At 40.3% G+C, this 72,089-nt stretch overlaps 4 protein-coding genes across 4 annotated transcripts in view; 1 reads left to right on the top strand and 3 right to left on the bottom strand.

Annotated features, from left to right (window-relative positions):
- LYN (LYN proto-oncogene, Src family tyrosine kinase) overlaps positions 1–18,105 on the top strand; it is a gene marked incomplete at its 5' end in the record, with an annotated part of 29,715 nt that extends 11,610 nt beyond the window's left edge. The window contains 4 exons of the mRNA XM_080339850.1: positions 363–439; positions 10,418–10,571; positions 12,366–12,497; positions 17,675–18,105. Of these exons, the coding sequence (XP_080195976.1) occupies positions 363–439; positions 10,418–10,571; positions 12,366–12,497; positions 17,675–17,877 (566 nt within the window). The 3' untranslated portion in view covers positions 17,878–18,105. The remainder of the gene's footprint in view (positions 1–362; positions 440–10,417; positions 10,572–12,365; positions 12,498–17,674) is intronic.
- Positions 18,106–21,385: 3,280 nt separating this feature from the next.
- Positions 21,386–46,244, bottom strand: LOC308038194 (kinesin-like protein KIF20A; the record flags this gene model as incomplete). The annotated part of the gene is made up of 18 exons (XM_080340521.1): positions 45,540–46,244; positions 44,352–44,426; positions 41,506–41,625; positions 40,470–40,608; positions 40,189–40,373; positions 36,682–36,778; positions 36,012–36,209; positions 35,819–35,930; positions 34,037–34,108; positions 31,898–32,044; positions 31,137–31,302; positions 29,654–29,824; positions 28,884–29,023; positions 27,468–27,633; positions 25,741–25,858; positions 25,593–25,660; positions 23,835–23,954; positions 21,386–21,661 (listed from the first exon to the last, which is right to left on the bottom strand). The coding sequence occupies exons 1-18, from the start codon at positions 45,669–45,671 to the stop codon at positions 21,386–21,388; spliced, it is 2,502 nt and encodes an 833-aa protein (XP_080196647.1). The 5' UTR covers positions 45,672–46,244.
- A 2,368-nt stretch (positions 46,245–48,612) lies between these two features.
- Positions 48,613–51,384, bottom strand: RPS20 (ribosomal protein S20). The gene is made up of 4 exons (XM_080339374.1): positions 51,224–51,384; positions 50,082–50,181; positions 49,262–49,335; positions 48,613–48,837 (listed from the first exon to the last, which is right to left on the bottom strand). Exons 1-4 carry the CDS (start codon positions 51,224–51,226, stop codon positions 48,655–48,657), a joined length of 360 nt encoding a protein of 119 aa, XP_080195500.1. The 5' UTR covers positions 51,227–51,384; the 3' UTR covers positions 48,613–48,654.
- Positions 51,385–69,739: 18,355 nt separating this feature from the next.
- MOS (MOS proto-oncogene, serine/threonine kinase) lies at positions 69,740–70,978 on the bottom strand (the record flags this gene model as incomplete). The annotated part of the gene is made up of 1 exon (XM_080364130.1): positions 69,740–70,978. Exon 1 carries the CDS (start codon positions 70,781–70,783, stop codon positions 69,740–69,742), a length of 1,044 nt encoding a protein of 347 aa, XP_080220256.1. The 5' UTR covers positions 70,784–70,978.
- Between the last annotated feature and the right edge of the window lie 1,111 nt (positions 70,979–72,089).

Below are 72,089 nucleotides of genomic sequence, written 5' to 3'. Positions count from 1 at the left end.
ACAGTTGAACCACTTTGTTCTCTATGATTTGGAAAGGATTGATGTGTGATTCTCCTAGACACCTTTCCTGATAGCCCATAGAATAGAGTAATTATCAAATTCAGCATCACTGAACTGAGGTGTAGTCTGATGAGAGTTTTCTGTGCCCAGGAATCTGGTAAAACTTGGATGCTTGACATGCTGACCTGGCTGTTACAGATGTTACACCCTGTACAGAGACTGGTTTACTGTAGTCACCTTGAAAATACATCAAAATACTTCACTGTAAAAATTTTGTGATCCAGAAGACTGGGGACCTGGTGTGACTTTTATTTCGGTGTTAGAATGAGCTGCACTTACTGACTCTTTCTCTGTTGTCACAGGAAGCTTGCTGGATTTTCTGAAGAGTGATGAAGGAAGTAAATTGATGCTTCCAAAGCTAATTGACTTCTCTGCTCAGGTAAATTTTAAGAAATATGCTCAAAATTAAGGGAGTTTATTTCTCTCTGAGTCCGAAACTCATGCTGGGCAACTTTATCCTATTTTTTTTTCCATTAAAATATAACATGACTTTCAAATAAGTTTGGGTCTGAGTAAATAAGGTTAGTTGAAAGGAGGGAATAGAAAAAAGATATTTCAGAGGGATTATGTTTTGTTAGGCTTAGCTCTTAGATACTGCAGGTGACCTGCTTAGATGGTGATGGTACCCTGCTGAGATGGCAGTGGTACACAGCCACTCTTCTTCATGGAAAGGTTGTTTTTGCTTTGAGCAGCTGTGAGTTGAAAGTGTAAATACAAGTTTGTGAGTCTCTGCTTATGAGATTCCTTCAGTGTTAATAGATGTGTTGTTTTTACTTCTTAAGATAAATCTGTTTGTCAGACTTCTCTGGTAACCTCAGCAGACTATTGTTGGCTTCAAATTCTAACATAAATTACAGTGAAATAAATGAAATCCAATCAAATGACGTTTCAGGTACTAGTATACAATTGATCAGCCGTGATGACTGTGTCAAAAGTAGTATACAAGTTATCCCATGTCACAAAAGAAAATTGTAGAGAGAGACCCCAGGCTGATTTGTGTGTCAAAGACTGGATCAAAGTTGCCTAGAGCCCCATGCTATATGAATAAATGTAAGATTAGATATTAGGAAGCATTTCTTTACTGAGAGGATGGTCTAACACTGGAACAGGCTTCCTAGAGAGGTGGTTGATACCCCAAGCCTGTCAGTGTTTGAGAAGCATCTGGACAGCGTCCTTGACAATGTGCTGTAACTTTTGTTTAAAGTGGCCTGAAGTGGTCATGCAGTTAGACTAGATGACTGTTGGAGATCCTTTCCAATCGGAACTATCCTGTCATATATTATGTATCACATATTGTTATATAGATGTTGAATACATCAAATAGAGATTTTTATTTAATATAGATTCAATGCAGGAGCTGTTTTGCTATAATTTTTGGTTCAGTGTAGCTATAGGCTTTCAAAGTTTTCTGAACTCTTTGGGGAACTTGTCCTTGAAAACTTAGTGGGGCCAAAGCTTTGTAGATGCGGAAAACTTGATGGATCCTGGGTCATGGTCAGGTGAGATGAATAACAGTGGGCAGAAAAAAAAATGTAGCTTTGACAATATTGTGTAAAATTCAAGGGAGAGAAGAATATCTATGAGTAGTGATATGAAAGGAGGCCGAGGATATGGAGAGGAAAGCAGATGTGGTTTTATAGCAGGCCTTTTTATTGGAGATAGGGATGTTGTGTTCATTTTAAATTGATATTGTGTTTTCAGAAATTTAAGTCTTAAAAAGCTTAATGAACTAGAGAGCAATGCTAACTGTGTGCAACATGGCTAAATCACTTCCGAGATGACAGGGGTCAGTGATTGTCATTCACAAAGCTTTGAAGGTTGGGTCACTTGATATGGACATCGCTTGTCACCTTGATCTGACAGCACCCTCTCAGAGGCAGCTCCTGCATTTGACCTCAGGGCCCAGGACCTTCTGCAGCACAGGTGATATGAGAAATCGCTCTCTTCACATAGGATGTAGACTATCAACAGAAATTCCCGAGGGCGAGCCATGCCTTGGGTTGCAGAGTCATCTGAAAGCAAAGCATTTCTAGCTGCAGCCCAAACAAAACTTTGGAACAAAGATACTGGGATTTTTCTTACAGGAAGAATGTAGAGGTTTGTTGAGCACATTTGTAAAGAGCCCTTAATGCCGCTGGGTAATAACAGGACTGTGTGGAATAGACTTGCAGGCTGCATGTGGTTCTCAGACCTGATATTTCCCTCTGCCCAGCACAGATGTTCCACTGGTCTTCTCTAACTCTGACAGTCTGAATGTTAATTGATGGGTGTTTAGGACAAAAGACAGACAAAAATGTTTTCAGACACTGTTGGCCTACTGCTAAGGTAATGGTAATTTTACTGCAGACCCATGGATCACACTTTTCCAGAATGTAGGCTGTATATAAAGGAGAACTTAAAATGTGTCTAGTATTTTTGGTATGACTCCGGTTTATACAAAAATAAAAATAAAGCATAGAAGGAAGTTCACGGTGAACTACTTAAATAAGATCAGGGATATATTTTTGCCTTGGTGAACACACAATTGAGCTCTTAATGACAGTCTAATCACACCATTCTGGCAAGGCAGTTTACCAGACTATCTCACCTTATCAGAAAATTCAAAACATGGTAGCTGAGGATTGGCTTGCATTTCCCCTGATACATCAGTGACATTGCGTGAGGCTGACCTGCTCCTAGTCATGCCACAGAGCTGCCTTGCTGGCATCCACATGTCTGCAGACAGGACATCTGCTGTAACAAAAATTTTGCTGAGCAAACCCGGCCCATTGCAGAAGGGTGTGTTACCAATGGACCTGCTGTACAGCAGGAGGAAAATGGACAAGAAGTGTTTTCGCTCAGTATGTTGCCTTTTTATGCAGAGGAATGGCCATTACTAACTTAGGATGGCCTTGTCAGATAATGAGGGACTGGGAATGGGAGGAAGAAAGAGGAGGATGTAGTCTCTGTGACTATTAGATACCTGAAGCGTGTAGTGCAGGTAGTTGAACATGAACCCCCAGCTGAAGCGGGTTCTCCAGGTGGTGTTGCAGAGTGCTGAGGGTTGGTGTTTCCATTGCCAGACTGCTGTTAGTGCACCACTCACCGACTTCATAACACATTTGCCTTGAATAGTCTTGAAAGAAAACTGCATTTACAAGGGGTAAAAGTCCTGATTTTATAAAAAGGAAAGGATTGCTCCCCTAGGCAAAATTAAAAAAAAAAATTTAAAAAAATGGAAGGGGCATTTTTCAAGCAAGTAATCAAATATACTCCTACTCTGCTATAGTGATTTTGCTGTTTTGATAGCCTAACATCCACACTCACCAATTGCCATTTTTGACAGTGATAGCTGAGTACTAGGGACATACTTATTTATAAGGCCTGTAGGGATAGGACATGGGTAACAGTTTTAAACTAAAAGAGGGGAGATTTAAACTAGATATAAGGCAGAAATTTTTTTTACAGTGAGGGTGGTGAAACCCTTGCCCAGGTTGCCCAGAGAGGTGGAAGAGGCCCCATCCCTGGAGACACTCAAGGCCAGGCTGGACAGGGCTCTGAGCAACCTGATCTGGTTGAAGATGTCCCTGCTCATTGCAGGGGTGTTGGACTGGGTGAGCTGTGAAGGTGCCTCCCAACCAAAACTATTCCATGATTCTGTGATTCTGCTTAGTTACACTTACATCGAGTGACTACTTTAGTGTACAGCTGTGGATTCAGGATTTTTATGGAGTTTTTTTTTGCTCTACTAACAATCACCATTTATGAAATTAGGCTTGTGGGAAACATGACAAGAAAATGCATGCTAGACAGGTGGCCCAGCTCAGTTTCTAAATCAATCTGCTCTCTGAAAGAGCTGAAGTTTCTCTTTTGTGTTTTAATTAGTGCATATGAGTAGGGGCTGGGGAAATCTAGTGTTAGCTGTGCCCTGGCAAAGATTATTTTGGCCACAAGAGATGAATGCTAGAAGTCTCTGAAAGGAGTGTGCGTTAAAGGAAGCTTCAAGCACATACTACCTCCTTTTAGTACAGAGAAGAACTGTCAGTATGTCTGACATGCCAGAAACAGCCAGGAATGTGGAGAAGGCAAAATCTGAGCCCCTTTCCCTGCCTGTGTGACGGCTGCTGGTGCCTCAGTGGCCGGTCTTGCAGCTGCCGTATGTCTGGCAGGTGTTTGCTGACACGGTTCACAAGCGGTTCCCCTTCCTGGGACTTCTGCCTGTCAGCTTAGGGAACCGAAAGGTGCTGTTAGCTGTTGTTTCCCACTGGTGAGTTGGAGTGTAAATGAATTTCACTGCTTTATCCATGAGCTATGCTGCCAGATCTCGCTAATGCCAAACCAGTCAATGCGTGGACTGCCTGTCTTCCCTTTGGTCATCTGCAGGTAGCATCCTGGCTCCTTCAGCACTAAAGCGACTGGCAGACTCTGGATTTTACTAGTTAGTTTTTGTCTTGCCCCAGGGGTAATTTACCCAAAGAGATCTTGATTCTTTATTTCACAGTTCTGGAAATCGTACTTGCTTCTGCTTGATGAGATCTGCTGAGAATGTCCGATGCAAGTTCAGTGAACCTTTTGCATGTCTAAACTCTACGTCCTTCTTATGCAAAACCGTTATCTACTGTGTAGCACACACAAGCGTGGTGGCTGTGGTTAGGAAAATTATATCAGTTGTTACTGAACATACTCACATTATAACTTTCAAACTGGTCAAAACTTTGTCATAAAAACAGTCTTTCTACTCGCCTGTGCAGTGCTGATACTTTCGTTAATTCTTTTATGATTTACAACTTCACTGGCAACTCTTCTTTCTGCCTTCTAGGGCTACAATGTCATTAAAATAACAAGAAACCTAGAATAAAATTAATGGAGAGTTTTTGATGCACTGTTTTAATCCCTCTCCTCTTTTTTAAGGGGGTGGAGGAAAGTCCTAAATTAGAATTAATTTTAATGCTTATTTGCCATTGAGAGATTTCCACTGCAGTTTTGCCATATTCCTCTTCAGGCTTCTTTCATTTTTAATGATACCCTCTAAAGGTCCAGTGCCTAATTATATATGTTACTTTACTAATCCTTTTTTTCCCTGTGGGTCTGTTTTGACTACACAGCTGCTCAACTGGAGCGAGAGGAACGTGTTTTTGCCGCCTCTCCTGACTTCAGCTTTAAGATAAGCACTGTTACAAACTGAAAATTTGTATTACACTTACATATCACTTGAAGATTAAAATGTGACTATTTAGAAACAGTTTTCAGTTGCCAGATACAAAGGATCTACACATGCTTCATAGATAGAGTCACGTGAAGATGAACTCCCTTTTGGAAAACTCTGTGATCAAGAAGTATATTTTATTTTATTGTGCATCTGGACATTATTGAAAAGAAGCTGGTTTTGGTTAATCCCAGATAAACAGCATGTTTGCTTCAAACCTTTCAAAACTGGAGACTGTTTTTATTGAGGTGCTTCCCTAGAAATTGAGAATTAACAAATTTAAAGCAGCGTGGACCTCAGGAGATGCTCCATTATTTCCTCTGCTTCAAATTCACCAGCAGGATGCTCCCTCCCACCCTGAGTGCTTTGCACTCATTTGCAGTCTGGTTTTTGTGCTGCTTTACTTGCTTGGGCAGGAGCATCCCACTGAGCCCTGGCCCTGAGCTGGTGGGCAACTGAGAGCAGCTCTGAAGCCACCATCCCCCACCCACTGAGCAAAGGATGAAGGATGCAACCAGGATGTCCCTGTCATGGCTGGACCCCCAGGAGCATCTTCCCAGCCCCAGAGCAGCCCTGGGTAGTGGGTGCAGCCATTCATCCCGGCCTGTCTCGCAGGCAGCAGTGATGCAAAGGGAATTTTGAAGCTACCTTTATGTACCAACCCCTGCCTTCTGCTGCCTGTGCTTGCACGTGTAGTTTTATAATGCAGATCCTCGAAAGAGTAAAAAGCCACATCCACCAACACAATGGGAAATCTCTTAAAAGCATGCCATCTCTTAGTAATCATTTCTACATGCTTTTTTTTCTACATGCATTTCTAAATAGGGCAGGAGAGGACTGGAAAGGTTCTTAGCCTACTTTCATCAATATTTTGGAAGCTGTAAGTCATAACCTTTTGTGGTTGTTTGTGGGTTTGGTTTGGTTTTGTTTTCCCACAGTTGACTTCATTTGTAACCAAATAAAAACTCGGCTCAACTTTGAATACTGATTCTTCACTTACTTTTTTCTTTTTTTTCCTATTTTACCTGCCTGCCTTGTAGACGAGTGAGGATCTGTGAGTTTGGATTTAATGACAGTTTCCAGGTGTCTCATAAACCACCTCTATCCACAAAAACTGTCCTGACCTAGTTCCTTCCCTTTTTCATCCAGTGTTCTTATCTCTTTACAATGTGTGTATCCTTGGCCCTTTCAGTGGACACTGAAGCAAAGGCACACATTTAAAAACTTCTCTGTGCAATTTGCAGGTAGTCTTCATCATTTAATCATTCATTTAAAGTGAACAGTTTCCTTCGTCTTGTCCTGTTACTAATGCACCCTGCTTATACTTACTATTTGTAGCACTTTTTGTGGGTGATCTCTTCTCATTTTTCTTATATTTTATACTTTTTAAGTCTGGCTTCATCATTTTTAGGTGTTTCTGACCATGTAAGATTTGTCAGTTTTTTATTGTCAGGCACTGCCTTTACAATGTGTGATTTGCCCTTGCACTTGTAACTGCTGAGGTTTTTTGATGGTGCCATTGTTCCTGAGGCTTTTTAACTATGAGGTTGTACCTATCAGCCTTTTAGGTTGTTTAAAATGTCATTTCCTGAGGAAAAAAAAAAAGTTCTTCTTATTTGGCCATTCTTTCATTCCCTTTGATTTCCATTCCACTCTTCTTCATGATCCGTGTCACTTAGTTTTCCTTCTCAAAATGACATAATACATTCTCAGCATGATGCCAAGGCATCCTATGAGGCTTCTTTAGTATTCCACATTTTTACGTACAGCCTAGAAATGCATAAGTGAAATCCATTACATGTCTTGCCATAACCCTCCCTCTGCATGAATAAGCAACGTTGGAACCTATGTGTAAGGCACAGTTTGTTTGAAATAACTCTTACAAATGAAGATCATAGACCTTGGAATGGGAGTTGAAATTAAGCATGTCTTTTAGTTGAAAAACAGAGCTACGAAGGAATCCAGAATGTCTCCCATTTTGTAGGAAAAACAAACGAACAAAAAACAAACAAACAAAATAGCCAAGTCTCACCTTTTGAAAAAACAACACCTAACTGTTGTTTTGTGCTGTTTCACATGAACTGTGATGTTTCACCAGGGAAGCATAGGAGTTGTGACCAAGTGACCTTTTCAGAAGGTGTAGCTCTTCTGTGACCACAGTGTCCCCTCCTGAAAAGGGCTGGCTTATTGTTTAGCTTCTGCTGCTTTTGCTGCTTTCTCCAAATACCTTCAGAAGCTACAAAAAAATGGGTCAGAAAGTAGAGAAAGCATGGTTTCAAAGCAACACTCTTTGCTCCATGCTTTTGTTGCCATTTTTGTTCAGGGTTTTGAAAGAGTTTTGTACCTGCTTGTGAAATGACCCACAAGTGTTCCAGAAAGTTGAGTAATTACCCTGGTTTACAGGCAGAAAGAGCATAAGCAGATTTATTTCTTCCAGGAACTAGTGAGCTACCCGTCATTCTTGCTTTGGATACACAGTTCCTAGTATTCAGAGATTGGTTGGTTGGTTTTAAAAGGATTTAACTTGGGTGTTTCTAGAAGTGCATCAGTAGTTCATTAAAGGTGAAGGGGAAACTGCTCCCTTCTTGGTAGTAATACTTGTGTAGGCAGAGTCCTCTCTTAAAGGCCACAAAACATATTCCAGAAGCCCAAATTTGCTTTCCAAGCCTGCTCCTGAGTAGTAGTTACACATAGCTGAACAGTCTTGGCAGGTAACAATGATCATTAAAAGAGGGGGGGAAAGGCTTTAATTTTCTTTTGTTCCCATGAATTTCTCTACATTTAACATATCATTTGGCAATGAAAACCCAACAATTATCGTAAAGAACTATCGCATGGGCTCTGGCACCCATTCCCTTGATTAAAATAAATCCTCTTTTTTTTTTTTCTTTTTCCACAAGCAGAGGTTTTAAAGTGACCAGATGTGTGAATTCTGTAGTCCATTTGTCATGTTTCCCCTCCCTCTCCCATTCAAAATTCCTTGCCCATTATTCTTTTCCTACCTGGGAATTTTTTGCATGCCCAAATGCTTGTACATACGTGGCTTCTTTGAATTTCTCTGATTCAGCACAGTCAAAACCATTGTCCGGGAATTACATGGAAATGTAGTTTATATTTGCTGAAAACATAATGAATTGTTTGATGTCACATTCTTCATTTGTGACTAATCAGATTATGACTACAGTGAGTCTGGCACAAATAAGAGGAAATAAAATGGTCTTTCCAATGGCTGTGCTTGGTTGGGCTTGGAAACTAAATATCGCTGTCACAAATGTCTCTTTTGTGAGTTCACCCAAAGGTTAAATCTGTACAGGGAAGTAGGTGGAAAGTTGATTCCTTTGTGATGGTTCATGTATTTTAGGTCACGTTAGCAGACCTGTCTGCATTTTGATCGTATCTGGCAAGCTGGCCAGTCCAGCCTCAGCACTGATCTTACAGCAAAACCTTCGCTTTCGTCTCTCAGTCCTCCCCAAACCCAAGCAATGGCATGGGGAGCAGGGAGAGGCAGAGTGGGCTCTGAATCAAATACTACTCTTCTATTTTTGTCTGTAAGTCTCTAGTAAGACTTTCTGCAGCAATTACTTACTAGGAGCTGCTTCCTTCATTATACATCTTACTTATTTCTAGAAAATGTAAAATGCAGGTGTTCTTCATTCTGTTCATCAGAGTTCCTTTCTGGTCTGGTGTCAGAACCCCGCTGTGTAGTACAAGGGCAACGAAACACTCTGCTCTGAAGAATATATTGGTTTGTAAGAAGAGGTTTGCAGTGGAAGGAGGCGGGAGGGCAAGCAGCTCTTTTTTTCCATTGCCTAAACCGAAAAAGAGGAACAAGGACCATGTGGTTTTGTGTTGTAAGTGGTGGCAGTGTGTGCCTTTGCAGTACTCCCATGGGGACTTTTTTAAAAAGTCTAAGCAGAAGTGATGTTAATATTTTCTTAAAATTTGGTGAATCACTCCTGCTTGCTTTACTGCACGGCTGAAACGAGCACCTCTGGTGCTGAGAAGAGACCTGAGCACTTGTCTTCTGCTGAGGTGGAGAGAGCCAGGGTATGGGTGTGCTTGGGACCCTTCTTGCTTCACTGCTGCTTCCTTAGCACATCGGGGAGCCTGTGCATTCCCCAAACCCTGTGGTTGAGGACAAGCTGTCTGTCACCCACCCGTAGACGTCCTGGAGAGGTACCTGCAGCACAGGGTGGACTGTGGACCTTGCCTGGGAGTGGTCCCTTGCCAGAGTCTGATGGGGAGGGAAAAACCGACAGTCCTGAAGCCCCGAGTTTCTTTTTTCTTTTTTCCTGCTTCCTCTTAAGGAGGAATATACACAGATTATGATCTACACGTTGGTTTTATTGCTCTGAGCATAGAAACTATTATTTCAGTTTCTTTCATTCCAAAAAGTAAAATATTTTCCTTCAGGGCAGGGGGAAAAAAAAAGTTAGTCTGGGCAAATACTGAAAAAAATCATCTTCAGTGCATATTTTGATGACATTATTAATCTTTATTTTGGTTAGGATATTAATTTGGGCTGCTGAAATACAAATTAAATTTACTTATGATAGTATCTGAGAGGTTGCTGTTGCCAAACACTCCTTGTGTATAAGCAGGTACATGTTGCTGTAGAAGAAAATTATAAAGTTGTTTGCCATATCTGAGTAATTGTTTCCTGATTGTCCAGGCCTATACTGGGTAAATAGAAAGTTGTTGTTTTGTTTGTTTGTTTTTAACTCTATCTGCACAGTTGCTTCATCAAGCCTTGACATCTGTATCTTGCTTAACTTATTAATTCCTTCCTTCAATTTTCTTAGTATTTGGGGAATAAACTGGTTATTAGTTTGAGGAAGAAAATATCTTAGTCAAAATCGTAGGAACATTTAATTAAGGTTTTCTTTTGGGAAATGTCTCTAATACATATCTCCAATCCTGCCAGATGTTAGTCACCCAAACATTTCTTATGAAGCTGCTACTGTAAGTATAGATTTGCAGGACTGGATCTACACGTAAGTTTTCCATGGCAATCACCATTTCCTTGCTTACATCTAAAAATTGCTCCAAGGATACTGGTAATGAATAAGCTGGATGTGGCGTTGCTGATACAGTGAAAGAACAGAGGGCTCAGACCTGCTGATGGTGGTGTGTGGTGTTGAAATATCAAAATAGTTGTTTCTTTTATTACAGATTGCAGAAGGGATGGCGTACATAGAAAGAAAAAACTATATCCATCGAGATTTGAGAGCAGCAAATGTTCTGGTTTCGGACTTACTGATGTGCAAAATTGCTGATTTTGGGCTAGCAAGGGTCATTGAAGACAATGAATATACAGCAAGGGAAGGTACGTATTTTCATTTGTGTCTTTAAAACTTCAGCCTCTGGGAGGCAGTGAGGCTGTACATAACAATAATATGGTCACCAAGGACAGAAAATGCTGTAACAGCTTCCTAGAGGCAGCATTCTAATGCTAACAATTTTTAGAAAGAATGAGGAAACAAATAACCTTTCTGTGCTCCCCAGGCTTTTTGAAAAGTTTATTTTAAATAAATTTGAATAACAAAGAAAATTGAGAGTACTTAGCTGCACGCATATGTTTCTATATTCAACAAATTAATTGCACAGCCACAGCTTCCATCCCACTGAATTAAATGCCAAGAAATTATGATCTTATTTTATCTTCACATCCTTAAGTGCTACATGCACCTCCTTTCCCTTAGGGAGAGGAAGGAGCCCTAGCAGGTGTAGTTGCTGGTAACAAGAAAACCTTTAGCAGAACTACTTACCCTTTGAAGCTGCTTTAGGAGCTGCAGCACTGATGTGTGTGTCCAGCAGCACTGATGTGTGTGTCCAGCAGCACCGTTGCTGCGCATTGGGGCTCTGAGAGGCTGGATCACGTCCCCGCTCAGCACACGGATGGGAAGTGACATCGCATCAGGGTCAGCACTGGCAAGAGGGGAAATCACAGCATGAAAGAGATTTTTCTAGATTTTGTCATGTGTGCTTTGCTAATGTTGTCAAGGATCCTTTCAAGAAGTGTGTGGTCAGTTCGTTGTAGTGAAAAGTTTTTATTTGTTTCGATGCACAGATTGCATTGGGATAACTTTTCGGAGCAGGTTTGTTGGCTGGCTTTCCCCTTTTCGTTTTAAAGACACTACCTCATATTTTCATACAGTCTGGATGGAAACTGTGGTAATGTAGGACAAGAGGGGAAGAACTAAGGTATGAGGAAGAATGAGAACAATGCACTACACTTGGTATTAGAGGAAGATGAACTATTCAGTGGTCACTGGGTAACAATAATTCAATAGATTAGAGGGAAGGGTCTGGTTAAACAGTTTTCAGAGGTACAGAACCCATATCTGTGGTTTTTAGCTAGCTCTGGACATTTGATATTGATAGCCTTTCAGGTTATAAATTCTTTCTGCCAGGTTTCTTTCATGTGTTTTCTGCCATTCAGAAAAGTTTCCCAGCTTACCTGGTATATTGTGGCAGAATGATAGAACAGGCTAAAAAGGGCCTAGAGAGCATCTGCTTGTATTATATTACTCTGTTGTCTGGAGAGCTAATGTAATATTCCCCCACAGAGGCTGATAGAACTTCTCCTATTTGACTGGAAGGAGTTTGCTTTTGTATGGGATTTTCTGGAACCAGTTAATTAGAAATGAGAGACAGTATTTCACAATACGACTTCTTAAGAAATGACTTGCTACTGCTTTTGCATCTGAATGTGAAACGCGTTGAAGTGTATGTTGAAGCTAAACTGACTTTCTTTAAAATAGGAGAAGTTAGTTAAAGTCTTGCAAAGTTCCAGGTGATGGGAACTGTAAGATTGGTGCCTGACCACTGGGCAGAATGGAAAATGGTGACTGTATTTTTAGCAAAAATTCACCATACCTAAGAGTCAAAAGGTGGTATGTAACTTTCAGGATCTTATTTGCACCCTGACACAGGACATTCAGTGTGGCAACACGCGTCCTGCAGCACATCTCTGCTGATAACTCTTGGACAGAAGGAGTTGCTGATAACTTTGCTAATTTAGAGGTGTCATAGGCAAGTCATTTAAGACCTTCTAGTGACTTGATATTGGATGTTTAAATTTGCCTGTGACTGACTGAGACTGTACTTTTTTTTACAGGTGCAAAATTCCCTATTAAATGGACAGCACCAGAGGCCATTAACTATGGATCTTTCACTATTAAATCTGATGTGTGGTCATTCGGGATTCTCCTGTATGAAATTGTTACATATGGAAAGATTCCTTATCCAGGTATGGGCGTGTGTTTATACCGTTACTCTGTATTTATACTTCGGCGTTAAAAACAAATAAACAAACAACAAAACCATAACACAGAAAATCCGCAGGGAAAGAGCTTGCATCTCACAGTAGCAACAGCAGTGATTTGGAAAATGTCTTGCAAGTAATGTTACTGCTTTGAAAACTCACAGTCACCATACATGTAAAACACATGCATCTTTGGGGGAAATTTTAGCAAATGGTCTAATGGCACCATGAACACATAGTCATTTTTTATATATTTAGAAGGTGTTACAACTGCAGAAAATGCCACATAGTCACAGATTCCAGCTTTAAGGTCAGTAGCAGAGTCCCATAGCAAGGATGCAGTGCTGCAAGTTCTAAAGGTGCTGTGTAAGCTGCTGGGGCTTTTAATATTGTAATATGTGAAAATACTAAGAAAGCATGTTTTCACAAGCAAATAGGCTGGAATAATTTGTCAGTGTTAGCTCATCTAAACAAATATGAAAGCAGGCCCTAAAGCAGTGTTGATGTACTGTTAGGAATATTTACTCTTCGTTGTTCCATGCAGAGCAGGTACAAGACCACAGAGGAGTACATCAGTTGTGGCTGCATTAGGTAGCTGTGAAGTGGTTATGTGCTTCATGTTTGTTTTTTCTTTCTGTCAAACAAAATACGTATTAAAGTTTCCAGCACAGAGACAGTTTGAATGAAGGGCATGTTTATGCACACAAAACTGTCACATCTCAGGCATAGCTGATTAACTCGGGGCAGCAGACTGCGTTCATTTAAGCTTACTAGGTTACGGAAAATTGACCTAAATTCTCTTATCCTGTGGGTAAATGGGAATAATACAGCCACTTTTGCCTGTACTACACATCTGATAGATGGAGTAACTTCTGAGAAGAACTCTTAGGATCCTGCAGTTTTCAGGCAGTAAAGGGAGAGCAGATATTTCATCCAAGCAAAGCTTTCCCAGTGCTTCCAGTGCAGCAGCTCTTGCTGTGTAAACAGTGAAAACATTCTCTCCACCACTTCAGGAGCAGCTGGAATTCTGCATCCTGAACTGCCAGAGAGAGCAAAGGGGCAGACCCCAGCCCCTGAAATGACAGTAGGCTCAACACCTCTGGGCACAGGGAAACCAGACCCCCCAGGAGATGGGGGGAAGGGGTGATGGCAGCCAACTTTACTCTATGGTATGGAAGAACATATCAACTTTCCGTACAGGAGGTAGAGCCAAACCAGACATTCTCATTGCTCAGTAAGGCTCCAGTCCAGGAAAGCACTTAAGCTCAAGAGTAGCCCCCTCAGACTTCAAGAGGTGATAGGACTGCTTGCACAGCTAAGTGTTTAAACATATGCTCTGGGTTGGTTTTTAGGTAAGGGCTATAAAATATGTGACTGAGTAGCAGGTCCTCCTAAAGCTGTTCTAAGCACTGCTCGTGTCCTCAGGAAGTATCAGATGGGAGTTGTACACAGCTGAGTAATGCATGGTTCTTCCCACAGTCGGGATACCTTTTTTTTCCTGTTAGCATATGCCCATGTGTCCAGGCGGTTGCCTGTGCTGAGATGGCCTCACAAGATTATTTCTGGATGCCTTGAAAATTGTCCTACCCTGAACAAACCCACGAGCTCACCTGGAAACCAGCACTACCAAAATACACAACCCAAACTAGTAGTTAATTCCAGCTAAGTCTGCTCATTCTTTACCTCCATAAAACATGTCATATTTTTATTTTAAGAGCAAAATCAATGTGTACAGCAGACACTGTACTACTGTGGGAAAATATCTCTTCTAAGGGAAGTCTGGACAGTATTTTTTTTAAATATGGGAGCATTTTTATGAGCACCGTAAATAGGCCATACACTGTGGATTCATTTGTCAACCAGCAATTAGAAGCGGAAGCCTCTTGACTGCATACTGGAAGATTCTAATAGTTTGCAGGCATTGCTTACATTAAGCCGAAAGAGGGGTATGTCTATTTTAAATATAAGTATAAATTGAAATAGCCTGCTGGACTGAAAGTAGATACTGAAGAATCAGAAGGACAGCAAAATAAATGGGTGACTAATTTACTTTACATGAAGAGATGTGACAGGTTTGGGCAAATTACCCCAGAATGGCAAGAGTGAACTAGTGACAGGTTGTAACCAGCAGCCACTGGAGAGAAACAGTAAATTGATTTTTCAGTTCTAATGGGAATGCTTCAAAATATTATTTTGAATTATTAACCAGCTCCAGCAACTAGACAGTATTAAGCATAAAGCTGCATTTGAAATAGTTTGAGTTGAAACTGGCAAGTAGTTAATACCCATAAAGAAAATTTAGGCAGGCAACTTGGTAGGAAGCATTTCCAGCCAAGAAACTTGGGGCTTTTGTGATCTTTGTTCTTAAATTCCAACAGCTGTTTCTCTTCCTGAGAAACTCAAAGCAATTAGTAGGACTATAGTTTCAGGAACTACCTCTGAAATATGAAACAAGCATCTGAATCCCTTGGCAAATAAGTTGAATTCATTGTTAAAACTAATTTCCAGATGATTATATAGTATGTGGAATATGGGTAACATCAATACTTGCGTTCCAGTTATGTCTGCTGGTCTTCACAAGATACACCGCTTTCTATGTGGTGCAATTCTTCTTCATACCACTGTGTTCACGTCATTTCCCAGGCTCTAATGTAAGGAAATATCTCTTTATCTGTGAAGCTTAACAGGTATCACAGTGTAAATTAACAGACACATACCAAACCTTTAGAGCTAATGTCCTTTGCTATCATTTCAGAGGGTGTTAAGTGTGACAAATATGCGTGTGGGATATATTTCTTTTACTGATTAGGATGTAGTTTTGATGAGGCAGGTAATTCTCTAGACACATACAAGAAAAAAAAAAAGGGGGGGGGAAGAAAAAAGAAAAAAACAACAAAAAAGGAAAAATTAAGACAGTTATTTTGAGAATACTGCTTGGACTGTGAGATAGACAGGTAAGCCTGTTTGTTTAAATAAAACCCCAAACATAGGCAAGTATGTCCATGACATATTTACTATAGTATACTGAGAAAAGTATTTTCACTTTAGTCTTGTGAACTTAAATAGTTATTTAACAAATAGTTTTCCTGCAGGTTAGCTGAAACACAGGCTTTGTCCTTTGCATTCAGAATGTAACAATCAGTCCTGCAGACACCAGATCTAATCACAATCCTCGAAAGTACTTAAACCCACAGAATCAGCCCCGTTGCACACAAAATCCCAGCAGCAGCAGTCCTCATGTAGCTGCACACAGTTAACTAAGACTTTGCGTGATATGAATAACTATTTTACTGCATACATTATATACAATCCATTTCTTTAAGCTCAAGCAGTCAGATTGCTGTTCTTTGTAAAATGCTTTATTGGCTTTCTTCCTATGTTTATTTTGTCTTTATATAGCAGTAATTCCTTATTCTATGGCAATATGCCATTAAAATACTGCTTTTCTACACACATGTACAGTATTAGCTCAGGAAAACTTCAGTCCCCCTTCCAAAGCAGAACTGAAAATACAAAAGATGTGCTCAAAGTAAGCACTCTGATCCAGACCTAGGTTTCATGGCTGGCAGTGTTTCTAGAATAGGTTAAAACTAAAAGGCTTGAACTGAAGTCAACTATATGAGCTATAGCCATCTTGAACAATCATAGTTATATCAGATAAAGTTGTTATCTGTTTGTAATTCAAATGTGTCCTTACCTGCCAAGTGGCTTAAATCACAGCTTTAGTAGTCAGATAACATGTACAAAGATCTGCACAGTCTGCAGCAACAGAGCTGCACAGTCACCAAGTACTTGAAGAAGCACCACATCTTGTGTCTCCACCGCTGTCTTTGCTTGGAGCAGGACCCATCCTGCCTCTTCTCAACAGAGAGCAGCAGCTGTCCCCGCACCCCTGGGGAACCAGCACATGCAGGAGCAGTGAATGTCAGGCACACACCCCACCAGAGGCTGAGCTGCCTCAGAAAAACACATTAGAAACTCTAGTCTTAGGGAGAACTGCGCCATGCGGAGCATTTAGCCTGAGAAGCAGACAGTGGCTGTGGGGTCTGGAAAACCTTTTCCAACAGAGGGAAGGTCTTCACTGGTGGTGGCAAATCTCTAGGTTGACACATGGGTGGTTCCCGCTTGCCCAGTCATCAGAAGAAACAGTGTGCACTGGAGAACAGAAAGCTTCGAGTCTGAGTGCTGGAGAAGGCAATCCTGGCACAATTACTCCGCTGGGTTGCAGAAGATTTGTAGAGGAAGGGACAAGCCAATGAGCCTTTTTGTTAGCCCTGGCATAGGTGACCTCCTGAGAGTAGGTGTTGAAATTGTTCCATGAATCAGTCTCTCAAGGATTTTAAAAGGGAAGGTGGGGAAGGGAAAGAGAGGAGGAGGATGGAGTCCAGGGCAGGCCTCTCTCAAGTCATGTTAGTTGGCATTTGAAGCTCAAGATGCACTACTGGTAGTTAGTTACAGTTCTTATCCTCTGAAAGCAAGCCGTAACAGGGAAACAAAGCAAAGCCTGGCATAGCTGGCAAGAGGGTTTTGTGCAACAGGAACAGGATGAGGAAGAAGGGAGAGGAAATTGCCTGTTACAAGATCACGAGTGGCAGCATTCAGTGTCTTGCGATCAGCAGCACTGATACAGAAGCTGATGTAGAAGAAAACCTGGAAGTGTGTCACTGCATTGGGAGGGGTGACTGGCAGCATGGTCAAAGAGGTAGGCTGGTCTCCATCTCAGTATGGATGGGGTCTACAGCGAGCTGGTTAGAAGGTCTGCAGCTGGTGACAAAGGCTGGTGCCCAGGTGGGCTTTTGCTGTCAATCTCACCACTGCTGGAAGCCAAACAGTGGCAGGACGAGTCGGTGGAGAGCAGAGCTTATTCTGGAGACACGCATTATGATCTCTCCCACAGTCTTGTTAGACTTGGTACCAAAGAGGTCACTACACTCAAATGAGGAAACAGAAATCTTCTCCCATGATTTTCAAAGCAAGTCCCTTGGTGCTGATGCACACCTCAGCCTTGTTTTTTGAACTCATATTACTAGCTACCTTTAATAAGTAGTAATGGCCTTATATTATCAGGTGAAGATCTTTACGGTGAAGTAAATAGAAAAGAAAAAAAATATATTCAGGAATTGAGATGATAATTTAATCAAAACTTTCTTTTTCTGTTGAAGGTATGAGCAATTCAGATGTGATGGTTGCTCTTCAGCGCGGTTACCGAATGCCACGCATGGAAACCTGTCCAGCTGAGCTTTATGATATCATGAAAACATGCTGGAAAGACAAAGCAGAAGAGAGGCCAACGTTTGATTATCTACAGAGTGTGCTTGATGACTTTTACACAGCAACAGAAGGGCAGTATCAACAACAGCCATAGAACAAAGAACAATTTTTTCTATTGGCATGGACCATTGGCACAGACTATTATTTGAACAACTGCTCAAACCAATTACTTCATGAGTTTGAATGTCTTAACCAAGTGTGGAAGCTGAAATGCTGAAGGAAAGAGTACTTCTGCAGAGAAATAATCGTGTTTTTCTTCAGTTAAAAGAGTTCCTTTAAAGACTTAAGTTCTCCTTAAATGCTCTGTTTTGCATCTGCAGAAGGGTCCCAAACCAAGCAGGCTTTTGGGGTGGGGAGGGAGAAGGAAGGAAAGTGATCATGCAATGGGATGGTTTGACAAAGCCTGCTCAGGATCTAAGTCATGGAATGCATTACAAGGAGAGCTTTATAAAAGGGGCAAGAAGATGCATGAGTAGTTCTTTCTGAAAGAAGAAGTCATGAAGGAGAACTTAAAACTTTAAGACAGGCTGGTATTCTTAAAGCATCTTTCCTGAAATTCAGCATATTGTGAAAATTATTTTATATGCTTGTTATTTCATGTTAGTAGTTGGACTACTGTTACCTCTTGTTAGACTTTCTAAATGATCTCATGGTTTCCTTTAAGGAAGGGTTACGTATGTAATTCTTTACACTGAACATGATTCTGTTTTACTGCTGTGTTACTCGTACTAATTTCAAAATAATTTTCAAAGCATTGCCCAGCCATCACAGATGCAGAAGTGCCATATGAATGCACATGATGGCAGAAGCAGCAGCACACTGAGCTCTGCGTTCAACCTTCAGCTTCCCACAAGGCCAAAGTCATCATCTGAAGTCCACGGAAAAGCACAGAATTTTGAAGGAAGTTAATACTTTCACTGTTACCAGTGAAAATATTTTAATCTTTATTTTTAATCCTCCAATTATTCAATAATACAATATTTTGCTGCTTAAATCAACTAACCTCAAATCTGTTTTAAAGCTAAAACTAGCTCTAGCACTCTCAAAACAATTTGTGGAAATATGCAATAAGATATCAAGTTGCATTGCAGAGACACTATAGGTTTGTTGCTCAGTATATAAATCTGCTTCCTAGAAGTGAATGCAGTTTGCTAAGCTCTACATATTGTTCTATCAACTTAGCAAAACAGCTGAGCTAGTGCAGTTGCAATGTAACTACAGCATAGATTACTACTTTTGTTTTTTTCCCCAAAATGACACTGGTTCTTACAACTGAAACCCAGTCCATCTTTGCCAGCCCTCAGCCCCATTATTTAGGCAAAAGGTACGTTGCAGAACCTTAAAACCCTTTTGATAAAGCTTCACTGTGCCTGCAGTTGAAGTTCAGCAGCATAAACATTAATTGCTTTCATTTTCCATTGCCTTCCTTCAGTCATACTGTGCAGTTTAAGCAGACTATCAGTTAAATATGTAAATAGTTTCTATTGTATGGTGATTTTTAATTTTAATAAACATTTAATCTGAAGCAAGTTCTGTGGTAGTAATTTGAGGTAAAACAAATGGCCGATGTTCTATCCAGAGTGGTAGTTTCATGTGGCATTGGGGAACATCTGTTCATCATCACTAACAAGATTATTTTGCAATGGCAAATATTTACATATTCCGCTTTCCTTACATTCATTGAGCTTTGAAAAGAACCGAACCAGCCATTTCTGCATCCTTGTTGGAGTTTCTTTTTGGTCTGGAGGGCAGGAAGAGAGGAAGTCAGGCCTCAGCTGTCCTTTCAAACAGCTGCTTAGATGTCTTTCATGTAATAGCAACACAGTCCATTGCAACTCTTTGGAAAATGTTACAGTTAAGAATTGGTCAGTGCTTCACTACAGGCTCCATTTTCTTTTAAGGAAAAAAGAAAAAGTTAGGATAATGTAACCTTGTCTTTCAAACCATTTCCTGTAACCAAAGAGTTCTGGGAAACAGAAGAGATCATGGAAACAGCAGTTACTCAGGGAATAAGAGGTTAGTGTTACATAAACTTGCTAACATACACTCTCAGACAAGTGACCGACTGTCAAGGTATAGTATTTGATCATTTGGAAACTTCCTCTAGTACCATTTCAACATTGACCAATTTTGATTATTTGGGTTTTTAGCTTCTGTTTGAACATTACTGTTATTAGATCAACTTGTACATAACAGCTTTCTTATTGATGGAATCAACACTCAGTGTATTGTATCACTACACCAAAACATCCTTTAATAGCTGGAATAATTTCTGTGGGAGTAGAATAATATTTTAGAAATTCTAAACCAGAGGGATTATAGGCCTTTAGAACTACTGGAGCTATTAACATATATTTAACATGAGAACAGCACTGGCTCAAGTGCTGCATCTCCAGCCTGGTTAAAGAAAAAGCAGAGTGATTACTGATCACTGCATGCACACCGACCTTCCCAAAACTCAGATGATCTGTCAAGATCCACAGCAGAGAAGGGCTGTTCTGCATGTCACATAGGAAGGTTGCACCACCTGGTGTCTCCACAGGGAGGGTGAGGTTCTTGCTCTGAACTGGGTCCCCTTCCACTATGAGAAACAGCATTGCAGGGGCTGATCAATCCCATTTACTTATGGATCCTGCATTGTCGTAAAACAATCCTCTGGTGCTCACAGGCATGTTGTTATACTTTCACAGAACTTAGAAAAAACTCTCACCCTTAGTGACTGCAATGGCTCTACGAGCGCCATTTCAATTTTTGCCATGCTCCAAGTCTTCCTCCCTAGATTTACTCAATGAAAGTAAGTAATATAATCAGTGCTATGATTCTTTCAACTCAAAATCATCATATGTCAAGCACTAAGCTCATCTGGCCTTTAAAAGTGTATGATCTTATCTTGATTTCACCAATTTTCTCACCTTTATAAAATGAACAGTCAGTTTAAGTTCACAATGGAAAACTTTATTATAAATAGATTTTGCAAAGTTTAATACATATTCTTAGTGGAAATTCACATGACATTAAAACAAATTCCTTTACAAAGCCAAGTTTGCTGAAAAAATAGCAACGAGCCAGATAAGACTTCATTTTGTTGCCTCTTCTATGAGGTCTCATGTTTAGCAATTTGCTCAGTTTGGTCCTAAGATGGCAGTTTCCATGTCAAAGCCAGAATATTAACTGAAAAACCAAACTATTTTAACTACTTAAGATGAAGTTTGCAAGCCATTTAATTTCTAGGAATCAACAATGAAAATTAAATACTTAATTTAAAAAGGTAACAAGCAGCAGATGAGGAACATCCCACTTCACATGAATCACACACAAGTACAGAAGACCATGATAGCAGTTACTCAGGAATTAAAATCTTATCTTTCAAATCAAATCCCTATATCAACATTAAAAGCACAAATTTAGGTCTATACTTTTACATAAAGTACATACTTACATATACTAAATTCAACCCTGATTCAGTTAAAACAGTTCTGTATTAAACATTTTTCTGTTAGTTAATGTGACAGTGAAGATGGCATCTGAGAGTGAGAAAAAGCTACCAACAGTTTAAGACTGATAAAGAAGTCCAGTAACTGCAAGCTTTGATTAATCCAATGTCATTCTTTTGCTTTATGAGCCCACAGTACATGTTTTCTTGAAGAGGATGAAGCATCTTCATGCTTCCCCCAGCCTTTGCCAAGAGGCGTACCAGCAGTGGCTGCTACTGTGGATTTCAGGTTAGCCAACAAACCTTTCCTGACTTTTTGTTGTTTTAGCTCCTCTACAGAAAAGTGCTTTTTCCGTTCCTCAAGTTCTTTTTGCAGGGAAGAGACTGTTTCTTCAAGCTCAAGAACACGTGTAGCCCAGTTCTGAAGACTATTCATTTCTTGATCCTATGAGAATAAGCCTGTTTTAGTCATGTGAACACTCCGAAGTCTTTTCCATGTAGTTTTCTGTTTCAGATTGTTTGACTATATCAGTAAACACCCCTGCTATTACTATGCCAAATGGCCATTCAGTACCTATTGCTTCTGAATTACTTCTATGTAATTTAGGGAACAGCAAACTACAGGACCATCAGATCTAGTTAGAGACCAAGTCTGACTGAAGAAGCTGATGCTAAAATGTTTAGTCACACTATGCAAAGAACTGCTGCTGTTTTAGGAATCAAATAAAGGCGGCTTTCCTGTCCTAAGCTGCAATTACTGAAAACAAAACTGGTCAAATCAAAACTCTAATCATAGTCATAAGTCTGCTAACCAGGACTGAATAAATGCTTTGAGTGGGCAGAACACAGAGTCTTCAAGATGCTCTCTAATCCTTGCAGTTAACAAAAGGTCAACTTCCTATATTTCTTAATTGGTTCCAAGACAAAGAAGTTCAAGGTGAATAATTTTCAGTCTCAGACTAAAAAGCATGCAGAAGTGAATTTAATGTTCAAAGAAAAACTTCACTGTTTAGTATTATACCCTGCCTTTCTTCATTTGCAGATGACAAATGAGGCATAGATGCGAACTGGCAAAGAGGTCAACGTTTTCATTTTTTTATTTAGGAATCTAGTTGATGTCTGAGGTCAAATGCTGTCAATTTTATGGAGTCCCTGCTTTTGTAAGAAAGATTTATTCTATTTCAGTATTAAGTAGTTTACCTGCCCATATCTCTTATCCAGCTTGGTGATCTCTGCAGGAGCGTCAGTATAGCTTTAAAGCCAGGAGTGTCAAACTCATTTTCACCAGAGGTAACTACTCCTACATTTATATAGTCCTAAAATTACATTCGGCACTTTGAAGGCAACCGTGAGGCTGATGTGGCCCCCCCCAGTGAAAATGAGTTTGACACCCCTGCCATAGATCCTTAGGTCCTATTGCACTAACATTTGTGCACTGACGGCTTGCTTACCCTCAGCAAAACACTTCATGACTAGAGTTACGAGTAGTATTTTCTTTACCTGACAATATTTTGTGGTATTTTTAGATTAGCAAGAATTGTCATCACACAATTACCATGTCTATCATTTAAATTGAAAAATTACTCATGTTACGAGATATAAAGTCAAGGAGTGAAACACAAGGGCTCTGAGCTCATAATTCAGGAAGTTAGGGATGGAAATAAAGAAAAAAATACAAAACAACAACCAAAAAACCGCAACAACTTAAGTAAAAGCATGGTTTGTGTTGGAAGGGACCTTCAAACATCATCTAGTCCAACCCCCTGCAATGAGCAGGGACATCTTCAACTCCATCAGGTTGCTCAGTGCCCCATCCAGCCTCGAGTGTCTCCAGGGATGGGGCATCTACCACCTCCCTGGGCAACCTGGACCAGTGTTTCACTACCTTCATAGTGAAAAATTTCTTCCTCATGTCTAGCCTGAATCTCCCCTCCTTTAGTTTAAAACAATTACCGCTTGTCCTATTGCAAAAGGACCTGCTAAAAAGTCCGTCCCCATCTTTCCTACAGGCCCCCATTAAGTAATGAAAGCTCTCTCCAGAGCCTTCTCTTCTCCAGACTGAACAACTAGAACTCTCTCAGTCTTTCCTCACAGGAGAGCTGTTCCATCTCTCTGATAATTTTTGTGGCCTCGTCTTGACCTTCTCCAACAGGTCATGTATTTCCTCTACTGAGGACCCAAGCTGGACACAAGACTCCAGGTGAGGTCTCACCAGAGCAGAGAGGGGCAGAATCACCTCCCTTAACCTGCTGGCCACACTTCTTTTAATGCAGCCAAGGATAAGGTTGGCTTTCTGATCTGCGAGCACACACTGCCAGCTCATATCCAATCTTTCATCCACCAGTATGCACAAGTCCTTCTCCACAGGGCTGCTCTCAATCCCTTCATCTCCCAACCTGTACTGATACCAGGAGCTGCCCCAACCCAGGTGCAGGACCTTGCACTTGGCTTTGTTGAACCTCATGAAGTTCATGTGGGCCCACTTTTTCAGCTTGTCCTCTGGATGGCATCCCATCCCTTAAGACTGAACAGTGTATTTACATGTACAAATATACAAAAACATCCAGTAAATTTATAGATAAAAGCCATATTAAGTTGCTTTTGAAGTGTTGACAAACCTTGAGCATGATTGTATGCTTCAGCTGACTGTTCTCTTCTGCCATTTTTCTGTAGCCTTCATTAGCTTCTAGCAGGGTTTCATTTAATTTCTGTATTTTAAGCTTCAGAGCTTTTATAAGCTGAAAAAAAAAAAAAACCCATACACTGAAGTTCAAGACAGCATGTTTTACATGAATTTTGTTTATGACTAGAACTCATACAGACACTGCAAGCATTTCTATTTCATACGGAACAGTGCAAACTAGAAGATCAACGCAATGAAGACAAAGTCTGCTTCTCTCAACCTCCTGTGTTGCAACCCATCATGTCTGGTGTGATGAAGCTACAAGATTTCCATAGATCTGTCAATCAAAGAACAGCAGCACAGACTAAGCTACTTCTGGAACAGCCTGCTCCTTTTCAGTAAGGGTAGTTGAAAGAATGCTCCTGTCTCATTAACACTATTCATATAATGAGTTGGAGCACAGTTACAGCAGAAGACCTCACCTTTCTGATAGGAATATTTGTGATTAAGTCCTGAGAGGGAGAAGAAACTCTGAACCAGCAAAATTAATGTCATTAATTTACTTCTACACAGAGAGAAAACATCTAGATTGCTAAAAAAAAAAAAAGTTTGCCCACATTTAATGGCTGAATGAGATGGAAAGGGAAAAAAAAAGCAGTGAATTGTGAATTACTTATCACACATGCACAGATACGTGAGGTAAAGCAGCAGAAGGGCACTGATGAAACCAACTGCTTTCAAGTGCTCTCACTGCAGTTATTGCCAGACAGCAATCCCATCATTCTAACACTTGCAGGCCACACAAAACAATACTGTATCCCCAAAACAAGCATAAAAGCCAAGGTTTCTTTCTAGCATCAAAATTTGAAATTGACATAGGAAATGGAAAATGCTGTAGAGCTCTCAAGAACAGGATTGGAAAACAAGTGCCAGGGCCATAACAAGAGACATTAAACTTGGTAAGGAAAAAGTTTTTGGAGTACATTTTCTCAATAGAAAAGGATTTAAGTTCCCTTTCCATTTACATGGTTTATTAGAACCAGCTGGAACTGTTTCTCCAACCCCTACTCCTATTTGTTATTAGTGAAAGGAACAAAGCTTGTCTCTTCCCTTCTCTCCATCCTCTTTAAACAGGGGAAACTAACTGTAGCCTTACAAGAAGTTCATTCAAGGTGTAGACTAAAAATGCATACCTAAAACTAATTAATATTTCTTTCCTGTAACACAGCCTAAAGCTCCAGATTAACACCTCTATGTGTTACTCAAAACACAAGGATCTTTTTTGTTTGAAGAACAGAGACATTACCCTTTACTTAAGTTTAAGAGGATAGTTGAGTTCAGTACTTACAGAAAGGACTGGTTTAAGGCACAATTTGGCTCTCAATTTAACCTGTTACCACATTCTGCAACTGTTCCCCTGTGCATGATCAGGCAGCATTTCAGGAAGGAAGGCCATGACAGCAATGTTAACAACACATTCCAATACAAGGCTATACATACTTTCCTGCTTCCAACTCACATCATGTTCACCATGTGACTTGTTACTGCAGTAGATGCCTTTACAAACTAGAGTAAAGCCAGAACACAGCCAGTCTCTGGCAAAAGTCATCCACAACTGGGCTACATTATAAACTTGACACTCATTTGCAGGAATCTTCATGCTGCTGTCTACAGTGCAGGTCTTTAAGCATTGAACCATACCAGAGTTTAGGACCATTATCCTCAGATTTGTTAAATACTAAGCAAGAACTACCTCTTCTTTCTCTGTGCATTGTTTCTGCAGTCCTTCATTGGCTCTCTTCATCATCTTGTTCATAAGATCTAAAGGCAAAAGAAAAGTTGTTTGTTTATACACAATACCCAAAGTAAACTGAACTTTGAATATTAGATTATATTCCTACCTAGTTCCATGTTATTTTCAGTAGTCGGTATATCTGGATTTGGACTTCCCAGAGCCAAAAGCCTCCCTGACTGTTCATCAAGTTGTCTTTCCAGTTGCAGTATTTTATTCTCTCTGTCCTGAAAAAAAGAAGGGCACGTGATAGAATTTGTCTAAATGTCTGCTTAACCTGATGCGCTACTGCATATCCTTCAATTATACTACACATGTATATTCAGTTTTAAAATAATTTCAGGTAGAAATTATGATGGTTATGGTTGAGAAATCACAAAAAGGAATAACACTCATACCACAAGACCTTCTTGGAGGAAGTTACTTTACACAGGAGTCAACTCTTCCAGTCTGAAGATTTCCAGACTGTATTAAAAGTAACCACATGGCAAAAAGGAAACTTCAGTGGACCTGTGGTAAGCACTGTTGCCAGTTAGCTAGCTAAATAAGGAACAACATATTTCATATAACTAAATTTTAATCTCAAGTTCTTTTTCAGTACCTGTCAGATTGCTAGGGTGGTGTTTCAGTGGGAGAAATCAAACAAGAGTCACTTTCAACAATAATTATTCATCTAATTCTGGTTTGCTGAAGCTGCCCACTCAGATTTAATGTTGTGCTCTCCTTTGTCAATCAAGACTTTTACATCTTACAGATCATCAGCTTCTTATCTCACTTGCTACCAAGACCATAGTGTTCTTTGAGTCTTTCCTTATGCAGCCCTGTGGCCAGTCTAAGTGGCAGCTATAAATACAGAGGGCACTACTAAAAGTCTTCTCTTCCACCCCAACTCAGGGTATAGCTAGGGCTTAAGTCAACATAACACCAGAGTTTAAATGGGGGGAAAAAGACAAGTGTGAAGGAATTGGAAAAACAGAGGCCATTATACAATACAGCGTTGCTTGTCAGCACCTGAATGGAGAGCTGTAAAAGCAGAAATGTTGATATATCACAATCTCCAGCAGAAACCCACTTCCCTCTTGAAAGGAACCTGCCTACCAGTGGAGTGAGATGTCTTATTGGTCCCTGAACAGGAGAGTGCAATGAGCAAGCACCACTGGTGTACACCACAATTGTTCTATTCTTCCACTACAGACTTCCTGAAAAGGCTGAGACCCACAGGCCTTATCTGTTGCCTGGATGCACTTAGCTGTCTATGCAGAGGTTAGAAGACTGATGGAGTTGCACATGGCTAACGTGGCTCAGCTGCAAAAGGAATAGCAATTTATTGGGCAGTTCCAGGTATAAGTACATTCAAGAGATTAAGTTCTCTCCTGCATAAAGCTTGGTATCTCATCAGTTTCCTATCCCACAATCCTCCCTCTAGACCTTCAGAGCAGAGATCCATTAATAATTAAAATAGCCACCCCATACTTAATCCCCCACCAGCCCTTTCAGACTAGCTTTTCACTCTACACCCTACAATTCCAAGATGTCTAAAAAGGCAGACTGCTGTATACACCATCCCTCTAGGTGTTTCAGTCATTGCACTACAGAGATAGAGATGACTTGGATTTAATTGAAAGATCAGGGAATTTAGGTATATACTACAGGTAGTGTTAGACAGAAGACATCTCTATCCTTATGGTTAGCACTGAACACCAAACCAGAGAGGCTGAACTGGTAGATATTTTCACTGTTATATTTAGAATTCCCAAATGATTCTGTTATGGAAAAGCAAAATCCAGAGTTGAGAGACTAGCACGCACTTTTTAGTAGCAGTCAAGTCATACATACCTCAACTTTCTCTTGTTCAGCTAGAAATTCTTCTATGGGAACATAATGATCTTCAATTTGTTCCATTGCACACACATAAGCATGTTTCTTGATGGCCTCTTTATACATTTCAAATTTGCTCTCCAGTTTTTCTTCATAACTGTCTTTCATATCTTCCAAGCGGTTGCTGAGGAGAACATGTTAGTTTTATTTAACATATTAGCATCCCAGCTATTACAGTTTTACTATACGTGTTCAACTGGAAACATCCACGTTATTAACCTAATCATAAAAAGAGTGAAGTTAAGGAACAAAGAAGTACTTTTTTCTTCTTTTTATTCTCAGTGCTCCTATAGACTTGCACCAACAACTTCTACTTGGCAAACACCAAGAAAAGTGCTACAGAAGAACACATACTGAAGATCTATCAAACAGAAGTTTTATTAAAAAAAAAATCCACCAACATGTAGTGACAGAAATGACTACACCCAATTAGACCTGACATTTCAAGCATATTTCCGGGGGTGTCTTTTAAATCAGGGTTTCTTTCTTTGATTGATTGTGGAGTTTGGTTGGTTGGTTTGATGGGGATGTTTTTGTTTGTTTTTCCCACCATTAAAGATAAATGCCAAATTTGTTTTGCCTTATTATTTCAATACATTACACATTACTTCTGTCATGATTAAAAAAAAAAATGCCCCACCAGTGACACAGAACATCACCTCAAAGTGTCACTGCTGTTTCATGTGTTTGGCCAAAAGCAACCAAACAGTTTTAAAGTCAGTGCAGGTGCTAAATCATAGTGTGTTCAGCTGGCAGCTTAACTTGGGGCTAGTCTCTGTTACCAATTCAAACAGTAGGAAACTGACTTAAAAAGAGAAGAGTTAGGAGGAAGTGAATTCAGCTTGAGCAATCTAGACACACTTGAAAAAAAAATTATTAACATGAGTGCAGGCAACCACAGCAATTTATAAAACAGTAAGCTAACGGTGGTTCATAAGTCATCCAGGAGCAAGAATCCAGGAGGGCTCAAATAGATACAATTCAAGCTACCTTAAGCACATGCATGCATATTAACATAACCAAATGTAAGTTTTGGAACAATCACAAACCTCAGTGGGGTACCTCTAACAATCTTCCACATCTGCTACATACTAATAAAAAGTCAGGACAATCTCCAGCTATTACAAATTAAACAGAAAAATTCAACAGAAAGCAGAACTTTTTTCATTGTACATGGGAAGAGGCTGATCTATACAAGTTTATTTTCATGTTCCTTCCCTTTTCGTCAGAAGCTTTGAAACTGTCCAGCCCTGACTTCTCTAAATAAAATGAGTATGCATGTGTTGCATATATATATATATGTATAAATATAACTGTATGCATTTATATACATGGAATCCTTTCAGTCTTGAAGAGGACTGCAATATAACTTGCCTCCAGGCTTCCTCTGTTTCCAACAGCTGTCGGAACATCGCTTCCGCCATCTCTTTACGTATCTTCACCTCCAGAAGGAGTTTACTTTGCCTTTCTGCAACTAGCTTCTCCTTTAGGTTCTCTGTAGTTTTCAAGAGATCCTAAATTTAACATATTTCAGTTCAGAAAACAAGGCAGAAACACATATTGATACGCATGTCAAATGAAATATTCATAGAGACACCCATCCACAGAGGGCATTTCTACAAGCCTATATTTTCGGGGGGGCTGCACAAAAGGTTAGATACTTTCAAACACTAATTTCTACTGGAAAAACAACTTTTTGGTATCTTGATGGTTTCCACTATGAAAAAGTTCACTGTTTTGGCATTTAAATATTAATTTGCACAACTGTTGAGCATAAAGCCTACTTGATTTTTACAGTTTAATGCTATTAGATTGTATAGCTTTCTTTTAAAAAACACTGTACCTTAACTTGTTCCTGCTATTCCCACACCTAAATGCACCTTCCTTACTCTTCTTGTTGAGCAATTAGTTGAATTCTAAATATAGCACTTGGCCTAACTAGAAAGCTGCAGGCAGCCTTCCAGAGCTGCACTTGTTCCCTCAGAACCAGACCACTTTAAGTCTAGGTCTGCCTGACACCACACAGAAGCTTACAGTTCTCATTTGATACAACTTGCAGCACATCTCTTATGGTAAAATATTCTCATATTAGAACTAATAGCAATGGCTTTCTTGGGTACAATTTTGAGTAGATATGTATCTACCTCATGACTCAGAATGGTGATGTCCACTTCCTCTTCTGTGGAGGTTTCAGTACTGTCAGGAAAGTCATCTACAGCTATGTTAGCATCAAAATGCACAGCAGGTTTGCTATTGCCTCCAACTAGCTTGGGTGGAAAATAATCAAAGTTTTTTGGTAGGATTGGCTGGATTACCTAGAAAATACAGAGTTGAACACATTGATTTATCAGTGCTGTCAGTATTGCAGGTATCAGAATACTAGCAAGAAGTGGAAAGAATGCATTGTTGTATTTACATTATATTTAATGATTATGAGAACAGTAAAGATTTTACATGTCTTTTAGCAGACAAAAACGTCTATCAATATAAACGTAAGACTTCACAAAGTGAAAATGGGAAAGATTATCTACTAAGAAATGTAGTATGCTTGTCTAGAAAGGTGTTTTTGCTTCCTCTAAATTACAAGGTTTTGGTGTATTTTCCTGGAAAGTTAATAAAAAGCAGCAAATCCCTAAAACATTTGCTCCTTCCTGAGCTACTGTGACTAGGATTCAGCAATTCATGCTAGTTATGTAAAGATTTTAAGTATGCATGTCATGGGACAACATATCCCAGAAGCTTGTCTCCTCAGTGCTCTTATGATGAAAGTTACAACCAAACTGAGTTAGAAAAAAATATCTCTTGGATATCATACTACACATGTCATTGCAGAATTTGAACGCATCAGAACTAATCCGTGGTTCCAGACTTGAAACAGACCTTATTTCTGCCATGAAACACAGCACAGTCCACCATCCCAGTCCCTGCAAGAAGCAGCTTCCAAGAAAGTGGAATGAACTTAAGACCAAACATCAAACCCTAATGGTGAATTTAATGATAGGTTGACAAGCAGAAGTAGCAAAAAAAAACCTGAAAGCATGTAGATTTATCAGGGGGAATTTTGCCTTCAAAGGAGAGAAGCACACTATTTTCAAGCATTACCTTACAAAAAAGTATTCTCTTTTTGTTTGTTATTAATTACTTGCACTTTGCCAAATAGGAGCAATACAGGCACAAGAGATCTCATTCAGACTACAAAATAAGAGGCTAGTTCTTTTACTACTACCGCTAGATGTCCAAGAAGTTTGAAACAACTGTCATCTTGGGCAACAGATGCGTAACTGCACACAGGTTAAACAATCCATCAAAAGATGAAATCAAAACTTTGCTCAGATAAATGGTATAACCAGTCATATCTGAAAGTACTCTGCCTACTTTTTAGACAGAATGTCAGTGGTGTAGAATTGAACAAGCCACAGACAGCTGCGGCTATCTTCACTTCTTACCATGAATAGGTCTGAGGATGAGCAAAAATACTGGAAACCTTTTAGAGGGAAGGCACATGCAGAAGAATTAATATGATGCATCAAGGGTCCTAATCACACTCAAGTCCGTGCAGCCTGATCATTTCACAAACCATTAGTAATAAAGAATGTAGTATAGCAGAGAAAGTAGATGCACTCTCACCTGTTTGGCTACAGCTGAAAATTTCATTACATGTAGTGTTTCATCATATGTGGAAGCATGCTGATTAACATTGACAATTATACAAGCTTTGCCTTTTCCACAAAAGAATGGCTGAAACAGACGAGTCAGTTTGCTCTCTCTGAATGGAATATAGCTTGGCTTCATCCTCATGGATAAAGGAATAACGAAATTGTGAAAAAACAAAAACAAAAAAAAATTAGTGGGATACTGTAACATTGCTTAATTCTGTTCCTCTCTTTCAAGAACGAGATCCAGTCAGATTTATGTAAGCCTAAGCTATTTCACATCAAAAAGCAAGGTCCTTCCTGGATCTCACAACAAACTGAAGTATTTAAAAGTAGTATAGCATCTGCATCACAGTTCCCTAGTATTAGAAAACAGATACTGGAACAAGCCAAAAGGCTAAGTATAGGACATCTGTTAGATGTCTGATGAATCTACCTGCATAATCTGGACGTGGAAGGGAACAAAATGGGAGCTTTATACACAAAGAGCATTGCTCATGCACACACTGAAAAAAGCTTGGTAGTTTGCTGCTAATTGCTCATTTTCATTCTCCACAAACAACAATTTTAAAGAAAGAATGTTCACTTCAGGTATTTCAGTGACACCTGTAATAAAGATGGCCTACAAGCTTTTGTAGATTTCCATTTGACCATGTAAATCCCTTGGACAAACATAAAGGAATACTTAGGGTTTCAACCTAAAACTTGGCATGTTGTTTACGACTTATCACTTACTTTGGATTTTGATTTTGCTTCAATGCTGCAATGCATTTTCCTAGGATATGAAGAGAATTATTAATATTTCCTGCTTCTTTTAGTCTGTCTCCAAAGGCTTGTGTTTTATTACACCTCTCTGATCCAGCCAAGTCACAGAAAGACAACCTGCATGAAAGATTTATCCAGAACACACATACAAACTTATTTCTAAACAGTACAAAAACAGAACTGCATGTCTTTTGACCTCTTAATGTGTCTAAAGTGTAAATGAGTGACTTATTTCAGCCTACCTAGATCACAGAATAAGTTGTACTTTAATGTCGATGTTTTGTCCAGAAGGCACTACACAAGATATTTAGGATAACAGCACTAACTTATCTTCCCACTGTATACAGAGATACTTGAAAGAGACTGCTGCTCCTAAAATAGTCTATTCAGCACATGCAAAGAAGTCTGCCTGTAGCACGCATTTAGAACTTTGCAGGCATTCTTACAGAAAGAATTCAGTTTAGGAATGCAAATTTTGTTGCCGTCCTAAAGTACAGACAAGATGAGTTTATGAAACAGTTTACATAGTGGGGCTGTACTACAGAAGCACTTCAACCATCACCTTCACCAGGTCCAGCACTGAGAAGACTGCGGGACAGTAGTGCACTTCATTATGCTGCAGTCTGCCCCTTTTGGGTACAAAACCACCTGTTTCCTACTGCAAATAAGAAGCCAGAAGTCCTTCCCAGATCACCTTAGAGCTCTTTATTTGGCTATAGCAATTATGTGCTACTAAACTCAGGCTACTGAATTGTCCCTCATGGTACAATGGGCTACGGAGAAAATAAATTCCTTGATTATCCAGGATTAAATCACTTCATAGGAAGAAAGCTCTTGAAATATGGAAATACGGAAGTTAGATAGTTTATGTAACCCAGCTATACCTTTCTAAGATCATAATCTTTCACAGAGTTGAAATAAATACATATTACAGTATATAGATTAACAAGGCACATATTTCAACTCTGTGAAAGGCTATGATCTTATGACCTTTATCCTTTTCAGTATAAGACGAAGAGCTTTTTTCCTTTCTTAAGCAACATTAAAACCCTGTCATTCATCTAACAGCTACTGCAAGCTTTTCCAGGGGAATACACCAAGACAGGGTACAGCAAAGAATACAGATGCAGTCATTTCCCCAAGTTATCTTTCCTCAGAGTATTTATTATCATAATGCCTCACATTAAAAAGGGCTACCTCACAGCGAGGTATATTTATTACCATTTCTGCTCAGCAGAGACAAGAGTGAAATCAGTAGGAGCTAAGACTGAACTAAAATACTCTGTTACCGGACTATCCTAATTTTTCCAGATGAAGCTAAATGGACAATTAATCAGGAAAATAATTTTTAAAAGGCTATCTAAATTCCTTGAAGCCTAAAGATTAGGCCACTTCCTCTAAATTACAAAAGAACAGAGAAGTGTAAGGACTTGGCACTGCTCTTACTAGGAGCATATACACTAGCATTTTAGGTCAGAAGAACAGCTTTCAAGCAAATCAACTGATGATCCCCTCTTATTGTACATTGTACCATGGAGGAGTCCCAGAGCATGTCACCTGCATTCTTTTTGGATAATAGCCTTGAATTTGCATTCCAGCAGCACATCAAATTTGCTGTCACAAAAAGACATTGAACTCATAACTCTAGTCTAGTCTCAAAGTAGAAAGATATACTGCCATAGCTTTCATCTTCAGTCTTCAGCACCAGCTGCTGCACTGACTTTAAAGATTGGGTTCTGTCAGTCAGTCATTTGACTTCTTCTCATCTGAAGATTTAGTGTGGTATTACATAGTATTATTCTGTCCCCATCCCATCTTTTATGTAAGGCAGTATACATATAGTTCCCTCAATTTATGTACTACTGACAGAGCTTTAAAAGGCTCCTTCAGTCAAATCTGAAGAGAATACAAGTGACAGGGAAACACCTCTATGCCTGTCTCTATCAAGCTTCCAGTCAGATGCAGCCAATGCAGCTCTGACTTCCTTCTCAGCTCTCAGACAATTTCACCAGTTCACCAGTTTCACTACAGAAAGTTCACCAGTCTAGCATACTTATCAACTTTTCTAAAATATTTACATTCTCATAATCAGCTGAAGCATCCACTTACTCTGAAACTCCAAGAACATGTGGCTGAGGCTCATCAGTTAGCCGTAGTAGCCTGATTGAAAATATACTGTGACTGGAATGGAAAGAAATCCTTTTTAACAACCACAATTATGACAAGCAGTCACTGAAGCAAAGTAAAATTTGTATTCTATGGAAAGTTCAGTGCTGAAGAACAAACAAGAATTAATTCACTCATTTACATTAGTTGCCTTCAGAATGCATTTATTCATCAGAAAAAAATAAACAAACAAACAAACAAACCTGCTATAAAAGTTGTATTTTGTGACTTTCCATTTCTTTCAGTACAGGAGAGGGAAAAATACCACATGAAGGCTACAAGCTGTCTTAGAGAAAGAATAAACCAGACCACCTAAGTCTACTGATCAGGAGATGAGTACCCAGGTAACCAATTTGTATAAAAACTTCAGACAGTATTTGAACTCAGTAAGTCTGATAGAATTAAATTATTAGAAATAAAGGTGGTAGGGGTAAGGAATAAGTCAAGGTTCACCAGTCCTGTAGTTTTGCCTACTTCAATATATGCAGTTATTTGATCAGTTTTGAAATTACTCTGCTTTCTACAAAGGTTGAATTTATAACACTTGACTATACAGTTTTTCTGTTTTAGACATCAGGCTACAAAGGCACCAGACATGCTGTCTGAAACTAAAGAGAAAAACCCCAGAACCAGAAGTGCCCTGTCCCCAGTATATCCAGTAAATCAAGAAGCACAAAAAGCAGACTTCTCTAGCATAGAGTTAAGGCAGTGGCAACTCCTCAGCAACATTCCCCAATTTAAGAATGAAGTTTGTTTGGTTTCTAAGGAAAAAAAAAAACACACACACAAAAAAAACCAAACTAACACCACCACAAACAAAACCATAATTTAGAAACAAACTAAGTGGAAGTCAGCATAATCTCTGAAGTAAAAAGAGGACGTTCTAGGCACAAAACTCTGCCAGAAGAGCACACAATTATTTTCTGCACTATTTTGGGCATGATAAAATTCAGGTAGAATCATAACATGAAGTGTAATGGCTACTGTCTTTAGCATAACTCTTGCTTTTTACAGAAAAAGCAGGCTTAGTAACACCATATTAACTAAATATACAAGATGGCCTTTCCACACTTAAAGGCCAGATTAATAAGAGGGCATTAAAATCAAGTAAGATGGCAATTTCAACAGAAAGTATACCAGCCTCTCTATTCCCTTCCACTCCATCAAACCAGATTCTCCCTGATACCCCTCCCAGAGCTGGGTAAGAGCTAAGGGTTTAATTCTTAAGATACTAATTAAGCTCAGCAAGGACACAGCAAACTAAAAGCATCTAAATAATCTAGCAGCACTCCAAGGTACTTCATGACTTGCTCCTTCCTACATCCCCTACGGACAGGCTCCAAGTTTCAAAGAATTATACTGTTGGTGATGAAGAATTATCCAGCTTTTCCTTCCACATCCTCACACAGCTATTCCCACTAAGCACCATTAGCATTTGCCAAGATGTGTGGCCCTGTTAGCACTCAAAAATGAATGTGATTTGGTCTTTTTAGTTGTCCAAAGCCATGAATAGCTACCCAACTCCAGATACTGTTAAAGTCACAGGCCCTCTCCTAACTTTCTTCCAGAAAGAATTTCGTAATAAAACCAGAATAATCAAGGAAAGTCTTAGATTTTATTGAAGAGTGGGTCATTTCAAAGATATTCTGAAGTCTCCTCCTCCCTTCCCTCCTCCTCCCCCATTAGAAGAAAAGAGAGAGTATGCTTATAACTAGAGGAACAAACCTCCTACTTGATTGCTCATTCATTCTAGTACAAGCACAGCTTCGGTTCTTGTTTCCTATTTTTAGTATTTTGCAGGCTTCTTCAGCGCTCTGAACATTAATCCACTTTAAGTCTGTGAAAAGAGATGTTTTACACACACTTCTGATCAAATAAATTCTATTACACTGCTGAGGTCATAATATAGTATTATTACCTTTAATATATGAATTTCCTCCTTGATCCTCACAAATTCTTAAGACTCTGCGCTTCTGAGCTTTTGATGCAGATAATACATTTAATAGGTCATACACATATTCATTATAAATTTCACAAAAGGAAATCCACACAGATGCTTGCATTCTTTGGTGCATTTTAGTCCTATATATCTCAAGTGGAACAAAGTTGTTCTCTGCTAACCCAAAACAGAGAAAGAGTTCAATCATTGGAAAACTCATTGATAAATTTAATTGCAGTATATACAACCTTCTAAAAGGAGGTGTGTATATATCTGTGTTGCATAATTCAGATACATGGTACTGCATAACTTCGAGTTTACCCAAGAATGTTCAAACTTCTCAGCAGCCACCAGTAACCAGAATATGCCCGAATTCTAAGCTATTGCCCCCCTCCACCACAAGCTTCCAGCAGCTTATACATTAATTTTGCAGAACTAAGACTCCCTCTTTCCCGCAAAGGAGCAAAGATACCAAAATATTTTTACATTATTACTCTTTCTCTTGAGCTGAGCCATTAAAACTTGGTTTAAAACTATATGTATTTACTTTGCAGTACACTATAGATATTTTAAAATACACCAATATTTAACCACTCACATTTCTAAATTACTATCTTTTTTCCCATAAAAGTTTCCCACTTTATTTTACCTAGAGAATCAGAAGGAAGACTTTTCAAAGTACAGTTGGAAGAAGTTGACTCCACACCACACATATTTGTAACAGTATTTGAGATGCTTTCTGTCTCCTTGAGAAAATAAAAGACAGTTACACTGCCATGAACAGACTATGAGATAGCACAAGTAAAAAAAAAATGACCATAATTTCCATATTTAAGTTTTAAATATTGAAGTGGTATTAAATGTTAAGTCCCTCTTACTTTGTCTGCAACTGAAATGTTTTTAACAATAACAAACAAAAAAATCAGTAAGTGCTCTTCCCCTCACAAGGACTGTTGTTTTCTGCCACTCACAGCAACCTGGTTTGGAGCCCAACTGCTGCTAATATAGGAGGCTTTACAGTTCTAGGAGAAAAATGATCCTCTGTCAGACTGCAACAGCCCAGAATGCCTTTATGAACTGGTAGGTAAATCTGAACAACTGGTCAACCAAAAGAACTGGAAAAGTAAGTTTCTCTCAGGGGCAGATGGCAGGATGGTAGGCTACAGAGAGACTAAAGCAGCAGAGATTACTAATTGGCTTGCTTGTTGCAAATCACAGGCTCATGTCAGGTCTGTGAGAGTTTGAGTCAGACTTAAAGACCTCGGACAGAGTGAAATGATGGCTTCATAAAGGTCTTAAAGATCTGATAAACCAACAATCTATGTTGGCTTAATTCAGAGTGAATTAAAAGGCCATTAAAAAGCCTTTACACATAACAGCACAGTTTAAGTAGACACATTTGCTGAATTTCATTACATCAATAAAATTATTTTTAAAACCTGCAAAGACTTGTGAAAACATAGGCTTCACATTACCCCTAGGAAAACTGATGTAACGAATTAGCAATTCCCACTATTTAGAGATCTCAACATCTCCAAGTGTAACACGACCTCCCTCTCCATATTTTATACATGATGCAAATTTTCATTAGGGCATTCACCCTGATTTCCTAAAACCCCATCCTGATAGAGGGTCATCTTACAGTAGTAGAGGGGAACAGATTCAAATAAGTAAATGTTTATGTCCTAGCTACTAGAATGCAGTGCTAAGCTCCTTATGGATTCTCTACTGATGTCTATGTTATTCACTTGGTATATTCAAAACCAGATTTTTTACAAACATAAAAGTATGAAGCCATACTTTCAGATCTTCCATTTTAAAGATAAACAGCATACAATTTTATTGTAATTTATTTTATAAATTACTATTCTGCAAAGACTGCATTGTCTATACGTTTATGTTGCTTGATTATACCCACAAGCATGCATTCTGTTCATTCTGTTTGTAAAGTACAAAGCAAAATTCTAAAGCAGGGTAAGAGACCGAGACACAATGCACATCTATGCATGTCAAAAATGTAATGGAATCTAAAAAAACCCAGTACTACAGTACTTGTGCATGATAAGGTTTCGTAAAGGTATTTCAACATAACTGAGTTAATTAGCTACATTGCTATACTGTTCTTTAAATCCTAAGACCAAATATAGAAAAGAACACAAAGATGACTGCCTGCAAGCAAGTGGGAACAGGAACTGACATTATTTGCCAACGACAGAAGCTGATATTTAATAGCAAATATGAGGACAGGTGGGAATAGGAATGCGAGTAAAGCTGCTTTTAATCCAGTAAAAACCAGAATTTAATCCAGTGGATAGAACAAGGGAAGGGGAGGAAAGACAGGGTGTGAACCATTCCAAGCAAGAGTTTTTACAGCAGTACTGTATAGAGAACATGGACAGTAGAACATTAAAATACAAAGGTATTGCAGTAACTTGGAGCAGTTTAAACTGAGAAAATGAAAGGAATAGCAGGCTCTTTCTGCATGACATGCAAACTGAGCCTGGGAAAAGGGCCTACAGAAATCCACATAAACCAAAATCAAGCCCACCAAACCTTATCTGCTCTCAGATTGCAAGCCTGAGTGAGCATCCAAATAGCGATGCTATTCACAAGCTGTGAAGAAGCACAGCTTCAGTACTGGGGATAGCTGAGCTATCACTGTGGAAACATTGTAACACACAAGCAAGGTCATGTATTATTTTCTAGATGCATTTTCACCTTTCTGATGGTAGAGTCTTGCTTGCTTTTCACTGTAGTGCACCAGCATCTAGATCACCTACTACAACATCCAGTAACTAAACTATTAATAAAGTCAGGCTGTGATTTAACAGAAAGGAATATTTGTAAAATATAGCTATCTTCATAATCAGATATTTGACCTCCTATTCTAGACCTTGAGCTCCTGCTTTTTCCTTCTTGCAAGCTTGTAGGTTCCACAAAGGTTTTCAAAATATTTACCTACTACCTTCCTGACCATCTCAGTTTTGATGTAATACCCTCACCCCCTGCGCATACACACACAAAGCACGAGTGAGCTTTTAAGACACTTTCAAAATATAGTCTTATACATCTTTTAGATTGTTCATCCAAGGTCTTTCCTCAAAAGTTAACCAGACTCAGACTAAATGAACTTCAGTTTGCACTTTAAATTAAGCAACAGAATTTAGAGTGGAACTTTGCATATGAATTTAATTCATAGAAGGAGATTCTATCAGACTTAACTGGAGTATTTTATCAATGATGGCATTAAAGGCCACAGAAAAAAAAGAAAATCTGGGCAATCACTACTTCTATACTTCCCAGAATTCACGGTTGCTTTGAATGATAATCCCAAAATGCAGTAGGCTCACAGTTCAGGTTGAAAATGTTCTCAATGTATGGAAAAAAGGCCAGACATCTTGTGACAATTTGCAGCTGGGCTTAGAAGTATAGAACAGTCACACACACAAGGGTGCCCATTTTCCAGTGAGATCCGTTTTGTACACTGGAAATAGAAATGACTAGACAATGAGAACAGGAGGCTGCTACAGTAAAGACTTCTCTATTCTACCTACAGTTCTTCAGATAATCAAAGTTAAAGATACATACTATCCTCTAAAGCAGACTGTAATCCTTTTAGGAAATTCATTTTGTGTCATTTCACTCCACTTGCTGTATCAGAAAAGTTTCTTTATGAAGTTACATAAATCACAGGTTTACAAACTTCTGCTTTCTTCACTGCCCCTGCTAAAACATCGCCATTATCTCTTCTGAGCTAGTCCTCGAGTTTGAACGACTGCCCAGTGATCCAGCCCAGGAACCTGACCCAAAAGAAGATTAACTTAAAGAGAAACAAGTCTTAGGTCAGCTCTCAGAGACTTTTCAAGGGCTAGCATCTACACAATGTCAGAACTGCTCCTCTATGGAAATCCAGGCTTTGACTTCACAATGTTTTTTGGTTTGACCTGTGTGCTGCCTGCTGCAGAACACTCTTCCAGTTTACCCTGAGCTCCAAAACCAGCCAGTTGCCTTATTATTCCAAGGTTCACCAGGTATCCACACTGTAGATTTAAATAAATCTGAAGAAGTGATAGTAAAACATATTTTATTAAAGAAAGTCTGTTAGGCAGTTTTTAAGCAGCTTCATTCGGTAACAAGGAAGTATTTGGTCACTGACCTCTTTCAGTGATGCAAGAACAGCACTTTTTATGGCTTCTTCTTGCTTAACTTGTGCTTCTTCTAGTTTCTTAACAGCATTGCTCAAATATGGCTTGAAGTTCATCTTCAGGTACTGCCTTCCCTTTATGTGGTTAAAAATCACATCAACTGAACGAGGTAAAATACCAAAATCTTTTGAAGTCCCTTAAAAATAAGAAAACAAAATTTAAACATTCATATAAACTTCTCATTGGATTTTGACTTGGTTGTTACATACACTTTTTGGCGAGCATTTTATACCTTGGATAGTGAATGTCTTGCCTGCATTTGTAACCCCATAAGTAAACACAAGTCCATTCACTCCGTTAACATATGCTCTTACTATCTCTTTCATTGAGCCTTCAAAAAATTCACTCTGAGTAGTTTCTGGTCCAAAAACCTTGCAGAAGAGAAGAATTAAAGAAAAAAAAAGAGAGAAAGAAAAAATGAGATAAATGGCACAAAGAAGTTTAATGTGTCAAAATATTAAGCATTGATTAATAGTGACTTGTTTTTCATAGGAGATACCACCTTAGTTTTCTGTCTTGCCTGAATCACTTTTAAGTCAACACTTTCTGTTGGGTTCTCAAAGGATGCCAGCTTAATTCTGAGGCAATTAGGCTTGTACTTATTTCTGAATATTTTTCTGCTCCTAAAATAAATTGGTCAGAATGTTACTGAGCACATACCTTTTAGTGTAGACTTTCAAGAGCTCTGCTAGTAACACACAACTCCCTTCTCACTCAATACCAGTCACTCGCAATCGATGAAAAGATCAACATTGCAATGGTCTAAATGACTCTATGCCTGGAGCTGTTTATCGTGTCACATTGTAAGAACAGAAGTTCTTGCAGTAGGTAACAGAGTCAAGAAATGTACTTCCAGTATAGAAAGTTTAAGCAGTTAGGCTGCTATTCCTTCAAATAGACACAGGCTTACATAAGTCCCTTTTAACAGATTATTTCCTGTAGCACTTCCCAGATGAAGGCATCTGAAGAACAGCAGAACCCCTGTAAGTCTCTGCCTACAAGAAGCTTCTGTGGCATCTCATTGAAGAAAACAACAGAGCTGCCAAAGCAGCTTCCTTGTCTTATCTAATAGGCACCTCCATTGTAACACAGCTTTCTTGACAGCTTAACAGTAAATAATAAGCAGCCTGGGTTTAAGGCACATACCACCACATGTAATTCAAAGAAGAAAAAAAATCACATTGCATGACATAGCAGAAAAATCTATTTTTGTCATTACACTGGAGGGAAAAATACATATATAACTAAAAATTAGAAAAAATGCCTACCTGAGAAAAGGTGAACCTGTGCACAGAATGACCAATTCCTCTTTCACTGTTTTTCACTGCAGAGGACTCTTTGGGTGCACTAAGGATTACTGTCTGGCAATCTTCAATAGTTATACAACCCTCAAAAAAACAAGACAAGGTAGACCAAAACACCATATAAAATTATTTAGGAAGAAAGCTATCTGGAGAAAACAAACAAACACACAATACGCCACAACCAATGGAACACACACCAAAACCCATACCCTAGTGTTTTCTTCTATTTGCCTTAGTTATAAAGAGTTGCAAAATTTACACATAATCTCTCAAGGAGTGTAACAACTACAGATATAGCTACTTCACATGAAAACCAGAGTGTTTTCTAAGAGGTTTACAACTTCTCTAGAATTTGTTCCAGTAATTTTTTTAAAATGCTTTCTAAACTCTGTTATTTTGTGATTGTGGCCCACACAATCCTAGCCTTGAAAACAAAGCTATATAGAAATCTAATGGCTTTCTATACTTCAATCATTTTCAGTGTGAAACAAGCTATGACCAGCATAAATAAAGTAAAATAAGTTTGAAGCATTATGCTTTGATTGATAGATGGTGTTATCAGTAATGAAGGAAACTGAACTCGTTTCAAGTAATTCAATTGCTATTTCTCAATTAAGTAAAGGTGAAATAAAGTTACTTAGCACTTACTACGTAGATAAATGCAGAATGCAGCATCACAGAAAAATTCATTTTACACCAGACAGGCTACCAAAAAAACCAAACTGAACTACCAGTATAGCTGAACAGTGTCTTGAAGCATCAGTCACAAGGATTGACTGTAACTTAATCTGACATTTATGTTCAGAGGCTGGACAGAGCTGGTAAGACTAATAATCCATGTGTAGCATGTACATAGGAAGTACGGCTCTTCCTAGGAGTCTCAATTCACAAATACGCTTATCAACTGGTATAGAAGCTCTAAGAAGCTGGGTACTGAATGCAGACCAATCACTTGCTTACTGTGCTAGGCTCTAAACCCATATACTCTTTAACATTCCTCCCACATCACCAGGAACAAGAACTCTGGTCAGATGCACTGAATCCTAGAGAGCTTCAGAAGAATCCAGCATCTGCAGCATGTGCCATCATCTGCCACTGGCCTCACAGTAGCTTGTGGGAGGCCTTGAAGGAGTCAGATCTGCAGAGCCGGAATGCCGCTGGTAACATGTCACTCTCATTGTCTCCCCCAGCTAAACCCACAGGTAAGGAGGGGAAGTTTGACCATTTCTGGCACTGTACACATCATTTAAATCCAAAGAAGACAACTTCCTGCTCTCCAGCAGGTGACTCCAAGAGAATCACTGGCAGTTTTATCAAGAGTAGAGCTCTTAAGCTTTGCTTGCATACATCATTATCTCTATAAGCAACAACAGATCAGCTAACCTGTTGGCTGTCTCTGTTTAAAGCATCAGCCTACAGCTATAAAAAAATAGGGCTTGAGTTCTAGTTCTTATTTTCTTGTTGCATATTTTGAACAAAGATGCTTTCCTGAAAATGATGCATGGCAGGTAGGAAAAAAAGGACCTAAAAATGAAGTTAACTTCTCATTGATTATAGAAATAGAAAGGGGGTTTTGTTTGGTTGGTTTTTGTTTTGGTTTGGGCTTTTTTAATTCGTTACAAAGTATCTTCCTCATAGATTCAGGTGACAGTTAAGAATATCAGTAGTAGAAAATATTGAAGATGTTGAAGATCTTTCAAGCATTCCTAGTTTTCTAAGGCTGAGGAAAAAATCTTCATACCATGCAAAATAGGTTCTACAGCTAACATGTTGGAAGATCAACTGTTTTATCATGAACTACGTGAAGAAAAGAGATTTTTAAAAGATTTAGTACAAGCTTCAAATTTTTTCCTCCCACCCTGCTTTTAAAAACAGATATTCTCACTAGTCGTCATGTAGTCAGAAACTTTCCACTCCAAATAGGAATAAGACATGAACGACTCATAAAACATTTTGTAAATCAATTTACCATTACAGCCTACTCAGACTGCTGAATAATACCTAACATGAAGCGCTGTGTCAGTGCATACTACCCAATGAGAACTGCCTAAGAAAATGCGAATGGAATTTGAGGGGAAAAAAAAAATAATCCAAGTGAAAAAAATTACAAAGGCTCCAACCCTGGCAGATTAAATGCAAGAATACATTTTTTTAAAAAAAGCTAATTGCAAAAAGCAAATCATAACTAATATTAAATCCTCCTCTGAATAGGTCAGGAACAAGAGGTCTATCAGAGAGCCTGTGAGACTGCAAATAAGAGGGCTGGGAGATAAACTGCAGAGACCTTGGTCTCCAAGGACAGCTGAATGAATTCATTGTATCAGTGTTCACAATGGGGAGTAGGGAAGGAAGAGCATTCTGTGTGTGTAAAACGCTGAAGCATTTGAATCTGACAGTATAAGCTGTAGAGGTTGTAGAAAAATTTGACAGGAAGAGCAGCAAACCAGGACCAGGCAGTAGACCATTCAGGCATTCCACAGAAATGCAGTGGTTGGATCCCTGAATTACTCCTAGAAATGCACAATTTCTTGCATTAAACTCCTTTGTTTCTTGAGCACTGTAGAGTCAAGAATGACATGACCTTTTAAATAACATAGCTGGCAGACTTCTGCAGAGCTACAGGTGTGCACCTCTCTCCCAGGCAAATCAAATCAGTAAAGGTTGTGATTAAAAAAATAAATTAAAATTACATTTATCCAGGTGCCCATTAATTCTATTTGAAAGCAGTACACAGTTTTTACAAAAACAAACTCCTGGCTTACAATACTAGGCATTCTTTCCAGGAGAAGAAAAACAATTCTACAACTAACCTGTGATTCATGATTTTCAAGCTCTGCTACAGAAAAGGGTCTCACTCGCAAGAAGACTTTCAAAGGCTGATATGCCTATTTATTAAAAAAAAAAGTTATAATGGCCACTTTTAAAATAGAACATGCTCAAATCATATCAGCATACATCTCTGATGCAGTACTAGCTATTTTATCCTAATGCCTTTCTCCTTCCTTGTGAAGTTCAAATTCTAAGCTTTCATTTGCTTCTTCACCTCCTAATGTCCTCAAGTAACCCCTTTTTTGCATCTGTCCCCACTCCCCATGTTCTTTTATGACAAAGTCAAGATTTTAAATTAAAAAGAGCACAGTATCAGAAGCATAAACTGCACTGCTTCCACCTTCTGGTCTCCCTCTGTACTGAACTCAAGCTGTATTTTTTAACAGCTGCTGTGCAGTACTGCACTTCCATTTTGTACGGGACATGTTCAGTTAATATATTGACACATTCTTAGCCTCAAGAGACTGCTTCATTACTACCATCCAGGCACTAGCTCCTCATCTTTCTCACAGTAACAATCATGAAACAGTTATCAGTCACTAAAGTGGTCTCTTCCACCCCATACCATTATACGAAGACCTCCCCATACAGGTGAAGCAATAATAGCAGTGAGATTTTTAGAGGGATCCCAGCATTCCTTCCTTTTGCACAGAGCTTTGAAGTTCCCACTTCGGCAACTTGTTCATTCAGCAGATGGATTTAGCAGAGCTCTCCACAGCCCTCTCATGACCAACACTCCACTAATCATGCAAAATTAAGTCATCTGAGAGAAACCTATCATTCTGAAAAAGCAGAGATAGCTATACTATCTTCAAAAGTGTAGTGCAGCACAGCATTATAGAATTTTATTTCCAAGCTCCTAATAAGTTTTCAACAAGGATCTATTTCCTTTTTCAGCTTGCTAAAAAGAGCAGTACAGTCACACTACATTCAAAGTGCAATTACTGAAGTCCTTTACTTTCTTGTCAAAAGCTTAGTACAACACTTATGTAGCACTGACCATCTGCATTTGCTAGTGGCTATGATCTGTTTGTAAGCAATGAGAGGCAAGCAGAAAAATCAAACCCATCTTGGGGGCAGGGGAATACAGCAGTTCTTATTGAACTTTGCCAAAGCTTAAAAAAAAAAAAAGCACATAATCAGAAGACATATTACAAAACCATCCACACCTCCTGTTCTTCTGTATCAGGCAGTACTGTTGACTCCATAGGTGAGGGTTTACCCTCTGTGTTCAGAAAAGAAACCGATTCCAGCATATCAGATACTTCTGCAGAAACATAGCTTTTTCCCTCCTCATCCATTGTTCTGTGCAAAGGAACTCATAAGGAAAAAAAATAAATAAATAAATTCATTTTCTCATGGAACAGGCAAAAATACACAGAGAGCATAATAGAAATCAGGGTAGCTTGTATATAAACAAGCATTTCTGAATAAATAAATAAAAATAAAATAAAAAACATGGTCCTCTAAAGCAATAAGGGAGTATGAAGGAACTGACAGTTGGGTTATACTAAGAAACACAGAAGTGAAAGCAGACTGACGGCCTCGGTGGGGCACTACTCCCATCCACCTGCGTGCAGGACCACGGCCTGCGACCCCCACCCCTGCAACGCTCCACACTCCGCAGCCGCCAGGGACTCGGCCACCGCGCCCCCGCTGCCCGGGCTCAGCCCCGAGGCCACAGTGCCCCGCCTCAGCGAACCCTCGGCTCAGACAAGGCCCCGTTCACAGAGAAAAGAGGCGGCCTCGGGGGACGGGGCAGCCGCGGCCAGGCGGCAGGACCCTCCTCAGCGCAAGGGCGGCCGCCCACCGGGCAGGGGACCGGCTGCGAGGCTCCGAACCGCCCCCCGCCGGGCACCAACTGCCGCTACCTCGCCGCGCGCGGGAACCCGCCAAACAGTCCCTCGCGGGCGCCGGAGAGAAGATTTGGGCAGGGGACGGCGGACGCTGATTGGCCGAACGGGAGGGAGTGGGCGGAGACGGACAGGCCCGTTGCGGGGATGGGCGCCGCCGGCAGGGGGCGCCGCCGCACAGCAGAAGGCAGGCGTGCGCTGCCAGCCCTGAACCGCCGCCGTGGGGGGGGGAGTACGGGGCGGGGGGGCGTTCGCAGCGTGCGATCGTGACGCAGGATTTATTTATCGGTTTTTAATAAGCAGGCGGGGGAAAGGTGAGGTGTGGGCGGCCGAGGGGACACCGGCCGCGGCAGCCTAGGAGCCGGGAGAGGGGTGTCTCGCTTGACTGAGAGCACGCGAGGAGGGGGGACGCAGGTACCTAAACACTTCCATCAAAACGGTTACATAAAGTTATTACGGGTGTTATGCAACCGCTTCGACGCTACGCAGTGTTGTCGTAAACTGAGCAGAAAACAAATAGATCGCGCAGCGTTGAGGTTACACAAATACAGAACTGGGACAGGGCCAGCGAACTGCGTACTATGGCAAGACGGGCGAACCCTGCTGAGAGAAACTCCTTCATCACCTTCAACAAGCTCATCATCCGCTTGTCCGGTGAAGAGTGGGGAACCTTCAGGCATGAACCTGTCTGCTCTGAGGGTGAGGAGGCTGAGTTTTATTTCTGTGAAGTACAAGACCCAGACGCGAAGTTGTATTTGGTCTTTGTTTTTAAGTTAGAGGCAGGTAAGAAGAGAAACACACAGAAAACTTGTTTATAAAAGAGACGCAGCTGCTTAAAGAACATAGTGGGACTTTAGGTCATTTACACATGTTTAAGGGGCACTGTGTAAGTCAGGGGTACAAACAGCTGTAAGCCAATAAAAGCTGTTATGTTTTGGCTAACATTAAAGGCCAAAGACAGAAAGGACATCACAGCTACACAGCCCTCCCTAGATCACTCCACGTGCTTTCAATCAGAAGGCTGTTGGACCAAGCAAAGGGAAAACTACATGGGTGAAAGTTAATAGCTATCATACACAAAGGTCAGTCAGCCTCAGCTAGCAACACTTCTAGTCTGTTACTGCTCTGCCCCGGTTTGTCCCCTTTTAATCTGACTGGTGTCACAAAGTCAAGTTCTTACCATACTTTTCAAAGCAGCCCATAAAATACAAACAAGTTTAGAACTAAGGCTAGAAGCATTTGTCAGGCAGCTCATATTTATAGCATATTACTAGAAACTGACCTTTAGCAAGATACAGGTTGTTGTGGTTTTTTTTTTTCTTCTCAGCTCACAGTTTTGAGATGTTTCCCACAGAAGCAAGCTCGTTACAATCTGTGCATGTAAATGAAACTAGTTTCTCACCTCTCCCTTCTAGCAAAGCTCTTCAGCTTGCTAGAGGGATGGAATCCTTCTAAGGCATTACCTTTAATGAAATTAAGACAAGTAGGCAGATGAAGGACCCTTGAATCCCTTGAGTATGAAAACCTCAAGTTTTGGCCACTGTTTTAGGCCTTAGCAAATACAGATGGGACCTTGAGCTCACTTCTGCTTAATTAGAATTCAAATTTTCTCCTGTGCTTGAAGTGGAAGTGGCAAACCTGTCTTAAATGGATGAAACTGTTCTCTCCTTTAACTCAGACCTTTATGTCTTGTAGGTTTAAGAATTAATCTTTGTTCCTTTGAGGATTAGTTTGCAGGAGAAAATCCACCACCAAACTTGAGGCCTAAGTAGCAGCAACGAAAATGGCTGCTTTATTGCTTTACATATAAAGCTTACCTTTAGTATTACCTTTAATATGCAAATCTACGGAAATCTAAACCTAGAAAGACAACTAGAAAGTTTCACAGCTTAGTTTTGTGACTCTACCTTCAAGTCTAAGGAACTTGCTAAATTCAACATGTGCACCACAAACTATGAAGTTTTATAACCAACATTATCAGGATCCGTTTGCTCTGAAAAGCATGAGGAAAAAAAAAAAAAGCCAAGTAAGGTGTTAGTTCAGCCTTGCATAGCAAAAAGTAAGAATTCAAAACTTGGTAAACCATTTTTAAGGCTGCTGCTTGTCTGGGTATAGGCTAAGATTTCAATCAAAGTTTAATTATTAAAAAATAAATTTTCCATAAAGGATTTAAGTGCTGTATGTCCATACAGTCACCAACCTCCAATGAAACTATGATGCCCAAGTTTCATTTCCCATATGTTTGCAACTGGCATGTTCTTCCTTAAATATCAGCACCACACAATCCTCCCACACAGCATTTTGATTATGATCTCTGTTATGTTTCATCATGAAAGTCATCATAGGGCTCCTCAAGACGCTTGGTACGCATATAAAAAACAAACGATGATGAAAATTTGTAAATCAACTTTATTCAACGTTGAATATCTTCTTAGGCGTCGGCAATAGTAACTTCAACTTCTACACCTGGTTCAATGCTGATGGAGGTGATCTGCTTCACGATCTCAGAAGGGCTGTGTAAGTCAATGAGCCGCTTATGGATACGCATTTGGAAACGATCCCAGGTCTTGGAACCTTCACCACAAGGTGTCTTCCTGGTAGTGATTCGCAGAGTCTGAAGCAAAATCATAAACACGGGATATTTAGTTGATACATACAGAAGAATAATCTACAATCAAATCAATTCACCTAAAAATACTGTATGGTATCTATGTCATTGGAAAGTTATTTCTTAAGTTATATTCTACAGATGTTACCACTCCTTCTGTATATTCAATTTAATTTAAAAAAATTACAATTAAAATAAATTGAAGGACAAAACAGCCCCTTCCATATTCAATATGTTTTGCACTAAACAGTTGCCCCAAGTGTCAAAGCAACTTGCCAAGTCATTATCTGTTCAGACTGTGTCACCCTTAATTTAGTGGTACTGCTTTTCATCTCTTTTTTTTTAAAACTATGCTTTAAGTGCACATTTGCAGGAAAACAAACAAACTTTTAACACAGGAAAACAGTGTTAAGTAAACAGTGTTAAATACCTTGGTGGGCATGCGAACAGGTCCTTTCACCTTTAGGTTTTTTTCCTTAGCACCTCTGATCAAGTCAGCACAGACTGAAAAAAAAGAAGTACAAAATAACTCAGGTTTGTGAGTATCTGTTTTGCTTGTTTTCCTAAGTGAAGGTTTCAAACAAGATGTTGGCTCAGAATAGCGTATGAAATGATCACTGCCATTCACTTTAAGGGTTATCCTCACAGCCAACCACATGCAAGTGGAAGCGTTATACCATGGTTAGCAAAATCATGTTACAATAATAGGCAATGGCCATTACTACAAGTTTAAGCTGTATTTAAGTTGTTATCAGCCTGGAGATCCTGCATCAAACAGTGATTCTACAACATTTACATTATATGCTTAAAACATTAGCAAAGCCAAGTCCTTAACAAGATTATATAATTTCTTAAATATTGTTAAACATCTAAACTAAACTCTTCATAACAAGAGTGACAAAATATCAGCCAAGAAATTGGTGCCTTTGCATTCTCATATATTCGAATAGTGACATCGAACCCGCCCCCCCAAGAACTAATGGGAGGAAACTGCACTCTTACATGAGTCATTATGACATGAAGTTTTCAGCAAGATGAAAAACTCCAAGCACTAGCTTCCATTAAAAATTAAATTACTATCTACCTGTCAGCATATGAAGCTCTTCAGGTTGATTTTGTTAACCAAGTCACAAACAGGCAAATGCTAACATCTTTCAACATATTGTATTTTGCAATACATTATACCATATACATCATTCATTACTGAACAAACTACCCCCATTTAAAAATAAAATAGAATTATCACTCACCCTTCTCAAGTGATTTGACATTGCGACTTGTCAAAGTAATTCTAATGCGATGAATTGCTACCTCTTGTTCCACAGGTGCTTTGCCGGTATCTTTAAACGCCTAAATGTATAAGTTAAAAATAACAGACACTACAGTCAACACCAATTTCAGACTCCTAGAGTGTAAAGAACAATTTAGCTATGGGACTATTCTATTCTTTTGACTAGATGATATACCAAAGGACATGGTGACATGTAAGAAATAGTGGGAAGAGAAGGGAAGAGTAAAGTCCTAACTGCTCTGGGGAAAAGCAAATTTTAGTGTCTAACTGCACCTCACAGCAGGTAACTGCAAGAACATCCCCCTCTGGTTTGCCTGCACACAGCAGCCTGTTCAGTCACAAATGCTCCTGGTCCTCAAAAATAAACACATTTCAGAGTTCATGTATCTTACAACTTAACCTCGCCACGCATTAAGTAACAAAGATATCGACAAAACAGCAACAACTTAAATGGTGAGAACAAAAAGGGGCATCTGGCCAAAAGGCTGATTTAGCCACCCAGGAGACCGATTTCAGCGGTTTCCACAATCAGACGCTTGCAAATCAGCAGGTGTTAATGTGATAGATTACGAAAAGGAAAAAAAAAAAAGAAAATATGGAGGAAGAAAGGTCTTTAAAAATCGTGCATGAAATATGGTGTTTCTCGCACTGATACCACCTGCTGTATTAACTAAGGCACATTCCTCCAATAAAAAGGGATGTTAAGGGCACTCGCACGAGGCCGAGCCCGTCTCGTCTCCGCCCGCGCTCCCTCGCAGGCCGCGCCGCCTCAGGAGCCGCTCCCGACGGGGAGCTCGGCGAGCAGGAAGCGCTCCGGCCGCCGCGGCCTGCTCCACGCCGGGCTCACGCACCGCCCTCCTGCGCGCCGGCTCCAGGGGCAGCCGGCGAACAGCCCCGGCCTAAGGGGCCTCTCTCAGTGTTAGTCGCTGAGGGATGGGGCTCAGGGAAGCCGCTCCAGCAGCAGCAGGTCCAGCCCGCAGCGGCACCCCGCACACGCGGCCCTGCCCCGGTCCGAGGCCCAGGCGGCGGCCGCACGGCCGGGGCTCACGCGGGCTAGGCGGCCATGCGGCGCCAGCGGCCCCGCTCCAACCCCTCACTCACCATGGCCGCGGCGGGGCCTTCCTGACCGACTTATTCCCGGGCGAGGGGCGGCGCGGGGCCCAGCGAACAGCGGTGAGCCAGGAGGCGGCTGCGAGCGGCGCTGGGAGAGGAGGGCGCGGCGGCGGCGTGGCGCTTATATAGCGAGCGGCGCCGCCTCCATCCGGGCGCTGCGGGACCTTTCACCCGCCGAGCCGGGGCCCGGAAGCGCTGGGGAGGGGAAGCCGGGATGGTTTCGGCTCCTGCGCGGGGGACGCTGAGCCCTACCGGCCCTGTAGGCGCTGGTTGTGCCGCTGACAGCGAGTAACCGGGGGAGAGGGAGCCGGGGGGTGGTGGGCTCGGCGGTGAAGGGCAGGGGCGGCCGCCGCGCACCCGGCGGGACTGAGCTCCGCGCCGAGCGGGACAGTTCCCGCGGTTCGGGTCCGGCCGGGCTCTGCGGGCTCAGCGCCGGTTCCCGCGGGCCCTGCGGACACTGTGCGCTCCGGTTCGTCTTCGCCGGTAGATGCCGGGTTTGTGCTGCGGGAAGCAGCGTGTTTGGCGCACAAACCGGGCTTTATCGCGTCCTGAGGCAGCGAGCCCTGCCGCTCTGAGCCTTTCTTTCCTCTTCAGTCACTGCTGAGTGGGGAGGTACAAGAATAAAAGCTTTCAGTACAAATGCTGGATTCATTCCTTCTTGAATACGAGAACTTCGTTGTTTAAATTGAAGTCTATTTATTCAGATTGAGCATTGGATTGTTGGGGGGCAGGGGATTCTTTGTTCTTGTGGGTTTGTTTGGTCTTTTTTTGTTTGTGTGGGTTTTGGTTTATTGTTTTGGGGGTTTTTTGTTTGGTTTGGTTTTTGTGGGGTTTGTTTGGGTTTGTTAGTTGTTTTGGTTTTTTTTTTTAATGAGAACACTCATCAATTTTCCCCTGAACACTGATGCGCTGATAACTGTCAATGCCAAATCAAGCGTTTTGCCGAGAGCGTGCCCATTTCTAGTTACATCACTACTTGACAGATCTGTTGAACTGGAGAAACAGATGTTATGTGTTAGGAAATTATGGTCTATAGTAGGGTCACTATGATTTATCTATTTTGGTTTGGGGTTTTGTCCAGTAAGCACAGACATTAGCAAAACTGCTACCACCTTTGGAAGCTTAGTAATTGCTACAGTTGTTCAAAAAAGGTTGCTTGGTGTTTTAATATGAACTTGCTTTCAGGTGTCACACTGCACTAAATATATACATTTTTTTTTTCTTCTACCAAATATTTTATAGGTCTTCATATGGTCCTTAAATCTCATGTAATTGAGTTAAATTTTGTATGCCAGTTACTCCATTGTGATGCTCAATTTTAGATTTGTTTTGCACATAGATCATTTGTACTTGCTCTTTGAAATCTCTGGTTTACTAGTAACTTCGTTGATTGAGGTGCTATATTCTGGTAAAGCAGTTCCAAGAAACATGGATACCGAAGTTGTTACCCTGTTGCTGCTTCATGAAATGCAGCAATGTCTTTTGCCAGTGGAGACTGGTACTTCAAAAATCTGTTTTGATGATAGTTCTGTTTCTCTGGTCTCTTCCTCCTTGCAATAAAAGCAGCATTTGGTTCTAGAGGTTTGTTTTCTGAGCCTTTTAATAACTATCTTAAAAATTTTGAGCTCACTTATGCATAAAGAACCCATGTTCACTCTGTTACCAGGTATTCCAACTACTTCCTGAGGAAGTTTTCCATCTATAAGTGTTTTATATTCATCACTCTTACATGCATGACCTCACACTGATCATGCTGAAATACTTGATTCTCCAGTAATCCAGATGGTTCTCAATCAGCAATCCTCCAATGTTATTTACTTAGAGCTTTTATGAATGTTCTTACTAAACTTTACTTCCAGAAAAAATACTGAATAGTTGGCTACTGAGAACTAATTCCAGTGGGATTCAATTAGAAACATGTCTGACTGATTCCTCATGGATGGCACAGACCTGTAACCTTAGTTTTGATTTACTTACTACGAACTGTATGTGCACAGCTATTGCCAGTTTGTTTGTGTCCTCCTGAACAGATCAATGTACAAATGTGTTATATCAACACTTTTCCTATTGTTTAACAAATGGATGCTGTAACTGCATGAGAAAAAAGTCAATCTGAGAAGACACATTTTCCATACGTTTAAGCTATGTAGTGTAAGTAGAATTTCCTCATTTATTTCTTACTCCTATATCAAGTGGTCATTTTTTTCCCCCTGGGATTAATGCAAGGTTGACATAAAGTTCCTGAATTTCTTCCTTTCTTGCTTTTTTTTTTTGTAATATTGGCACCCCCTCAGCTTTCTTTGAGGCAGGTTTGGTTTTTTTCTGAGCTTCCACAGATTTCTCAAAGCTTATGGAAAATCCACATTAACAGCACACAAGTTTCCTTTGCCAGCTCTTAAAATTCTTGGATGCAAGCGATCTGGAGCTACTTATTTAAAAACCGCCTTCCTTCTGTTCCTGTGTTTAAGGCTTTCATCAGCTATCCTTAGCATTTTCTAATATAAATATGTTGTTTTTCCTTCAAAAATGTTGAACAAAAATCTATCTGTACTTCATGCTGTCTTTTTCATACACTGTAAATAAACATATACCTTCATGCTATTCACATGAGTGAATACCCATTGTAAATACAACTTTTTCCTTACCTTCTGAATATTTTTTTCATTCCTAGCTTCTAATTCATATTTTGGGTTATGCCCATTTTTGTTACGTATTAATTTTAATGGAGGTTTTTCTCCCCAGCTAATGCTAACTTTAGTGATTGTGAGTTTAGATTTATAATACACTGTGGACATATGCTTTTTAGATGAAGATTCCAGGAGCATTTTCCTCGTCACATAATTAAGAAGATAAATGATTAACAAGCAAGATATGCTTTTAACATGACTTAGTAGTCTGTAGCAGAAACAATTTAATACCTAATTTTGTGATTTATTATGCAGAATATTGTTCCACATGCATTTCTGATTTTATTTCATTTCTTATAGATTACTGAGTTAGGTTTTTTTTACCTTCCTTTGACTAGTTTGTCCTTCCGAAACATTCCTGAGTAATGAACTGAGTATTTTGTTACCCATATATTTTCCATTAGCTTATAGTGGAAATTAGATTAAATTTATGCTTCCAAATTAGTAATTCTGCTCCTGTTAATTAAATATGTATGTGCAGGGAGTTAGGTTCTTGTCAGGTTTTTGGTCATGTGCTTGTGCTAAATGAATGGTCACCTGATTCTGTAGCTCCTTAATGCCATTGTGTTTAATCTTGCTAAGTTTTGCCTGCAGTTTGTTTTTTTTTTCCTCGGTGACAGGCTAAATTATACAGTTTTTTATCCAGAAAAGATGTCCCAATATTCTACAGATCTGTTTAGCCTAGGGGTCGATCAACCTTCCATCTTCCTTTGTTCATGTGACAAAAAGGACCTTTGAGGAGATCTCCTGGATGTTCTTGTAGAACTAGAGTGGTTGTAATTCAAAAGTAGATCCTGGTAGGAGTCTGAACTGTCACTCAGCGTCTCCTAAAGCACTGTAGTGATTTCTCAAAGAGAAGGCTTGTGCTGTCTTCTGGTGAATGCTGAGCTCTGAACCACCTTTGGGTGGTTCAAAGGACAGACATATTCCACTGGCTTGTGAACACCGTTTATTCTTTTGGGTAGATATATTCTACTTATTTCACACAAGTGGCCTGTGAATGGTTTTGGCAGGGCTCACATTAGCTTCATCAAATCTGCTTTGTCATTTTTCATAATGATTTTTTGATGTGGGCAGCTCCCTGGGTTCTGCCAGCCTGATGCCTGCACTCTTTGCTTTCAGTGGTGACTAACATATTGCCAAAATATCTTCCTATTTACTTTGAAAATTACTTCCTTCTCCAAGGTCTTTGAAATCTGAACACATTTTTAAAGATTTTGTTTGAACTTCTGATCAGAAAACACTTGTGAGGCAGGATCGTACTTGAGGCTTCTCGGGAAATTGTTAGTAGGTGGTGAAGTTTCTAAGCCAATCAGCAGCAATGCAGTGAAAACTATTTACAAGCATTTTAAGAAAGGCCTCAGCATCTGCTTGGTCTTAATTGTAGGTATCAGCCGATCCGCTTGTGCTAACTCGAAGTTATTCATTTGTGTCATGTCTCAGAACTGTCAAGTTCTTTGCTCAGCAGTTAGGTAGTACCTGTTAATATCTCTGTCCTCTCTAGATTTTGGACATTGGCATTTACTGTGTCTACAGGTGCCTCAGCTATTGAAACTTCCAGAAAACCCACTGGAACTGAATATATCCCTTTTTTAAAGACTAATTTGTATAGTTGGGTGGTTGCTAACTGGCAACTGATGTTCTCTGCAAGCAGCAGGCAGAGCACACAGTGCATGAGCACCAGTTTGCAGATAGAGTTCTCATTGCACCTAGCGTGTTCGTTTTAAATTTTCTAAATTTTCATCCCACTTTTGGCATAAAGATCACATAAAAATGCAGACACAGTCAAAATACTAAGTACTCTTTTTTTTTTTTTTTTTTTTTTTTTTTTAAATTGTGAAGGAAAACATGAACTTGATCTGACCCAGAAAAAGAGCAGTTGTGCTTTGATGGACTCCTTTACTGTTGACAAATGTTGCCACAAATTCTGATCAAGATACTTTTCCAAGTGGGCAACATGAGCTTCATAATTATTATTGCAAGCTCTTTCCTTATAAATGTGTACTTCATGCCTCACAGATAAATACATTTGCCTCCTAATACTGACCTGGTTAGAGCATGATTTCCCAAAAAATTCTCCTTTGTCAGTCTTTGTTGCTTTGTTCTTCTGACACAAATCACAGTGACAAAAAAATACTTAACTGCTAATATGTTACAGCATTTCTAGTGACACTGAATCTGTGGCACATCACTGCAATGTAGCTTTGAATGCTCAGGATTGAGGCAGTATTGTACATCTGGGCTACTTTGGGGAGGATATTTTTTGTATTTGCCCTGCCCTAATTCAATCTTAAGTGTTTTTTTGTTTTGTTGTGTGGGGGGTTTTTTGTTTGTTTTTAATTGATTACCTCACATCCCCCACCATCCACATCACACTTCATGGTAACAGACCTTTCTCTTAGTTTAAAATGGAAACTCTTGTGTATGTTTGGAACTGAATCTTAATTCCAGATGTCCAATGGAGAGAAACTGTTTACAGGTAATCTGTGTAACATTTGATTAATTATGTCTTCTCTTTATCCTGGAACAATGTTGCCTCTCCACTCTGTGCTTTGCAGGTGTGATGCTTCTGCCAAATGTGTAATAATGAAACAACAACTTCTTGCAAAGAATAATTGTGTAACTACGTAGTCTTGACAGCACCAAGGCAGGTTATTGATAATACGTGTAATTTACCAGTAATCAGTGAAATATGCAGTATCAGCAATACAACAGAAATCACAATACTGGATGCTTACAGAGTGTTAATAAGCACCTACAAATTTCTTACATACCCTTCTACAACGAATCCCCCAAATTCTACTTCCACTTACCTATTCACACAGCTGTACATGCGCATCCCCTCTCTTGCAGGAAGCATGGATGAGAAACACACAATCACACTTTTAGCAAGTGCATACTCCCCTATTCCTAAATCCTCACTGGCGCTGTGAACACTGGTGTCTGTGCAGCTAATCCACATGCTGGTGACAACGTTCCCCGCTGGTTCTCACACACAATCCTGCGAGGTGCGTCCCTCCCGATGCGCCTCATCCTGTCGGTCCTCACCCCGGTCTGCACTGGGAACAGGGTGGCAGCTACTGGCTGTGTCCAGTGGGGAGGAAGCTGTCGAGCCTTAGAAGTTGTATCGCCTGCTGCTCTGGTCCTGCTTTCCCAGCCCGAGGTTTCTTCTAACAATCACGAATTCTCATGCTGCTTTTCAAGCTAACTTCTTTTCTCGAAACTCTCTCAGTAATCTAATCCCCTGGTTACTGTTTAATCTGGGTGATCATTGTCTTAAACAAGCTTTGTTATTGTTAGTGTCCTCTTAGCGTTATCAGGTTTTGGGCAAACATCCCCTCAGAACAGGCCGATCTGGGTATTCTGTTCACACTCACTATTTGCACTCACATTCCTACAGTATCATCTGTTGTTATCCAGGCCACATTATCAAGAGGGGGGCATGCAATTCCTGTACAAAAAATCCCCAGTGTCAGTCCAGCGAAAGCAAAACTAGTGGATGCACAAACAACACTGGTATTTTTGCATCCAGTTTTCATTTTGCAAATGAAATCTTCACTTTGGAAGACGGTGTGGGGAAAGGTTAATCAAGTATAAAAATAAATTGCAAACTACAAAAATCTCTGTGATCCAGATTTAGCCACTTGAGGCAGCACCGTTTGGCACGGTTTGTCATGATCTGTTGTACTTTGAAGAAATAGTTCAAGAAGAGTACGATGGTTTTCACATATGTTGAAAAGATGCATCTACTCACATAATATCCACGTGACTTTTTGAACATAGCAAGCTGTTTTACCGAGTTGGAAATGGCTTCCAGCATATGGGTTGGTTTGCTACACTTAGCTCACTGGCTTCTCTGTGGACACTTTGTACTGGGAGTATTTAGGAAGTAGTGGGACATGCTGGTGTGTATGAAGTCTGGCAATACTGTGCTAATGAAAACATTGGTGCCGTCTGTCCTCCTTTTGTCTGCCTCCTGCACAGACTTTGTGGGAAGTGACCAGCAGCAGAGTGTTTTCATGCTCGAATGTCTGTCCTTGAGGAAGAAAATGTTGATTCATTTTACAGCAGTTATGTTTACTAGTACATGTAGTCCACATGTATTTTTGCCCATGACCCTCTATCTACTGTTGTAGAGCCCAGTTTATGAAGTTACTGATCACATTTTTTTTCTTCCAAAAAACAGTTTAATCTAATCTAATTCTTTGGCGAGACAGAGTAGGAGGGAATTGTTTCACGGTGCTTGTGCTGCCCCTCTATCATGGAGCAAGGATAATTTCAGGAATGATCCTGACCTCACACTGCCTTACGACTAGAGGAAAACCTTCTCTTGATATAGAACGCATCACTGCATTACGTATTTTTTTCCTGAGGTTTTTCTTGTCCTTTTAAGATTAGTTTCCTCCTTGCTATATTCTTGATCCAAATGGTTTTCAGATGATGAACATTTGCAAGCACAAAACCCAGCAAATGTTTGCCATAGATGATGATGAGATTTAAAGCAGGGGAGAATCAGCATCTTGATGGTATAGGACTACTACAGCAGGATATTAGTTGCATCTCACTATTTTACTTGCAAAGAGATGCCCTTCCCAACCCTGGAGTCTGTGCAGGAAGACTGCAGCCAATTCAGTAACGCTTCTCCTGTTGTGACCTGACCCTGTGTGAACTAGCCAAGTTAAATTACTCAAAACCTGACAGGAACAGGAATAATAGCATAAAACGTAGGACCTGGAACTAAAGGAGATACTGTAGTGTTAAAGATGTGCTTTAGAAACAGGAATTATTAGCCACTGAGGAAATCGTCACACTGTGATTGTTCAGAACAGCTGGTCAGATCTACAACGTAACATGAAAGTGATCCAAGAGGCATCAAATATTAAGAAGTTTTGGTTTCAAAGGGCTTGCTGACTTCTCCATAAAGCTCATGTGGCAAAGCAGCAGCTGCAGCCTACTACATAGAAATTATGAGGTTGCAGTAGGGGGTCAGGAACAACAACCGCAGAGTCTGTAATGTCATTTCATAAGAGACCCAGCAGTTCTGTTTAAGAGAACAACTTACAGGAGAGGAAAGCAAGTCTGTTAATTTTGTCTTTCACCTAAACAAATGGCAAAAGTTCCTGCTTCTCTTGTAATGAAAACAGGGCTTGTATATGTCCTTTCACACCAGTGTATAAAAACATCATTGTTAGAAATATGTAATAAGGTTTGGTTAGTCTCACAGAAAATATAAAATAGAAAAGTCTTTCTTCTCCCCTGCAACGATCACTTAAATGTAAGAGCGACTCTATGTAGATGCATACGATCGCGCCTCCAACATTCCTACCTCTGTGCACAGTGAAAACCCTTAACAACAGGTTTTCCAGACACAGACCAAGAGGAGCAGTATTGTCTACTGGTTTAAAACTAAGGAAAATATAGAATTAGTGCTTAAGAGGGTTGTGGTCAAGCACTCCATTTTTATGCAAATAAAATTAATTATTGTGGTATACATAGAAGGTGGTTTTGAGTAGGGTAGCCATGTGACCTGAAAACATTTCAAGAAATATCAACACTTGTAATTTTTCAGCACTATCATTCATGCTTTTAAGTACAAAATAATCTTGCAATAATTATGATGGTTGGAAAACGTTTCTGAGAGCACCCGGCCGGTACTTTGTTCTGTCAATGGGTTCCTTCCCCCTCCCTTGCAGAGGGTGTATTAACATTTCCTTTTTGGGAGTCCCCGACATGTTCAGAGGAAGAACTGCTTGCTGCTCATACACTCTCGTGAAATGTTCCTGGTGTGAGGTAGAGCCAATCTCTGTTCTGGCAGCTGCAAATCCTAATGCTAATACCTGGAGATCGATTCTCCTCTTTCCTGAAAACAAAAACAAAACAAACCCCTACACAAAAAAAACCCCACAAACAAACAAACAAACAACCTTTGACTTAGAAAACCAAGCTTTTAATTCAAATCTCTATATAAAGGAACATGTTTGTTTGTTTGTTTGTTTCCAACGAAGAATCCTCCATTACTTGTGTACTAGTATTCATTGCTAAATAATTTGTGTTATTAAAGTATAGCACTAACTAATCATAATTAGCACATAGCACAATCATCAATAAAAGAAAGAAAAGTCCCCACAGACACTTCGGGGGTTGGTAATGGTTCAAAGAGCATTTTAAATGAACCAGCCAGGACAGTTGGATTTTTAGGAGGCTGGGGGCAGGTGGGAGGTGAAGTTGACACCTCTTTGAAGTAAACCAGAGACTAATACAACCTGGTGGTGATGGGTAAGCACCTTGAAGGGAATCGATGGCCTCATCCAATTTCAGGCACTAGTTCAAGACCTTTAGTTTAAGTTGTAAGGAGTCCTGACAGACCAGCAGGCAGGTTGCTCTAGCACGCAAGACAGAAACGCATGTGTCAGCATAAACTGATTTTTCAATGAGACCTTCACTGACTGAATAGCTTTGATTTTGGGGGTGTCTCCCCTCTCCCTGTTTCTGGCTTGTCTCATTGCTTCCTCCAGCCACCTCCCTTGTCTCTCTGTGAAAATGGTTCTTTCTTACCACCCTTGCTAAGATTTTGTCAGGTAGGGCTAATTTTTATGGTTCGGACACTATTTCAAATGCTGTTTGTGATTCAATACACAACTTTTAAAATGAACTATGCAAGCATGGTAATATTCAAAGCAGAAAAATAATTTTCAAAAATTAAATAAATTTATTTCCTCTGAAAGTCAGCCATTGACAGGAATTATTAATTTGATTTTAAGAACATCCTTTTTCTTTCCTTTAAATTAGAAAACACCTAACAGTAATCATTTCATTCCCTAAAGCTATACAAGGATTGACAACTTTAAGTGAGGTCTGGAGAAGTTATGTCCCTTTATATACAAAGAAAAAGTTGGATGACATTCATCTACTGGCATGTCAATGCAATGATATGATCCTTCAAAAGCTTTGTGTGTGGCTTTTCTGTTACCTGCAAGCCATTTTAATGGAACTGTTAGACAAGAGAAAAAAAAGGATGTCTTTCTAAACTTACTGAATTACATAGTATGCACTATTAACTACTATTTAAAGAAATCCAGCCTCCCCAGTGTATAATTTTTCACATTTGCACTCATTTTTTTTAGTATCTCTGTTCAGGTGTAACTTGCCATACTTGTCTCTGGGACCAGTTTCACATGTGCCATATCTGAATCAAAACTCTTTCTCTGTTCTTGAAATAAGTGGTTGAGAAAAATAAATGGCTTGAAAATAAAACTGGTTTTCCTTCCGCCCTTTTAGGGGGAGCAACTTAAAAAGAGCTGAACATTTACGTTTCCAGTTTGCAGCCTACTTTGCGCTTTGTATCCTGGCACATGTGCAGTAGAATATTTATGAAGTTATTATTTTCCCTGTTATCCCAGGTGCCCTGCAAAGGCGAATGCAATCACCTCCCTGCTCTGCTGAGCACTCCAGCTGTTGCATTCCAGGCTGGGCACAGAGCAAGACTGAACCTTGTGCTCCAAGTCCACTGGTGGATGGTGCCCCTGCTATCGAATTGTCCTGTGGCATCCTTTGCTGATGGCAGACTGGGAGAGGCGCCAGTAGACCAATTTTGTTCCATTTGCCTTCTTTAACTGGTTTTAAGGCTTTCCATTTGACAGGCAGAGAAATATTTAGCAGCTGGGTTAACTGAAGCATAGAAAGAGGCTCTTTGAGCACTCCATTAAGGTATTTGTAGCAGATAAATGGCTAAAATAAAGTATAAGTACAGTGCTCAAAGTATAGTTAATTTTTAAAATAACCATTCATTTTTTACCCCTATTCTCATCTCTGGTTTAGTGGATGAATCTATAAACATAGATGCTAATGCTGCAAAAGATCATATATAAGTCAAATACTAAGCATCCACTTAAGTCCCATTGAATTTAGAAATATTTGTGGTATATTCAGTGAAACATTTTTTTGTTTTGTTTTCTTTGCTGCAGATATATGTTACCACACAACACAGCAGCAACCCACGCATCTTCACACTCCTGTCTTCATGCTTCCCATCCTGCCTTCTATATTAAGGATGTGCCCAGCTCCAAGTTATATGGTATTTTTATCATTTGAAGATAGTGGTGTTACCTCTTTCTTTCTGGGTCGAGATAAAGCATGACACTGGAGGAAAAAGAAAATGTAAGCACAGAAGAAGCCTCCAAGGCAAGAGAAGCAAACAATAGAACAAGCCACGAGTAGAGTTCCTTGTTGATGGGAAGCCAGAGACTGTCAAAGAGAAACAGATAAATGTTCCCTGATTAATTATCAAATATGTTTATACTGTAATACTCCCACATCTCTCACACCCAAAGAGAGGAGCATCAGAATTGTAGCTTATGCTTACTTTTAAAAAAACTGATTATGAAATATCTGTTGATATTTCTATTTGAGAACCAAAGACACTAAACCTTCAGTAAAAGCTGTAGCAAGTGTAATACAGGCTGATAAAATCATGCTTCCATGCTTTTTCTTTTCCTTCTTTCTAATTCTTTCTGGAAACTGTTTATTACAATTGCACACTGCCCATGCTTCTAGCCATCTCTTCTTGTCTGTAATCACTTGACTGCTAAAGTAATTATTGCACTTCACAGACTTCAAGAAAGCATGTGGAAGTTGGTTTTCATTGTGAAGAAAAGCATGAAATATTTAATTTTGACCTAAAGCCATTTCAGCACTAACTAGTATTGTCTCTTATTTGGGCACTCAGTCTGAATTAGATAAAATTACGTAAAATCTCTTTTTTAACTGCATCCTGTCAAGTTTTGCACATGTGCCCATTTGAGGGAAAAGAGGAGATGTGGGGGAGGTTGGGGGTGGTGGATGCCATTAGTTGTAAAAAAACCCCAAAAAACGACCAGCATTAGAACTTTTAATTCATACTTTCCCTTAGTAGATAACGGTATCTATATGAGTAAGGAAGCACAAAATATAACACTCTAATGTGGTTAATATGTCCACAGCTACTGCTGCTGCTGACTAGACATGAGAATGCAAGCACTTTACAGTAGCTTTTTTTATACGTACTTTCTGAAACCAGTGAATGCAGCCAGATTTGGTAGTTAGGCACTGGGAGATTGAGGAGAACTAGCTCAAGTTTCCATGCAGGCTGTGGTTACCCCAGACTGCTGTGAGGCAGGAGATAACCCACCTGGTTTTGAATAGTTAGTGCTGCAGGGCTGGAGGTTGGAAAGGCAGCTTGTGCTACTTCTGAACAGAGAATATAAAATATACCCAAGAAAACCAGCTCATCTTGATAAAATGGCCACTGTGACATGGTGTCCCAGGATCCCAGAAATGGCACTTAAGTTGCTGCTACTAAAACCAAAAACAAACAAAACCAAACAAAAACAACAACAACCAACACCTCCCAAAATCCCACCGAAGAACAACAAACCAAAAAATCCCAACCCAAACCTGAATACAAGAACAATTTCATTTCCAAGGAAAATAATTATCTCAAGCTGTGGAGCTTGGTTGATGGTAAGACATGAGAGATCTGACATTTACCATTTGGCACAAACGAGGCTTTGTTCCTTCCTAAGAGTGCAGCTGAGATGCAGGGTCACTCTTATCTGAGGAGGTCCAGCCTGTTCTTAGCATCAGATAACTCATGCCCTGAATAGAGCACACCTGGCTGGCGGAGGGCCGAAGGGCACAGCCCAAAGAAATATTATAGTACCACCATGGCCAGACTGGCACTGATGCTGCATCATCTGAATCTGTGCAATACTGGATCCTATACTTCTGAATTTGCTAGACCCTATAGAGCCAACTAGGACATGAATCTAGTCCAGCCTTTCAAACTCACTATGCTTTTATATACACTCTGCCAAGGCATTTAGTCCCCAGAAAGAAACAGTGATGTTGCTTTTCATATTTGGTTGGCTGAATGATTGGGGCAGCCATACAAAGGATCCTTGGCACTGGCTTCACAAGTGTTTCATGCTCAGAAAGCATAGTAAGATGTCAGTAAACTACAATTACCTGGCTGTAGCACTTTATCCAGGCCTTCAATAAATTTTCTGTTTAGTTTGATCAAGCTTCTGAGGATCAGTTCCAGGAATGAAGAGAATAAATAAACAAGGTACAAGTGGCCCTTAAAGTTTATCCTGATTTATAACCATGTCTTGCTACCTGTGCTGCATACATATATATGAAGAAGAAGTTCTAAAGAACAAAATGATCTTCTAGAATGACCTAGGGAAACATTTGGATGAACAGAATCCCTTAAGAGTTGTAACACAATTGTCTGCAACTGCTCTGTTGCCATCATGTGCCTTCTGCTAATATTTTATACGAAGGTATGCAAGTGTGACAGTTAAAGAGCAATGTGCAGCTATACTCATTAGCTTTTATTAGCTTGAGAAGCAAGAAGGCATCTTTTAAAAACCTGAAGCCATGTCCAGATGAAGAAAATGGAAAGGATGAAACTCTGGTGGATTAAATATAAAAATAGATGGGAAAAAAACAACCAACCAACACAACAGCAAAACCAAAACAACTTCAAGGAACTAACATAAAACTCATAATTTATTATTTTCAGGATATCAAGAACAAGAATTCTGTCAAGCCTCACTGGTAGATCTACCGATGACAGGTTTTTAAGAGAAAAACAAAACAAAACAGCCCTAATCATTGAAACCTGATTCCCCCAAGGCAACAAAGCCATTGCATGGACTCAAAGTGTGTTCTTTGCATATGTGTTGTCCCTGGAGGAAACACAAAATAGGCTCATGCTAGAAACATTTTTGCAGGAGAACTCAGGAGCTCCCTGAAATTCAAGCATCTATAAATGTTATCATAGTTGCAGAACTTCTGTGGTTGGAAAGAACCTCTGGAGATTGTCCAGTCCAACCCCCTGCTCAGAGCAGGGTTAACTAGAGCAGGTTGCTCAGTACCATGTCCAGCTGGGTTCTGAATATCTTCAAGGATGAAGACTCCACAATCTCTCCAGGGAACTTGTTCCAGTGTTTGACTATCCTCACAACAAGAAATGTTTTATCTTGCATTACATCTTGTCATTGGGCACCACTGAGAAGAGACTGGCTACATCTTTATCGCTTCCCATCAGTATTTATACACACTGGTAAGAGCCCCTGGAATTTTCTATTTCCAAGCTGAACAATCCTATCTCTCAGCCTTTCTTCATATGAAGAGGTTCCAGTTCCCTCATCAACTTAATGGTCCATCACTGTGCTCCTGGTCTGGTACATCCCTTTCTTGTTCCAGCAGAGTCCAAGCTGGCCCCAGAGTTCCAGATGTGTCTCACCGGGCTGAGTGAGCAGAGGGGAATCATCTCTTCTGGCAAGGATCTGGAAGAGCACACCACCCTTTGCCATGCCCCCCCGGATGCTGTTGGCCTTTTTTGCCACAAGGGTGCATTGCTGGCTCATGTTCAACTCGGGTCTACCAGGATCTCCATGTCCTTTCCTGCCAAGCTGCTTTCCAGCCCACCGGCCCCCAGCCTGTACCGGTGCATGGGTTATCCTCCACCAGGAGCAGAACTTTGTAGTTCCCTATGTTGACTCCCATCGGCAGATTCTTCCAGCTTGTTGAGGTCCCTACCAGCACAACCATCTGAGGTCCTGATCCTTCCATACAATTCAGTATCATCTGCAAACTTGCTAAGGGTCCACTCTGTCCTATCACCCAGGCCATTAATTAAGATATTAACCTGTACTGGGCCCAGTTTCAGTCTCTGGGGTACACCACTAGTGACTGGTCTTCTGTTGGACTTCATGCCACTGATCACAAACCTTTGAGCCCAGCAGCTAAGCTAGTTTCTGTTTTCCACTATCTAGCTTGTGTTTCCTTCATTTCCCTATGAGGATGTAATGGGAAACAGAGCCAAATCCTCAATAAGGTCAAGATAAGTAACAGCCACTGCTGTCCCCTCATCCAGCAGCCAGTCATTTCATTGCAGAAGGCTACCAGGTCGGTCAAGTATGATTTCCTCTTCATAAATCCATGCTGACTACTCCAAGTCACCTACTTGTCTTTCATATGTTTGGCAATGATTTCCAGAATTTTTTGTCTAACTGGCTTGTAGTTTTCCAGATCTTCCTTTTTGGCCACCTTGCAGATAGGAGTTAGATTTGCTCTGCTCCAGTCCTCAGGAATCTTTCCTGACCACCGTGACCTTTCAAAGACAATCAAGAGTGACCTCACAATGACATCAGCAAGCTCCATCAGCATTTGTGAGTGCATCCCGTCAGGATCCATGAACTTGCCTGTGTCTTGTTTGTTTGAATGTTCCCTAACCTGCCTAGAGGCTTGGAGCATCTTTCTTATGAGGAGAGCTGGTTCTGTTCAGCCTGGAGAAGAGAAGGCTGACAGGGGATCTTATCAGTTTTTGTAAATATCTCAAGGGTGCGTGTCAAGAGGGTGGGACCAGACTCTTTTCAGTGGTGCCCAAAGATAGGATGAGGGGCAATGGGCACAGCCTGAAGCACAGGAGGTTCCATCTGAATATGAGGAGAAACTTCTTTACCTTGAGGGTAGCAGAGCACTGGAACAGTCTGCCCAGAGAGGTTGTGGAGTCTCCTTCTCTGGAGACATTCAAAACCCACCTGGACACATTCTTGTGCGATCTGCTCTGGTGAACCTGCTTTAGCAACTGGGTTGGATGAGACAATCTCCAGAGGTCCCTTCCATCCCCAACCATTCTGTGATCCTTCTCTTCCAATAGCAACTCTTCCTTGCTCCAGAATTCCCCTTGGTGTCTCTTGCATGTTTATTTTTTAGAGTTTCATCAGGAGCTGTTTATCCTTGGAGGCATCTGCCACCTCCGCTCAATTTCCTACTCATTGAGACAGATAAATCTTAAGCTTGACAAAGGCAATCCATGAAAAGCAACCAGGTGTCCTGGGCCTCTTTTCTGTAGAGGACCATATTTCATGGAAGTCTTTAAGAAATAACTTAATGATATGATTTTTGGCTGTACAAGATACATTAGCAAATACTATATTAAAGGAATTAACAAACACAGAGATATATTATTTCTTTAGAAGGAGCAAATATTGCTTTGGCTGGAAGGAGTTGTACTTCACAGTTGTGTTGCAGTGTATTGGAATCCATTAGGAGCACCAACAGCATGTGGATAAGGAGCTGGTTGATATGTTTCCCTTGGGTTTCCAAAGGCATCTGAAAAATCCTTCATTGTGAACTTTTAAAAGGTACTAAGCAGCTATATTTAAGCGAGAAAATCCTGGGCTGGGTAGTCAAGAAGCAGGAACAGAGGATAAAAGCAAAGAGGGAGTTCTCTCAACTAGGGGAAGCACCCAGTGATGTTTCCCTGGGTTCTGTGCTGCTCAGCACATCCATAAGCAACATGCAAGAGGGTGAGCCATAAAATAAACAACTTTGCTGCTGGTGGAGTGATTTAGGACAGTGAGTGAAATGGCCAGCTACAAACCCACAGAATGAAATTCAAGGTAAATTGATGTAAAGTTGAGGGAAACAGGCAAAATAATCCTTATATTGTAAGACGATGGATTCTGAGCTATCAGGCCCAAGATGCTTCTTGATTAGTATTAACTCAATGCTCATTAACAATCAAAAAGCAGCAAAGCAAATCTTAGAAAGTTACATAAAAACAGAGAACATCATTGTGACAGCTGACTATGATGTGCCTATATCTTGGGTCCTGTGCAGAGTTCTCATTCTCATTCTCATCCAGTAAAACTGACAGAGACATCTGCAGAGCTGATTATGCTTCAAGAGGAGGTGTTGGCCATGCAGTATTTTTCTGTCTAGTATAACAGAGAATTTGAAGGGTGCTCGATTTTTCACAAAGACTCAAGCAGCACTTATTGATGCTAAAGTACCATTAAGCACAAGATATCAACTTTCCAGCAGTTTAAGCAACAGCTACCTAGATTGGCAAAATAAATACAACACAGAAACATCTAGGAACTACTAACAAACTTTGATTCCATTTTTTATTATATTATTTTGAAGAGTAGAGAAACAGTTTTATGTAAGGCTTGATGTTAAGGTGAGGCATGCCAATGGCTTTAATCCAACATTTTATCTTGCATGTCCTCAGATAATAATTGTAAAAGGTAATGACTTACAACTTTCATAAGTTATTTCTTGTTTATTAAAAGAAGTTATGCAACATGAAAAATGGAAGCTCTGATCCTATAACATAATCATTTTAACAGAAGAAACACAGGAAATCTATTTCAGTATTTACCTTAGGTTTTTTGATTCCAGACAGCATTTCTTTGTTCCACTTAAGAGGGACAGAAGAGCAAGAAATAGTTAAGCTTAGATATGCTTTATAAACCATTAATTTCAATGACCAACACAAATACCATAAAGACCTACAGAATCATCTCAAATTCACATAGTTGCTCATTTCTAGGATTTCACGGAGCTACAAAAAGATATGGGTCAGAAATCAGGAAATTGGCTCAATTCCTTTGGGATTTTTTTTTTTTTTTCCAGAATGGAAACAAGAGGGAGGAAGGGGAAAGAAGAAAAACAATCTAACTGGAACATCACTCTTTCTCCCATCTTAAAAAGAAGCAGGGTCTTTGAGCAGAATGACAATATCAGCTACAGCAGTCGGATCTTCGGAGATCCAGATAAGGGTTGAGATTGACAGATCTATAATTATCAGTTCTGATAAACAGGGGACCAGCGCTCTTTGTCTTTAGCGTTGCCTACAGCAGCTGCTCACCCAGACATCTTACAGCCCAATTAGGAAATACAGTAGATAAGACAGAAGCAGCACAGAGGATAGTTCAACAGTGTATGCTTTGAGCATCTGCAGAGTATCATTATTATTGCTTCAAGCAATCTTCCTCTTCAGTACTTCCAGTATCTTGTCTAATACTGACCCATGCATTACAAAGGGCAAATACCGTCCCCCGCCCCACCTTACCCTGATTTATGAGGCGTTTCTATCTATACATCCTCTCTCCATGTTTTTACCTTTTTTTAAAAACAAAAACAAAAACAAAACACACACAAAAAAACCCCAAAAACTCCTCTGGTACCTCAAAAACCTGGGTACTTGTCACTCCACACAAGACGTGCTTATAATATTTCAGATACTAAAGTTTACAATACGGCAACTAGCAAGTTGCCACACACCTAGCAGCATGGGAGTTGAACAAAAGCACAAGTTGTTAATGTATCTTCCTACTCTTAATAGCCTCAGACTGACAAAAAGACTCCTCCTTTCAATTGAGATTGGGCAGTCGACATTTTCCATTTCAGAAACAGCATACTTCCCCAAATTAAGTACATCTAAGAACAAGGAAAAAACCCCACCGACACACTATTTTTCTGCATTCGTTAATTTGTGATGCATACTCATTCCTTGGTAAATGAAGAGGAAAAGCTCAAATTCACAAACCTAGCTAGTGTAAAGAACTACTCGTATATGAACATTTTAGAAATATCAAAAGGTATTATGTACAAAGAACCTTCCAAAAGCCACCTTTTTTGTACTTATTTAAAAACAAGTGTTTTTATCCACATCACATTCCCCCTGTTTCTCTCTGAGCAAAGCAGCACACAACAGCTAAACCAAAGAAAGTCCTATTTGCCAACATCTTGATCCTTGCCTCTACCCCCTCCCACAGTAAAACCCCACACTTTAGTTAAACCTCTTTCTTTATTTATAACCTTCTTATAACAAAGCCTTTTCCTTTTTTTAAAATTATGGAAAAAAAAAAAATCAACAAAGCCTTTTGATTACATAGGAGGTAGATTAGTTATGTTTGGAGGAAAAATGGAGGTAAAGGAAAGTCGACAGTAAAAGAAGGGGTAAGAGTCCCGAGTGTTCCTAGGGGCTGCCCCGGAGGGCTCTGATGCTGGGGAGCAGCTGGGCTGCACCAGGGCGCTCCTCTGCATTTGCCTTCCAGCAGCAGCTGATGATGCTCTGGAGTCTCTGTCCCACTGGCGACTCGTGGAAAACAGCAGCAGCTAGCGAAGGTCGTAAGTTATAGGCGACCACAGCATAGAGTACATACTGCCGCTCACCCAGGTAGGGCTGATCTTGCATGACCATTTGCCAAAGGGTGATAGCAAAGGAGTAGATGTCGGCTTTGGCAGTGACCCCCTCTCCCTTGAGGAGCTCAGGGGCACGGTGTGTGTATGTGCCCCCTTGCTGGCAAACGTGGGGACTCTGGGACAAGCCCTCCTCCAGTTTCTGGGAGCACCCAAAGTCTCCGATCTTGCACACTCCCTGCTCGGTGATGAAGATGTTTGCAGGCTTCAGGTCCAAGTGCACAATGCCCTGCGAGTGAAGAAAGGCTAAGCCAGTCATAACATCACAAGAATAGCACACAGCCTCTCGCATGCTCAGGGCCTTCCTTCCACATCCTCCTTCATCATCCTGTTTCCACGCATCGCCAGTGCCATAAATCACATGGTGCAGAGTGATGTTGCCCACGTACTCCATGATGATGGTGCCCAGGCTGTTCTGGCTGGCCGGGGCGCAGGTGCTGGCAGCCACCACACGTACCACATTCTCGTGCTGTAGCCGAGCGACGTTCAGCTCAGCCCAAAAGCTCTGTCGTGATGCCAGCCGGTTTTTGCTGCTCTTCTTCACCTGCTTCACAGCCACGGTTACACCGTGGTAGGTGGCTTTGTAGACAGAACCGAAGCCCCCAGAGCCCAGCGGCTGCAGGAGACAGACCTGGTCCCAGTCAATGGAGCACCAGGCCAGGCGTGGAGGCAAGCGGCGGGTCCTGGCTGAAAGAGTTTCCCCCAAGAAATGTTTGCTGTCTTTGCCAGGGATAACTAAGGGGCTGCTGCAGGGTCGCAAATCTGTGGATGGGGAAAACTCGAAAGGAAGAAAACAATTCAGAGGAAGAGGTGATGGCATAATAAGATGGGGAAAAAAAAAAAATGAAAGGCAGCTACTAAGACAGAAGACCAGAAAGTTTCCCTGACAGAAAGGATGCCATAGTGGCTTCCAAAGCCTTTTATCCTTTCTTCACCATTCTCCCTCCCACACCCAAATGAACTGCATCTGTCACAAGTAGCTGAATCCAACCAGGCTCACCTGGAAACATTCTTCTCCAACCCTGAAGCAAATCTCTAGAAAGTCAAGGCAAACAGATTTAAAGCTAAAAAAAGTTAACTCATATGTATTTCACATAATTTCTCATCTTAAGATAAAATAAAGATGTTCTGCCCATTAATTGCCTCTAGCAAAATGCCCCAGGAGTAAATAAAGCAGTGATTGGCAAATGCATTTCATCACGGCTCCAGGCAGGAATGATCATCATCAGATTTGTTAAACAGCTCAAAGTCATTGTCAGAGAAAGCAGCTGAAGAGGTGAGTGCTAGCATTTGATGAGCCCATGGTAGGCATAATTAAATATAAAAGTGTGTTTGTAGGGACCTGCCACTTAAACATGACTGGCACAAGGGGACTGGTTTGGTTGCTCATTTCTGCCCATGCAGGACAGCAAGCTTAATAGCAGCATAAAGACAAATGATTGCTCTGTATCATCCTTTGTATGTAACAACTGGAATTACAGATAAAGATTTTATCATCTTCCCATCATACCCCATGCAGTTACTACAGGTTTGTCTTTTATTTCTGGATTCTCTTTTGTAGGCTTATTGCAAAATTTATGGAGCTGTTCTGGCAGAAAGCAACATAATTTTGCCTTGGTGGTCCTTGTGTTTTTTCAGAGAGGCTTTTGCTCTTTTGACTTTACTTTCACATACCCACAGTGCCCATGCTAACTGCATCAGTGTTGGGTCCCTGCTGTGTTAACCATGCTTGAGAGCACCCTTACGGGACCTACGCAGCTAAGTGCTTTTGAATATTCCACTAGGGATCTTTCTGTACATGTTGGAAAGCTTGGGCCCCATTTTCCACCTCCTCACCCTTCAGAACCTTCCTCTCGATGTCAGCTTTGCCAACACGGATCCTGCCACAGGACTTCAGAGACTGGCAGTGCCTGTTTCTTCAGAGTTTACCTCTGGGCAGCACTGGCTCCGCAGGCAGTTCCTGCAGAGTTTTCCTTGTGTTCCCTTTGTTTTGCTGCTCTGGATGAGGAAGATGCAGTGCAGACGTGCTGAGGGAGGTTTCAGGGGTGCCTAGAATGTGTGCAAGCAGAACTGGAGTGGTCTCCACCTTGAGAAGGGTTTGATTGTTCACCTGAACAGACAACCCA

This window comes from Nesoenas mayeri (genome assembly GCF_963082525.1).
Source record: "Nesoenas mayeri genome assembly, chromosome: 2".
Taxonomy (NCBI): Eukaryota; Metazoa; Chordata; class Aves; order Columbiformes; family Columbidae; genus Nesoenas; species Nesoenas mayeri.
The sequence above is the reverse complement of the archived record's forward strand: the minus strand, read 5'-3'. Positions and strand labels throughout refer to the sequence as shown.

What these genes read in the sequence shown, in the direction of transcription:
- RPS20 (XM_080339374.1), bottom strand. An exon ending in TGTCAAATCACTTGAGAAGG is followed by an intron (nt 49,336 to 50,081) that starts GTGAGTGATAAT and finishes CTTTTTTTTCAG; the next exon opens with TCTGTGCTGACTTGATCAGA. An exon ending in CTGTTCGCATGCCCACCAAG is followed by an intron (nt 48,838 to 49,261) that starts GTATTTAACACT and finishes ATTTTGCTTCAG; the next exon opens with ACTCTGCGAATCACTACCAG.